This window comes from Tiliqua scincoides, chromosome 1, assembly GCF_035046505.1.
Source record: "Tiliqua scincoides isolate rTilSci1 chromosome 1, rTilSci1.hap2, whole genome shotgun sequence".
NCBI classification, from domain to species: Eukaryota; Metazoa; Chordata; class Lepidosauria; order Squamata; family Scincidae; genus Tiliqua; species Tiliqua scincoides.
Window position 1 is genome coordinate 77094032 of NC_089821.1, and position 60948 is coordinate 77154979.

The following is a 60948-nucleotide window of genomic DNA, read 5'->3' on the forward strand; positions in this document are numbered from 1 at the left end:
GCACTACTCTGAGCTATATTCCAGAGAAAATGTAGTCACCGAAGAAGCACTGAACAACATTGAGTGCCTGCCTGTGCTGGAAGAGCTTGACAGTGAACCAACCCTAGAAGAACTTCACGTGGCCCTGGACTCCCTTGCCTTTGGCAAGGCACCTGGAAAAGACAGCATCCCTGCTGAAGTCCTAAAATGCTGCAAAGAGATCATCGTCACTGAGCTGCATGAAATCCTCTGTCTCTGCTGGAGAGAAGGTGGAGTACCTCAAGACATGAGGGATGCAAACATCATCACGCTGTACAAGAACAAAGGTGACAGGGGTGACTGCAACAACTACCGCGGCATCTCTCTCCTTAGCGTTGTAGGAAAGCTGTTTGCCCGAGTTGTACTAAAGAGGCTCCAGGTACTTGCAGAGAGCGTCTATCCAGAATCGCAGTGTGGATTCCGAGCCAACAGGTCCACCACTGATATGGTATTCTCCCTTAGACAACTGCAGGAGAAATGCAGGGAACAACGACAGCCACTCTTTATAGCCTTCATAGATCTCACAAAGGCTTTCGACCTGGTCAGCAGAGACGGCCTCTTCAAGATTCTCCCCAAGATTCATATACTACAGTATATATATTATGGAGGGGGAGATTCTTGGGGCATGATACAATTCACCATGGATATGGAGCCCATGTGTAAGGGATCCTAACAGGGTTCCAAAGAGCTATGTTCTCCCTTCCCCTTTCCTTGTCATTATCTTGTATTCATAGGATAATAAAAGGAAGATGCAGGGCCAGAACCAGGTTCCCATGGGCTCAAAGACAACACCCTGTCGTGGGCCATCAGTGCCTGCTCTGAGTTTAGACTCAATTGTGAGTGCTGAACATTTGCTTCCATGTCAATCAAACGACACAGTAGAATTTATTGACCCCTTTGTACCATCATGCAGGTTTTAAAGGCGGTTTCCAGGCAGGGAGCATAAAGCAGGAAATGGCTTGCCAAGACCCGCCCACAGATGCATCTTCTCAGGTCCTTTACCCTGGAAGGGAAGTGCATGTTCCTTTTTCTCCACTTGCCTACACATAACCAATGGGCATTTTCAGCCTCTGGATCTTACATGCTCTCTTCTTGTCATAACTGGTGAGTAGCAGAATGATGGGGAGAGGGTGGGGAAGCTGATCAGTGAATTCTCTTCTGTGATTTTATGCCTCACTCAGGCACATACAATCTGGCAGAGCTTAATAATGGCCTTGCTCCAGTTACAGAGAAGCTATCAAGAAGCTTTTTCTCTAAAAGATACATTCAAGTCGTTGAGGTCTCTTGCATCCCACGTCTTCAGTCATCCATAGCAACCAGTGAGAGAGTTATATTTGCTAAGGCCCAAACCAGGAACCATAGTAATAAGCAGACCTATCCTCAGCTGGCCTGCACAATGAGGCGCCACTGATGCTTGCAGCCTCTGCTGCATCCCACGAGTTGGCTTGGGACAAGGCTGGCTCAGTAAATGCATTTTTTACTTATGTCCTTCCCTGCTCTCTGATCCCCAATGTGCCTATTCAGATCTACACCAGCGACTTGACTAGCCCAAATCTGTTAGGTCCAAGGAAGCATGTCGGTCCCAGGACAGGGCTCTGGATCTTGTGGATGCTGCTGCCAAGATCTGCCCTGACCCACCTTCAGCTCTTCCCAATCTCCACCCCAATCCATTCCCTCTCCACCCTCCCTCCTGCCACCTTACATGCTTCATCAGACAGTCTGCTGCCCACTGCTATCAGTGCAGGGCTTACCAGCTTTTGCACCATCAATGGAAAGCTGTTTGCCATCACAATGGCTCGAGTGATGGCAGCCCATGTGTTACAATGGCAGATTGCAAGAGAAGGCCTCCTGAACTGCCCCCCACCATAGGATGCAGTAGTTGCCATTTTGGCACCACTGCATCCATGGGCGTGGGGGGGGGGGGAATGGAAAGGATTGAGTTGTTAGTTGGTTATGTGCATATTCAATTTCATGGTATGTTCTATGTGATGGGGGGAGACATGAGCTCAAGACCCAACCAGGCCCTCCCACCACAGCTTGTACATTTTTGCATACTAGGGTTGTGTCTGAAGTGAACCAGCTCTCAGTCTTCCATTAAAGCTGTTTGTTTTAAGAACAAATGGATGACACATGCATTGAGACTGTTTTCACAATATAAATAATTGTGCTATTATACCAGAAGTAGAAATGTTGCAGTTGCTGATTCTATCACCAGTTTCAACAGATTTGTCTTTGATCGCTGATACAAGAAGAAACTGTTTCAGGACAAGCAGCCTACTTCATAACTTAAACAAAATGAACCTTGTTTCTACAGAAGTTCACATTCTGGGCTCCCACTGTTTAGCAGCAGGACTTCTGTTATCAGTCTGTCTGCCTCTCAGACATATTTATACTCTGCTTTTCCAAAAAGAAAACTTAAAGAGGATTACATTTCTTCAAAATGTATCCATATAGCACAAGCAAAATTACCACCATGAAAATGGTTAAAAGCGTTCAAAAGCACATTTCTAATTCACACAGATGTGTCAGGCAGCAATAAAATGTTGGCTAATTAAAAATGAAAGCCCTCCTAAGTGTCTTATCCATAAGTTTCCTCCCAAAATTACTGTTCTATTATGGTTTCAACCTTTCTTGTGCATCCTAGAAAAGAACCTCATTCTTTGTTCATGCATAGAAGTGTTAACTTTTATATTGTTCATTCCTCACCATAGTTAAAAGAAAACACAGTTAGAGTGAAGATTTTTGCATAGTAATAACATAGTTACTGAAACCCAGTTCAGATACAAGAAGATGTATCAGAACATCTTCTCCTGTGGAAAATATGGTAATCATCTCCCTTTTTGCCCCATGGGGTTCACTGAACACAGCACAAGCAAACTGCCTGGAAATTTCATCAGTGGGCTACATTAGGCATTATCTCTTCTGTTCTCTCTGGTTCATTAATTCCCACATCTCCTTTGTGTTGCTACCCACATCATAAGCGAATACGACTCCCCCAGCACCTCATGGCACATGCCAATCTAACAGGCTTTCAGAGCTTAATGGCACAAAAACTTCTGCAAATCAAATGTATTATTGCTATTAAGAACCCCTTGGGAATGTCTCATGTGTTCTTTGTTTCCTTAGCCCACTGCATATTTGGCTGGCAAGACACTGAAATTCCATTTCAGCTGGAATCAGAACTCATTCGCACATTCATGGCCGACACTATTCCCTTCTCATGCAAGAGACCTACTATTGTGTCTGTGCAGGCTAGAATCTCCTGTTCATCGAATGTCCAAAAGGTGCCTTGGAGCGGAGAAGTTGTTACATATAAAATCTGTGAGTGGGCTACAGCCCCTGTACTTTTGTGCTTTTGTTTCCAGCCCCTTTTTGTTTCCAGCCCCTGTGCTTTTGTTTCAGGCAGAAAAACAAAGCCACTGGTTGGAAAATTAATGCCTTCTAACATGGCACAGCTGAAAATAGGGATGTTTCATGGATTGGGGCAGTCCCATTCTCACACCAAGAATCCCTGGTGGCTCCCCATGCTCTGGTCTCCATTAATGTCATGTGCTTCTCCCTGTGCTCTGACAAATTAATGCCATTATTCTTGATCCCATTATGATCAGTGAATTATATTTCTCCTTTGTGCCAAACTCTCCTCCATGAGGCATATATGCAATTGCATTTCACGCCACTAGATGTCCTCTTCTTCCAGCTGGCTTTCACAACCCTTGATGGCAGAAACAATGGAAGTTTTTATATTTACCCAGTAATTTTTTTTCAGAACCAGGCTTCATATTTCCTATTTCACATCTTCTTATACTATAGGCAAAAAGGACACACACCACATCTGGTTTTAGCAACACATCTACATTTACCACACCAGCAAAAAGCGCTACCAGAGTTGCTATTTTTTTCAGGGAATATATACAGAAGCTTATTTCTAAAAATATATGTGCAATCCCCTTTTATACACGTACCTCATTTGTGTCTGGAAGCACAATTCATAAAACCAGTGTGGTGTAGTTGTCAGAACAGGGCTGAGGAAACTAGAGTTCAAATCCCCATTCAGCTGCAGGGCTCTCTGGACAACATTAGGTCAAGCACCATCTTTCATTCTAACCTATCTGACAGAGTTGTTGTGAAGATAAAATGGGAGGAGGAGATCCAGGGAAGGACAGGCCATAAATGTAATATAGTATTTTTATACAATAATACCCCCTAATAATACCCCTCAACCTCGAGGCAAAATCTGGAGCCGGAGTCCCTGAGGCAGTTCATGGCTGAACACAGTCACGTTCTGGCAACTCCTGCGATGCCGCTGGAACCAACCGTATTGGCCTCTGCCTTTCCATTGGACCATTTCAGTGATGTGGGGAGGGGGGATTTGCTGCATGGGTAACAGTCTATCCTCCATTTCTACTCTACCCAGGCTTTGCGCACTGGAGAGGACACTCTGTTCCAGAACTACCATTCAGAGCGCGATACCATAGTCTTCCATGACTGAAGGATGCCAACTTATTATAATACCCCCTATTACAATTTTCCCTATTATACTTCTTCATTGTAGCACTCTTTGCCCTGAGTGTAATTTTTACAGTTAAAAAAAGGAAAAAGATTAAATCCATATAACCACTCAAACCACACTGCTATGGCAGTGGTAGTCAGTACACAGCAGGCTCCAACCTGATGCACAGGTGAGTACAGGACTGACAATACATCCATATTACAACCAGTGGCATAGCTAGAGGTGGTGGAAAAAGTACTGAGTTTTGCAGGTGCCTGAATGCGCTATGCCAGCAGCCTCTCCCACTCCCCTTTGAAGCCGTTCTGGGCAGTGGGAGCAAAACAGAGGCAGAATTGTCTGTGCCACCCAAAATAGGAACAGTTGGCAGATAAGTTTCAATATTAGGTACAAATTCAGGGGAAACATGCAGTGAGAAAACACAACTAGTTACCTATAAAATCGGTTAAAGTTGGAGTGAATCCTGAAGGAGACAAAATACAAATCAACCTCTGAACATATTTTACTATGTAATCTTTTGCATGTTTACTTGGAAATGTCCCATTAACTTAAGTGCAGAATACACCCCAGCAGTGGCGTAGCTGAAGGAAGGGCTGGGGGGGAATCACCCTGGGCCCAAGGAGGGTCATGTAAGGGGGTACAAGGAAGGGCACCCAAGATGGTGGCAGATTGGGAAGAAGCAGCACAGCCTTCCCAAAACAATTGGCTGGGGGAGACAATTAGCGGCAGACTGAGCCCCCAGCCCCACAGTTGATTGCTTTGTGCAGACTGTGAGAAGTTCCAATTAGCATGAAGAAGCCCCTCCAGGAGATTAAAAAACCCCACCACACCCAAGGTCTCCTCCTGCTTTGGTGGCTTTTCTCACTAAACATAGTGCTTCTCTTCATTCCTGAAGAGGAGTGAAACAGTTGCTGCCCTAGCTGTGCCAAGTGCCTCATGGCACCACCACTGCTGTGGCCTTTTCTGTTTCAGCAGCTAGATTGCAAACCATGCCACCACCATCACCATCACCTTCTCTGTTTCAGGGGGTTTGCAATCTTGCAGGAACAGTGCTGCAGGGAGATCGAAAAGCCCTGCTGCACCCACCATCTCCTCCTGCTTCAGCAGGGCTGCTTCCATTCTCCAGAAGAAGCAAAGTAACCACTGCCCATGCTTGTGCTGAGTTCCTCTGCCCCTGCCATCATTGTCACCTTCTCTGATTCAGCAGCGAGGTCACAAACTGCGCCACCATCATAGCAGTTGCCTTCTCTTCTGTGATAACCTGGAAGAGATGCCACAATGTCACACAATGTTGTGATGTCTGCACACTTGCTGGGTGACACCACAAGTGTGGAAGAACAGATAAGTAAGCTGCTGCTCCCCAGGAAGTTTGCATTGGAGCACAGTCAGCCTATGAGACCCAATTTATGAATTATCATTGCATTTATGCACTATCATTATCATAACCACCCCAAAACCACTTTAGCATCAGTAACCTCAATGACAGTGCTACTCTAATGTGGAAAGTAAGCACATATGACAAACATTCAACACCAGTAGTTTCCAAACTGTGGGTCGGGACCCAATTTTTGGTGGATCTGGAGCAGAGTCTCCAATGAAAACATGGGTGATGGAAAGATCAGACAACTAATTGCCTCAGGGTGCATTCCTAAACAACTTTCCAGCACTGAGGTAAGGGCAATGCAGCTTCGAGGTAAGTGAACAAAGATTCCCTTACCTTGAGGAGGCCTCCGTGACTGCCACCCACCTGCAGGACACAGCACACACCCCATTGGCACAGTTGTGTCAGTGCTAGAAAGTTGGTTAGGATTTGGGCCTCAAGCCCTCAGGCTATTCAAAAATCAGATAGATTAACAGACAGCTCCTGCAGTTTGCAAGTCTGTGTAAATATATAGAGATAAGTGTTTGAGTATCAATTTCTTCTTATTACTTGTAAATAAAGAAAATAGTTTTTTTAAAAAGAAAATATTATTTCTTTCTAGATTTCTCTTAAGTCTCGTAAACCTAGGTGGGTCCCGATAGAGTGTCATTTTAAAAAGTGCTAAAGGTTTGGGAACCACTGTCCTATAAAGAAGGAACTTCCATTTGTGGCTGATGGAGTAGGTAGGAAGACAATGCTATTCCTTGCCTAAGGTGATTTACTTAGGGCACAATCCAAACCCACGCTGGAGCAGACAAGCCAGGAGGCTTGCGCTGCATTCAAAGCGGGTTTGCAGTGAGCAGCGGCTCAGCCACGGGCAAGGGGGAGCTCTTCCCCTTATCCGTGGGTAAGGGCTGTGCGCCCCTATGGGTCTCTTCGGACCTGCGCCACCTCCGGAGTCCGTCAGGTCCCAGCCCCACCCCCAGCTCCCCGCGCGCGCCCCTGGGTCTGCCATCCCCCGCCCTCCCCCGCCCAGTAATGCCCCCTCCCGCCCCCTCCCCACACACCCCATGCCTACCTTTGCCGCTTGAATGCTTGGACGCAGCTCCCGCTCATGGAGGCGCAAACATGCTTTACGGCACATTTGCGACCGTCCAGAGCCACCTATGCCGGCATAACTGCCGGTTAGGATTGCGCCCTGAGATAGTGACTAGTGGCAGAGGCAACTTTTGAACCAGACGCCTCCTAGTTTGTAGGCATTACACTACACTTGCTCACCTCAGTGCGTAGTTGTGGGTGAAGTGGGAATTCTAAACAGAATCATGAATCTAGAATTGGGGATGACCTGGATTGAATTATCTACATATTTATTTTTATTAATTCTTTAAAGTTTTTTGGACGAATGCTTTTTATGGCTGCTGTTTGGCTTGGTATATAGAGTTATTTTAAATATATTTCAATGTACTGTACTATATACTGGGTGCCCTTCAGGGAGAAAGGTGGAATATAAATGGAGTAAATAAATAAACAAATATCACAGCATACAAAGGAGTTGGATTTTGTGGATGTGGTGTTGCAGGGTGCATGCCATTCTTTGGCACCACAAAATATTCTTGCTAAGCTGCTGCAAATGTAAATGCAGAAAATGTCTTTAGATTCATTTTGTCCTGGCTGGTAAGGATTAACAGCAGACGTCCTTCCCCCCTCCCAGGGTGACCGGATGTCATACCTGCAGAAGAGCAGCAGGAACTCCAAAATGTAGGACATCCAAGAAAAATATAGGATGTGACAAAATAAAAGCTAGACACTTGTATATTGATTTCATGTGGACAGTTTAAACACTATATTACTATTATTAAATTTAACACTGTATTGCATATAATTGATTACAAGAAGTCTATGTGCTTCCTGCTCACAGGGAGAAGGAGGACCCTGAAATTCTTTTCCAGGGAAAGAGGACATGTCCTGGAAAAAGAGGACGCCTAGTCACCCTGCCCCCTCCCCACTCTTTTGACAATCGCCTTGAACAGCCCACGTGTGAACAGCCTGGAGTCCAGAAACAAACAAGGGTTTGGAAACGCCTTAAGGTCCCGCCACCAGATGTTCCCTTGGCAGGCCCACCTTAAGCGCCCATTCATTGGGTTGAAAACTTTCGCGGGACCAGACCATTTCCCTGAAAGAGGTTGAGCCGCTGTGGTCGATCCCGAGCAGAAAGACCATCTGCGGGCTGCTGGAGACTCCGGGCGGGGAAGCGTTTCATGCGCCACGCGATGCGCAGACCCAGCTAGCGACGAGTCGCTTTCTTTCGGCACGAACGCGCCCAGCACGGCCCGCCAGCTGCCAGGCGCTCCCCCGATCTGGGTCGATTCTATTCTTAGAAGCCACGATCGCGATACAGAAAGGAGGGCTGGAGTGGCTGCGAGCCTGCGGAGAGGGTGTTGCAGCTTTAAGAGGGCAGGGCTTGCTGGTTGGATGTGGGGGGTGTCAATGACCATCTTTTCTCTCCCTGCTTCTCCAAAGGGATGGATGTCTTTTGAGAGAAAGAAGCGCCCACTGGAGCCAGGCTGGGGCTGTCCTGGTTTTGGGGGTGAGTGATTTGGATGCTGCAAGGTGCTGTGTTTGAATCCTGCCCTGACTTTCCTTCTCCGGGCTTGTGGTTGCTCAGCAGTGCTGCCCCTGCCACTGGCAGATCGGCCCTTTTAAGCAATCCATTTGCATTGCTTCCCGCTAGTCCGGCCAGAGACCAGTCCCCGGAAAGAGTTGGAGAGGGGCTGAAGCGTGCCCTTGGAGAACTTTGCCCCTGCCGGTCACTAGCCTCCAGGCGCTGGGTTCGGTTCTCTTCTTGAAACTGAGGCTGCAAGCCTATCCGCACTTTCCTGAGAGTAAGCAAGCCCCATACACTACAGTGGAATTTACTTCTGAGTAGACAAGCATAGGCTTGGACTCTAAGCAGCTGGCCAGATGGATGCTCCACGTTGTTGGAACATCAAGGAAGGAGCAATTTTTCTTAAGGGTTCAGCGTGTAAGTGAAAGAAGGGAGATCGTGGCTCCCAAGACAACTTTTCCAGTAGTGTGGAACCTCATTGAGTGTTGCTCAGTAGCCCGATCCGCTCTCTGTCTACTCGGAAGTAAATCCCATGGGGTGGCTCGCTCTCTCAGAGAAGCGCACCAGATCAGAGCCTTAAGATGCAGTCTGATACACACTTCCCTGGAGGTGAATCCTTTGTACTCAACGGGGCTTACTTCTGAGTAGACATACACAGGACTGCAGTCAGTTGCCTGTTGGGACACTGCGTGTAGCTGACCTTTTATGCTTGCTCTGCTGCCAGAAGTTGTCTTGCAGATTCCTTGCAAAAAATAGTGTATGTTGTGTGTCGCCCCCCCCCCCAAATCTTACACATCACTCTCTTCTGAAAGGATCAGTGTGGGAAGATGTACCTCTGATTTAAGCTGTTGCACAGAAAGATGGCGTAATTGGACCCGTTTTATGGTCAAAAGGCAAAATAAATACATAGTTAAAAATGAGACTTTTGTATGAATAGTAATAATTAAAGAGTCTGATAATTTTTTTTTTTACTCTCTTGGTATACAGCTAGCATGTAGCACTGTGTGTGCTTTCTCTGAAAATTAGGTATATAAGCAGTTATGAGAAAATCTGTGAAGCAAGGCTGAGTCAGTAACAAGTAGTTGAGCTGGTAAGAATATGTGACTTCATGTTCCAAGACATCCTTCTCATGATCCATGAGATTGATCTAAACTATTTCTGTGACAATCGTGGAGTTAAATGCTAGTACTATGGCATTTACAACTAGCCAATATTGCTATTCAATTGGGATTATTGGAAATGACAACAAAGTAGATTATACCACAATTGCCCCATTTCTTGTATGAGTTTTCTGAAGCCACTGTTCGGAGACAGGATATTGAGCTAGACTGTGATGTGAAGACAACATAGACTTTTGTGTCTTGTTGAAAAGACTAACAGATACAGTGTAGTGTACATTTTGTGGGCTCTATGCCACAATAAATGTTGTTCTGCAAGGTGCGAAGTGAGTCTATGTTTACTGCAATAGGCAGAAACTGCTGTCCTTCTGAAGGTATCTAACATGAAATGAAATGGTCTTGCAATGAGCTGTCTGTTCAAAATGTTGCGTGAGAGTGGGCTCCTTGGCGCACAGTCATATGATTGCTTTGCTACCCTGCCAATTTGCAACAATTGGATCTGCTTTACACATGTTGGCATTTCTGCACAAATATAACTTGCGTGTACAAAAAGGGTGAACACATGGTTTCTCTGTGCTTTTTGAGAGAACTTTTGTCTGTAGTGTCCAAGACTGAGCTTCCAATTGGGACTTCCCCAGTTTGAATTTTGCCTCTGCTATGCGCTTGGTGGCCTTAGGCAAGGCATTCCCCCACAGTCTCAACTGAAAGCCCCAATTAGTAGCTAATAACACAGCACTTACTCATCTTACAAGGTTGTTGTAAGAACAACCTCCTGATAATACAGTGCATGTGAAGTTCTTTGTGCACTCAGAAGCCCATACAGTTGCCAAGTAGTATTGTACACTTCCTTAAGCGTAGTCTACATGCTTTTTCCTGCATGGAAATATTATCATGATGACCACAGGTCTTCATCCACTTTGGGAGTGCACTAAATTGTGGGTTGAACTGAACAAGATGAGCATGTGGTGAAGAAATCCTGTGATTCCTTTACCACGTGTTGAGATTATGCACTGATTCACACCAGTGACATTCTCAGCAGGTCAATCACAAAGCAAATAGAATTACAGAATCAAAGAGTTGGAGGGACCTAATAGGTCATCTAGTCCAACCCCCTGCCTTTAGTAGGAAATCCTCTGAGAGCATCTGCAAAAGGTGCTTATTGAGCCTCTGCTTGAAGCTGTCCAATGAGAGAGAGAGTCCACCACCTCCCTTAGCAATCCTACTGCAGAACCACCCTTACAGTCAGGAATTTTTTTTCCTGATATCCAATCAGAATCTCTTCCCCTGCAGTTTGTTCCCCATTTGTTCTAGTTCTACTTTCAGAGGCAGTTGAGAACAAATTTGTCCCTTCTTCCGTATGTCAGCCCTTCAGGTATTTGAAGAGAGCTATTCTATTACCTCTCAGTCTTCTCTTCTCCAGGCTGAATATGCCAAGTTCCCTCAGCCTTTCCTCCTAGGGCTTGTTGTCAAGCCCTCTGATCATCTGAATCCGCTCCAATTTGGCTGCATTTTTCTTAATGTGAGGTACCCAGAATTGAGCACAGTACTCCAGGTGAGGTCTAATGCAGACTAATGCAGTTTAAAATTGCATTCACCTTCTTTGCAGCAGCATCACACTACAGACTCATGTTCATCTTGTGATCCACTGCAACTCCAAGATCTCTCTCAGATGTTGTGCTGCCAAGCCACCGAGACCCTTTCATACGATACTGAAAACTTTCATGCCTCTCACACCGTTTGTGCACATGTTAATGTCCTTGATTGTGCATAGTAGAATGTGGAAGAGAAATCTAATGTCCTGAGCAGGATTCTAGGCTTGTTCTCCTGTGGCTGTGGGGTGTGTCTGTGATTAAAAGACCAGGGAAGGAATGGGTGGGAGCAGCAACTGGTCCAACTTGCCTCAAAGGGTTGTTGTGGGGATGAAAAAAGAGTTATTTGGAGGAAAGGTAAGATATAAGTAAAATAATCCTCAGGCCTGTTCTGTAACTTTAAATCCATTGCCTACATAAAGCTATTTTCCTGTCCTAAAGTCTAAGCTTTTTCCCAAGAGCAAATGCTTTATTGACTGATATTTCCCTCATTGAAATTGATGTTGCCTAGCCTGAAATCATCAACTGAGCAACCCTATCTCTTCTGCAGGATGTTAGTAAGGTAAGTTAGTGCCTTGTGCTAACTAAGCACAAGTTAGTGCTAACTAAGTAAGTTAGCCTTTGTATTGCAAAGTCATCTAGTGTCCCATTACAATACTGGAATAGACAACTGGAATAAGAATAATGGGGTTTTAGTTGTCCCTCCTGTGCTTTGAATGCCTGCTGTGTGCTGAAAATTTGGTACAATCCACTGCACACCTATAGCACAGTCTTGTACGTTTATTCAGAAGCAAATTCCAAGAAGGTTGTTCTTTGGTAAGTGTGCATGAACTGTAACGGCACTGGATTGTGACCAGTAACTAATTTATTCTAGTTTGGCCCAAATTCCTCTGCCCTAGAGCAGTTTGCCCTCACAGGCTTATACAGAGGTGAGGCTGCCCCCAGAGGCACAGTGGGTTGACTAGCCTGCTTCAGCAACAATTGAAAGTTTAGGTAGAGAGCTCCCCCTCCAAATAATGAGGTAAAAGTGATTGTGGGTGCAAGAGTCCCTTGTTACAAGTCAAGTACAATGGGCAGTAAATCATCCTAGGCAAAGTAAGTCTTTGTATCATGAGGGTTCATACTACTATAATGCCATGGCATCTGCTTATGAAAGGAGGCATTGTAATGGCAATCAGCAGCAAGGGCTGTTAAGTGAAGAGAGTACTGAAATGGGTGCAGGTTCTATTCAGTCACAAAACTCTTTGGTGACCTTGATCCAGTTCCTGTCTATTGGACTAACCCAGTGGTTTTCAAACTCTCTGGGAGAGTTTGAGAGCCAGTAAGTCTTTGCAGGGGCGAGGAGAGGGGGCAGCGGGGACAGGGGGAAGGCAGTGGCATGATCCCCAGGATCTAAAGCGCGATCCCCGCTAAAGTGGAAGTGGAGCGCGATTGCTCCGCATCCACTTTTCCTGCTGTGCGGAGCCCTGCCAGAAGTCGCGCCGGGCTCCCTGCACCCCGGGGAGGCTGCAGGAGGCTTGGGTAAGTGCACCCAAGTCCCTGCAGCCTCCTGAGCGGCACTATCCTGGGGATCACGCCGCTGCCTTCCCCCCCACCTCTAGGCTGCCCCCGCCCCTTAAGGGGGCAGAGACCAGGGCCCTCAGGCTGGGGTATCGTGATGCCCCAGTTTGAGTAGCACTGGACTAACCTAACTCCCAGGGCATCAAAGATAAAATAGGGTTGCAGCCTGCACCCGGGGCTCTCTGAAAGATGCATCTAAAACAAAGGCCATCCCCATTCTTTAAGATCTTCTGTTCAAATTATAACAGAGGCAGGGTCTTTTGAGCAACAGTGGTGTTTCATATACCTTCCCTAGAGAAGCCCATGACTAGGCCATCTTCTCGCTTAGCTTGAGATAGGTTATTAAAATTTCTTTCTCCTTCCTATGCACTTTAATGCCTTAAGAGGAAAGTTCAGGTGTCCATTTTGTTTTTGGTGTTTGAGTTGGTTTGGTTGGCTTCTAGTCTAGTCTTCTTGTCTCATCTATTTGACTGTCATCAAGTTGCTATGGGTATATTGAAACACAACACATAAATGTTTCCATTCAGTAACATTATGGTTCATAATTTGGACATTCCACTCAGCTGGCTTGATGGATATTTTTTTTATCAGCACAAATGTCTTACCTGCCTTCACCTTACTTGGTTAAAGGGTCTTCATTAAACAGCCTCTGTCAGCATCAAAAATCTGTTCTGTCTCCTAGAAATCTTTGCACAAAACCACATGCAAGGTCCTGATCCTGAAACTGGGTCTTCCCTGAGTGAAATCTAAAGGCATTTTAATGGATGCAAGATCCACATGTGTAAAACTGGGATCAGGGTTTGCTGTAGTTAAGAGCAGGGATAGGAAAACCCAGCGTGGCTTGAGTCAAGTTGCCGAGTCATCTCCCTCCATGACTCAACTCAAAAAAGTGTCATAACGGGGGCACTTTCTGAGTCTCCCTTTAGTGACTTGAGTTGAGATGCCCCCCCTTTTAAAAGCCACCCTTTAAAAAGTGGAAAAAAACAGGGCTGCGGCTGGGGTGTGTGTGTGTGTGTGTGTGTGTGTGTGTGTGTTGGAGCTCTGTTTGAATGCTCCCCTGATGTCCCTGCCCATCTATAAAGAGGGAAGGAGGGATGAGAGGGACGGCAAGAGTGCAGGGATGGAAGTGGCAAAAGGGAGGAGAAGGGTCACGAGCAACAGCTGGTAGGCTTACCAGGATCCAATCCTTGGCAGCCCTACTCAGAAGTAGTCCCATTTGTGCCAGTTAGTCAATGAGGGTTGCCCCTCCCCTGCTTCTCCTCCTGCCCTCCCTCAGCCAATGGAAATCCGTTCCTTTCTTCCTATCAGAGATGGGTAAAGAGAGCCCAGTTCCACCTCCCCCGCTCCAGCTCACATTAACCCTTTCATGCCTCCTGGCTGGAACTCCTTGCTGCTCGCCCTGTGGGAATGCTTGCCCCACAAGGTTTTAGACGCAGCAAAAACAGTAAGCAAGAAACAGAAACCCCCAGAAACAGGCAGACTCAAGTCAGAATGCATGGGGATGCGTCCCGAGTCCAGGAGGCACTGACTCAAGTCTTTTTCAGAGTCTTCCAAGCATGCGACTCAGAAGTCGCTGAGTTAGCAAAAATAACACATTTTTGTGACTCGAGTCTGAGTCACCTGACTCGAGTTCCCAACACTGGTTAAGAGATATGAGCAAGGAAAAAAAATTAAACCATTGCGGCTTCATTTGTTTATTGGGACCAAGGCCAGTGTTGGATAACTTGCAAATAAGCCCAGTTGATTGTAGAGGTGTTTGTACTGAGTAAATGTTCCAAATAGATATCAAAATGGGTTAAGTTGTGTCTTGCCAAATTGCACGTTCTGCTCGGAGCTAATGAGTGACCTTTTTGTCACAAGCAGGGTGTAGTAGGTATTGATGCACACACAAAAAGGCTTCAACTTCTGTAAAGAGGGGTCCTGTACACCAGCCCTAAATTATAGGAGTAAACCAAAATGACTTCCAATGCACTACTGTACTTGGAAGTATTTTATTGTCATAAGGGTATTAGAAACTGTCTTATCCCAAGTTTTGTATTGGTCCCCAACCTCTTTACTGCCTACTTGAATTGACAGCAACTCCTCAAAACCTTGTGCATTGGTTTCTCTCCCAGTTTGTCTGCCTGAGATTCTTTGTTCTGAAACCAGCAATTTAATTGAAGACTTTCTACATGTAACACATATACTTCTCCTGGCCCCTATCCTAACATTGAAATTCAGGCCCTGTTCTAACATTATCTCTCCAAGGAGAAATACCCATAGCAGGACACAAGTGATATGTGGTATAATTCAAAGGCCATGTCTGTTTTGCTGGCACTGGCCATACATAGGAGATGAGACTGCAATCCTTCTGACCCCATTGAACACAGTGAGACTTGCTTCCAAATAAACATGCACAGGATTGCTCTGTAGATCTGCCTCTTCCTTTTCATGGATTTTTCTTCCACGCATGTATCTACTAAGGAGGAACATCACAACAGAATCAGGCCCCCAAATGCCCTGGCTAAGGAGTAGTCTGCCCCTTGATTTTTTATTAAAATCTTGCTAATGAGTGGAGGCCTATAAAATACCAGAAGCGGTGGACTTCCTGAATACTAAATTCACTTGATTTTACTCAGTTGTCTTGCTTCTACCTTTTTGACTCTGTGTGTGAGTGAGAGAAAGAGAGAGAGATAAAGCACACAAGGCTGTTAAGTACCAGTATTAAAAAATGAGGATTAAGTTTAATCCGTTGATCGATGTTGGTGGAACTGCATCATTGTGGATATAATAGAGAAGAATGAAAGGAAATTCATTTCTTCATATTCAAGGTTTCACATTTCCCTAACTAGTCTTCCCATTACTTATACTAGAACAGCAGATTCCCAATACAGACTATGGAAAGAAGATGGGAGTAGCATTTTATCAGACTTGCAAATCAGTCCTATGTATGTTTGTATGAAAGTCAGTCCCACTGATTTCAACAAGAACCGAAAGTTTGTGCAAGATTGCAGCAGTTAATAAGGAAGAGTCTGTTAATCCGAAGGCAACAGCAGTGATGTCCTGTAGCCTCTTTCCCAGCTTCTCTGGGTAAAAGATGTAGCCAGTGAGTTAAACTGATGCTAATGAATTGGATCCTTCAAATCCCCAGACACAGGGTACAAAGAAAACCACAACCTTTTATGAACATTACACATCCCTTGTATTCTATCACTGTACTCCTAAATTCATGAAATGAATTCAAATGCTATTGATTTCAGTGGGTCCTTCTTCCACAAATGTTTGAGAGTCGTAGAGAAACAACAAGGGTGAGATCTTGTCTTTCTTAACATAGGTTCCAGAATGGCTTTGACCCCTATTGACCCCACCCCCAATGACACTATTTCAGGAAGGATGTAGAAACCGATTTCTGTTTACTTGTGGGTTGACTTTACTTGCTCAAGATTTCACAGAGGAAATGAATGTTGCATTTTTCCTTTCTTTAAAAAAAATTTTTTTTTTAACAGGGTGGAACTTCACAACAGGGAAAAGGGGTGTGTGAACCACTGACCCACAGTCTGTTTAGTTACACAGAAAATGATTTCCGTCTTATCAGTTAACATTTGTTAACAGTGATGGGGTGGAGTTGCCAAAGAGGCACAAGAGAGACATTTAAAAATCAGACCTGATGGATTCCGCCTGTCCAAGCAGCTGGATGCCTGCCCCACCATACGCGGGCTTGTGCTCCTAATTGGCAGCAGAGAACATCATGATGTAAGCAGAGAACTTGGAGATGATGAATCACTGTCATAACTGGCATTGTGCCCTAAGGCTCCCTAGCAAAAGACACAGCACCAGGAACAAGATATAACGGAGCAAGAATGGCTTGCATGCTCATGTCAACCTTCCCAGTATTATGCAAGGTCTAAGGTAGCGTTCTTGAGGGAGGGCAAGGGTTAAACCCAGAGAGAGATGGAAGTGAGGGGTTAAAGCTTTCTCTTTACTTTCTTTAGGACATACCTCTTTTCTTCTGTTTTTAAAGGAACTGGAAAAATATCCAGCTTGCTGGCCTTTTTGGCTGTCTTTTCCATCCTCCAGTTTCCAAGAGCTTCACAAAAGCTGTGTGTTTTGATATTCAGACTGAATGTCTAAATTGTATTCCAAGCTTAAATGATTAAAAGCAGTTAGTGAAACTGCTTGCAGCCCAATCCAGTGCATTTTTAACTCCCAAGTACGTTCCACTGCAATCAGGACGGCCTACTCCCACGTAAGTACCGTATACCTAGAATTACAGACCTAATTCAGTATACAAGGCTTTCTTCATGTAGTAGTACCACAGTGGCACAGAGCAGCTTTTACCAAAGGCTGCTTTCCATGCTGCTGTGGAGGCCTGGAGTTGTATGGGTAGGGCCAGGATTTCTGGCTTCCAAATGTGACCCTGCATCACTGATGGGCACCATAAAGAATTGGTGCCCTCAGTAGGGTGTATGAAGGGCAGTAAGAAGCTGTTTAGAGGCATGATATACCTGTGGCTCATGTTGCTCATTACTCAGACTACAGTCAGCGCATATCTTACATGTGACTGACTTGCACAAATTGAAATATATATGCTCACCCCCAGGATGAAAGATGCATTGATTCACACACAACAATTTTCATTGGGGGATAAACCATGTACGATAATAGGGAAGATAAAAGAAAAGATTAACATGCTCTGAATGAAAACAGCATTCTGAACAGTCCAACAACTAGCAAGATCAGTGGGCTTGGAGAAGAGGCGTTGATGTCTTCTGTAAAATGGTTTGCCCACCCAGAGGAGCCAGTGGTTATGGAGGGCAATGTAAGTTCCTGACCTGAGTGGGGGTGGGAGATTCTAAGTTGGGGCTGGAAGAAGAAAGGACAAATTCCAGGTTAGATGCAAGCTTGGGTTGGAGTTGGTTTTCACTGCAGCCTAAAGCAGTGGCTATAGCAGCAATTTTCAGCTTTTTTCATCTCACAGCACACTGGCAAGGTGCTAGAATGGTCCATTTTTGGACAATTAATAAGGTACGCTGCACTGCTGGTGCAGGACTAACATCCACTAATGGCCCTACTAATAAATGACTCTCCCCAAACTCCTGCAAATGCAGACCATTTGCAGCACACCAATGTGCTATGACACACTGGTTGAAAATTGCTGGGCTATAGGAAGGATTGAGCCTCTCAAAAAGTAATAAAACATTTCACTCACTCACATTGGACAAGTGAGTCTCTCCCACTGTATGATTATTCTTGATATCCCGAGTAATCAAAAGGGGAGTGGATCCCAGTACTTTGAGTAACTGCAGTGCTGCTGAAGGGGCCCCAGGGTCCATCTTCAAGGTTGTGCCTTAACTAGCGAAAAATAGATCTACAGGCTCCACACTCAGTGCATGGAGGGGAAAAGAAGCACCTTGCCAGTTTGCTGCCTGTGAGATAAAAAGGTAAAAAGGAAAAGGGGGCCAAAGGTCAAGGTTACGAATTTGTATCTGTGGAGACAGGTTTGTAGTTGGGATGCTGGTGCTGTGAGCAGTGAGGCTAGGGGTGTAAAATCACAGGGACAAATGTGGAAAAGCACAAGCAAGGAGACAAGGGGAGCAATGTAGGCAGAGAAACTAGCAGTGGGTTGGCTCAAGGATGGCTCAAAGTGGTGGAGTAGGGGACAGAGAGAAAGCAGGGAGACACCGAAGAATGAGACAAGAGCAGAGAAGTAAATTACCTGTCCCAGTTGCCCGGTGACATGGAGAATGGGTGGCAAGCACATGACATGCCTGCCATGCTGCTATGCCAACACGTAGCCCAGCTGATTGTCAGCTGAGAACAATTTGGGGTCTTTGGCCATAGAATACCATGGGTTCTTATATGGGATTAGCTCATCCCAGATAAACATATTATTCCTATATGGCTCTCTGATGAGAGAATTCCTTGTTCTTGGGAGGGGCTGAACAGTTTAATTTCCTTTATGCCTGATCATAGAGGGATTAAGTGAACACCTTTCTGATTGCCTATGGAGCCCAAAACTTAATTGCTATAGGTCTCCAATTGAACTGGCAATGGAATTGGTGAGAAAGAGTCAGAAGCTAAAGGCACTTCCTCTTGTGGCCTAATTAGCTGTATGTGCCCCTTGGGCAGGTTGCTGTATGACTGTGCCACTGTCTTGCAAACTCCAGTAGGATGGCAAGGCAAGGTGCATTCGCTGTGGAATTCTCCAATAGCTGTGGGGAGAGGGAAAGTTTGAATCCTAGGAAAGTTTGCCATTTACAAGATCCTTTTGGGACTGATGTTCTCTTTTCATCAACCCTGGTCGATGGAGACGTGAGTTTTAGCACACTGCTTTCCCCATGTTGTACTCCTGAGCTTGTCTTGCAAGAGTGGATGCAGATTACATTATTTTGTTTGAAGTTTATCTCAGTGATAAACTCTTTGAGTTCAGTTTCAGTACCTTTATTGGCATACAGTTAAAAGAACATTAAACACTTTCATACAGCTAATAAAAAAAAATAATGTTTGCTTATAACATAACACACCAACTTGCAATTAACTCCCGAAATTCAGAGACTTCAAAGAAATGGGGGCACGCTTCAGATTAGACGCCACAATTTGCGAAATAAATGTGGCTATCTGGGAAATGGTGTTAGGGTCAGTGGAAGCTAATAAGGCTTGCAATATAGCAGAATCCTCCAAGAAAAAATTGAGATAGGGTTGGAGAGCTGGACATTTCCTCCTGGCCTCATAATGAAGCGGACAATGGAAAAGAAGATGGACTAAAGTTTCTACAGCACGCTGAGAACATGGACAAATTCTCTCATGTGGAGGAGTACCATTGAATCTGCCCCAAAGGACAGAACTCTTTGAGTTTATCTCCCTGGATTCAGCTCAGCTCATGGCTGGTTTACAAGAGCATTCTGAATCTATTGAGACAAATGTACACTCTGCTCCCCCCCCCCCAAAAAAAACAATTAAATATGCTTTTAGAAGTTATAATAATAATAATGATAAAATAATAAAACTTTATTTATATCCCGCCCTTCTCCCTAAAGGGACCCAGGGCGGCTATTTGAATTTAATTGTTCATGGGTAGAAAACTAAAAATTCAGGATGAAAATTTAAAGTATGTCTGTACAGATCCAATGTGGTAGAAGAAAGGGTCATAACATAGACAGTTTAACTGGGAAAAGTGCAACGGGACAATCTGATGCCAACATCAGTCCTGATGAAGTTCGGAGCCCTCACCCCCTCTGCACTGCAAATAACACTGGTCAGTTGTATTATCTGATGCACAAATGACTTGCAGTGCAGATTGTAAAGGGTGGTTGCACATCAGTACAAATCAGAAGTGCAACCAATTTTTTTTTAATGATTTCTGAATTTCAGTAAGGAGCTTTCCATACCCTTACAGGGGAAGAGATGCAGCCATGCAAGGGGCAGAAGGAGTCTGGTACCCTTTCACTGGGGAGATCATAGGAATACTACCAAGCTAAAGCAGAAATTTGGATTCTTGGCTCTCCCTAGGTCTGAGCATGGCGACATGCTCAACTTAACACACCATTGGCATCAGTCACGACACTTGTACAAACAACTGTACATGGTTTGTACAGCCTTTAAGTGCTTTTTGTGGCTGATGTTCTTCTAAATTACCTTAAGTGTCAGCTTCCTCACTGCTGTTGTAGCACACAATGCTATTATATAAAATCTGTATTGGTGTGAAGGCACTCCCAGTTACATGATGATGAAACCGTGACACAATCTGGTACAAACTGAAAGAGCAGTTAAATGTTGGGAATTCATTGCATTTGCACTTCACTTTGAAGATTTTTTTGAGCTCTGGAAATAATAAGGGAGAAAGTGTTTTCACAGGCTCCCCTGCAAGCGAGTGTGTGTAGAGAAAATCTGATAAGGAATTCATTTGCAAGGCTGAAAAAAAAAATTATGTGCAGACCTGAAAAGGAGAAAGCATATGAAAGGTTAAAGAAACATCCCTAAAATGTGTTACTTTCCAGATCACAGAGTCTGGACTAGACTCTAAGTTGCTGAGATGGTAACAGACATGAAGGTTTGAGTTCCAATTTAAAACAGAACTGGCAAGAAAGAAAAGCAGGACAGAGAGGAGACATTTGGGCTGGGGTGATGCTCCTCTTTTGCTGCAGTTTCAACTTGCTGAGCAAATTGGCAGGGAGGGTTAAGGGCTTCCCTCCTGCAGCTCTTCTGTTGCAAATGGTCATCTCCTGTGGGTGCATTGCAAGGAAGATGCAACTAATGTTGTGTGCAGTTAGTTTGTGGGGGGTGGAATCCTAGTTGTACTCTGACTCTAAGAAAAAACAGAATGACGCAGTTCTTCCACTGAGTTAGGTGCAAGGTACAAGAGATTATATCCTGTGAACATGGGCAACCCCTTCCCTCAGATGAACCCGCTCTGCAATTAAGCCCTGAATTCCCTTAGATGCAAGGGGAGAGGCCAGATGTACAGACCCCTGTATACCAGTGGTTCTCACACATTTAAGCACCAGGACCCACTTTTTAGAATGAGAATCTGTCAGGTCCACCAGAAGTGATGTCATGACTGGAAGTGACATCATCAGGCAAGAAAATTTTTAACTATCTTAGGCTGCAACCCTACCCACACTTCCCCAGGAGTAAGTTCCATTTACTATCATTGTTAAAAGAATATACATAGCTTGTTAAAAGTACAGGTCTATAACATTTTCCCAAATGCAGTCACATACCGTGGTGGCAGCAAGTCTAATATATTAAAAATAAAATATTGAAATGAATGGGGACTCACCTAAAGTTGGCTTGTGGCCCACAGTTTGAGAAACACTGCTGTATACTATCTTTGAGCTCACATATCTCTTACCAGGCAGGGGCCAGTCAGACAATTAAAGGCAGCTCAAGGCACACAAGTCAAAGCTTTCAGCCTGAGGAAGAAAGACAAATGAAAAGTAGCACCAGCTTTATAGTCTGACTCTAATGCGCTTTTTCGAGGGGGAAAAAACACCCTCAGGAGGTGGCAAAGAAGGCTTCATGCGCCTTATTCTTACTTAGAAGGTTTATATTTTCTAACAGTTTTAACGAATGCTAGTCATATTATGGATAGTGTATTCTTTCTAACTTTTCTGTGTGTTGATGTTGACTGGAATGTAGCATGCGACAGAATACCAATATCTATGCTTCTGATCATGCATTAATATGTATGCTAACATGTGTTGTATAGAAGCTGGTTTATAATACAGCACTTCTAAAGGCCACATGTGCATTGTAAAGTGTTCAACCTGAAATACCCAGGGCATGTCTGCACTACAGATTTTGCCTGGTTTGGTAGTTATTTCTGCTCTGCAAGGAACCCTAAGAGTGGTTGGTTGGTTTGGGGTTTTTTGGATGGGGAGGGTGGCTATGGCTTAAGAGAGTATTTTCACGGCTTGCTGAATAGGCCTTGGGTCAGTTTATTTCTTACAGAATGGACCACATATGAGCAACTTGGATGAATTAAGATATAAACTACAACCCCCAGGATCTTTGGGGGGGAAGCTGCAACAGTTAAAGTGGTATAAAATGGATATACTGTACAATTTTATTATAGATGTGCCCTTATTGTTATGAAGAGAATGGGGAGGGATATATAGGAACAACTCTTCAGGCTGATCTGTGGTGGGGATTTCAACCATGTTGGTGCTCCTGAAATAGTGAAAAAGCCTCATTTCAGATGTTATCTGTTGTTGTTCACTTTTTGCAACAACTCCCCCCATCCAAGGGAGGTAGTTTGCCTATGTTTGCCCTGAGAGTTCAGCTGCTGCTGTTGCTGCTAAAGTATTTGACTTCTGACCTCTCCTTAAAGAGAATGTGAACCTTGCTTTTGCGCCAGGTTTCTGTGTCTGGAACCCTGAGAAGTCTGCTTAGAATTCTTTCCTAATAGTTGAGGTGTAATTCAATACAACATTGTAATACAGTTTTTCATCGAACTGTGGCAGCGAGGGGGTTGGGCTCGCTGTAAATTCTGCACAGATGGCATCATGTGGGAGTATATGCATTTCCAAATATGTTCATGTTCCAGGCTGTTAAAAAGAGGCAGAGAAGATAGAAAATCTGGGGGTGTTTTATTCCCTCCTCAGAAAATAGTTACTTGGTTAGTTACAAAAGCTGTTTATTCTCTCCCCAGTTAACCATGATGTGTACACCCTTTTTGTAATAGTTGTACATAATATACATTATATCAGAGAACTCTTAGAATGGGTATAATATACAGCAGTGTTTCTCAAACTGTGGTTCAGGACCTACTAGGTGGGTTCTGAGCCAATTTCAGGTGGGTCCCCATTCATTTCAATATTTTATTTTTAATATATTAGACTTGATGCTACCATGATATGTGACTGCATTTGGGGAAACGTTACAGACCTGTACTTTTAACAAGCTGCTATGGGTATTCTTTTAACAATGATAGTAAATGGAACTTACTCCTGTGTAAGTATGGGTAGGATTGCAGCCTAGGATTGTTAAAAATTTTCTTGCCTGATGATGTCACTTCCAGTCCTGGCATCACTTCTGATGGGTCCTGACAGATTCTCATTCTAAAAAATGGGTACTGGTGCTAAATGTGTGAGAACCAATGCTATACAATATAATTGCAAGACTGACTTGAAACACGACCTGGGTGAAGTTCACATATTGTGCAGCCTCGGGCCTCTGCAGCCCCGCACCCGGGGCAAAGGTCCGCAACGGCGCCCCCCCACAGGCTGTTGCCGCCCCCTCAGGCAGAAATTCGCTCCCCTACTTACCAGAGGCTCATGGAGCCTTGCACGACCTCCTCCCACACCAGGGAAAGCTCTGTGAGGTTTCCCAGCGCTCAGAGAGGCTTCCGCGGGGCCCTACAGGATGTCGCTCAGAGCATTTGCCCCAGGTCAGCCTATGGCAGGTAGCTGATATTGTGTACCCTTTCAGAGGTTCAAGTGGGCCCATGGAGATCACACTGTGCAGGAATGAACTTTGTCCCAGCATGTCCATGAATCCAGGAACTGTTTTCAGCCAGGAATTTTCATAACCTCAATGCCACATTTTTCTAGCTCCTGCTTCTGGGTGATTTGCTGCTTGAAAGCAGCACCCAAAAAAATGGATGTGTTGGATCAAGTTTCATGTCCCCAGAGCAACTAAGGGCCCAATACTATCCAACTTCCCAGTGCTGGTGCTGCTGTGCCAGTGGGGTATGCACTGCTTCCTGTGAAGGGGAGGCAGTCACGGAGGGCTCCTCAAGGTATTGTTCCCTTATGTTGGGGCTGCACTGAGGCTGCACTGGTGCTAGGAAGTTCGATAGGATTGGGCCCAAAGGGCGCAATCCTAACTTACACTGGAACAGGCAAGCCAGGAAGCTTGTGCTGTATCCAGCGCAGGATTGTGGCCAGAAGCGGCTTAGCCAGAGGCAAGGGGAAACTTTTCCCCTTACTCCTGGGTAAGGGCTGCTGGCGCCTATGGGTCTCCTTGAACTTGCGCCACCTCTTGAGGTGGCACAAGTCCAAGGAGAGCGGAGCTTGAAGCTGCTCCGTTCTCCCCGGGGACAGGGGTTGGGATCTGGCATGACTGCCAGATCCCAGCCCCATCTCCCATTCCCCACCTACCCGCCCCTGGGGCCGTCCATCACCCTCCCTCCTCCCACCCAGGAACGCCTCCCTCCCTCCCCCACACCTACCTGTCACCCTTGTGTCAGCTCATCCAAGGAAGCCAGCGCTGAGGCCTCCGTCGGCCTCCGCAGGCCAGAGCTTCTGGGAACACCGGCCTGGCTTCCTCCCATGGAGGAGCAAAAGTGCTTTACATCAGGTTAGGATTGCACCCAAAGTCTCTTGTATGAGTAAAGGAGGTTTTTCGATTGGGATTGGTGACAGTTCTTGAAATCAAACATTCTGGTACTTGGCTTATAGCCTCTGAGAACAGGTCAGGACCCAGACCAGATCTGTCAGGTAGAGCCAAATTGGATACCTTCAGTTTTAGTTGATCTGTGAGCAGAGTCTAGCATGAAATCTCTGTTTACTTAAATGCACACACTTGAGGTGTATGGTGAGGGGGAAGATCTTATCCTTCTTTTTTTTTGGCCAGAAACAAACCCAACCAAGTAAAGGGTGCAAACTTGTAATCTTGGTATTCTGACTGGAGAGAATGAAGAGACGAGATGGATCCTTCTGATATATTAAGCAGGGCACATTAAACTTTCTATATAGTAGTTGGGGATTAGTGTTGTCTGGCCAGAATCTGTCTAGAACAGGGGTACGCACACTTTTTTGGCTCGAGAGCTACTTTGAAACCCAGCAAGGCCCGGAGATCTACCAGGGGGGAAGGAAGCATCTGACAGACACCCCCTTTAATGTATGGAGCCCCTGCTGGAGTCTAGTCAGTTTCGTCAGTTTTGTTGCTGCATGCCTGAAGAGCAGCTAAAGGGTCAGTTTCAGTGTCAGTTTAGCTAAATATGTCAGTTTTGTCTAGTCACTAGACGAAACTGACATATTAACAGTTTGGAGAGACAGGGCTCCGCGATCTACTCATTTTGCCTCGCGATCTACCGGTAGATCGCGATCCACCTATTGAGCACCCCTGGTCTAGAACTTCCTTCCGAGATCAGATGCATTCAAAGTTGCTGTAATTGCTTTGTGGCTAAAGGGTTGTCTCACTGCCCTAATGCTTGCTGGTTTATGTCCCGTAAGGTAATATTTAGAGACTGATCACCATTCATGCTGCTGGTAGAAGGCAACATGGTGAACCTCTGCTAATCGCCTTCAAGCTACCTAAAACAGTATCGCATATGAGCAACAAAACAGCAGTACTCCTGTTCAGGCTTACATTGACCACAAGATAAAATATGATGATTGAGTGGGAATGAGGGAGAAATAATTATATCCACAATCACCCTAGAATTTGACCTCTGCTGAAGAGTCTGAGCAATCTGAGCTGCTTGGCCTCAAAATATCTCAGCATCATGATCTCAAAGGATAAATGAATGTTGCGGAAAGGTGCTGCAAGAATATTGGGTTATAGCTAAGCAGTGAGCAGAAAATATTTGGTTACACTCAATAACCCAGAGAGCCTTTTGTTCTCCAAATCATGTGTACACTGTGCTGAAAAAAGGAGGCAAATCTTTGATGTCAATCAGCAAAGCAAGATATAGTTTCTTCACTCTTATTCCATCTAGTAAAACTGTTTTTAATTAAGCATTTGGGATCTGAATTATTAAATAATGGAGTAGTTTGTTTGCTCAGGGTCTGGCAGACACGTTAGCTAGGGAGCATTAGTGACCTATCTTTGAGAATGGATAACAAAATGGACATGTATATTACACATATGTGGCAGAGAATTTTAGACTGTATCTTGTTCCAGATCTCAAAATAGTTTGTGTTGCCTAGTTAGGGTCAGACCTTGGTAATCCATCTCACTGCGAACAAGAACGCGACAGCAGGCCTTACTAACAGAGACTACTCTGGTTGCCAGAAACTTTTGTCCTGGCTGTCAACAAGATGAACATGTTCACAAGATGAATGTGAGTCAGCAGTGTGATATGGCTGCAAAGAAGGCAAATGCAATTTTAGCCTGCAGTAGTAGAACTGTAGCTTCCAAGTTGCAAGATGTCATTGTTCCGCTTTACTCTCCATTGGTTAGACCTCACCTGGAGTACTGTGTCCAATTCTGGGCGCCTCACTTTAAAAGGGCTCCACAGGTCAGGAAAAGTGAAAGCGGAGCGATCGCACCCCGCTCCGCAAAACCGGAAGCGGAGCACGACCGCTCTGCTTTCCCTTCTGACGGGGGCTGCAGGGACTGGGGTGCACCCTCCAGTCCCCACAGCAGCCGTCCCTGCGTGTGGGGAGCCATGCGCAAGCACCTGCAGGGCTCCCAGGTCAGGGAGAGGGAGAGTGGGGCGATCGTCACTCTCCCTTTCCCTCACCTGGGGCGCCCTGCAGGCACTCGTGCTGGGCTCGCTGCACACAGGGACAGCTACTGCAGGGACTGGTGAGTGCATCCCAGTCCCTGCAGCCCCCTGAGTGACACGATCCTGGGGATCACGTTGCTGCCTTCCCCCTGCCCCTGCTGTCTTCCCCCCCCCCCCCGCAAAGACTTACTGCAGGTTTCAAACTCCTGGAGAGTTTGAAAACTGCAGGCTTAGACCCTTAGGCTGCAATCCTATACACCTTTACCTGCGAATAAGACCCACTGAACTCAGTGGAACTTACTTTTGAATAGAACAGGATTGTGGTACTGCATTTATGCTCTCCGGGGTCAAAGATCCTTCTACAAATATAAATATGTATTTTATCACTCCTCTGTGATGAGGATATGGTGGCATCAAAATAAAATGAGAATGCATGTGTAGAGACAGTGTGCATTGAATCTAAATGGTGAATACTTGCAAGGACATCTTTTAAAAATGCTAAATAGTATATGAACAGTGGCTAATTGGAAACATGGGGAAGGCCAAGAGCCATTCCTCCCCTAACCACCCCCTGAGGAGGTTCTGTATTTGTTCTAATGGCTCTTGAGTTAAAAGCAGAGGCACCCATCTCTGTTTCCATTGTGCTTTTCAACAGAGAAAATTGTCTATCCAGGAATTTGTCAAGAAAATGTCAGAGCAAGCCTTCTTGGGCTGGTGGTCAAGGTGAAGTAGATTATACTGTCTACATCCATTAGGGTCTGAAAGAAACCAATCTCTAGAGGCAGACCTCAGCTGTGGTGCTGCTGTTCAGAAGCAGGTCAAAGCAGAAAAAAAAGGAATGTATGTGGTTGTGGGGTGGGAGGAAAATGGGATTGCTTGCATGCATATATAATGTGCATGTGCCATTATAAAAATCCACATACTAGCCAAAGGGGAAGGATTTTGGTATGAGCAATAATTTAGGAGCTGCATGACATATCTGTCTGCCTCAGTAAGATGTACTTACTACTTTTGTCCTAGAAGCCACAATGCACTGACACTGTTTATTCTCATCGCATTCATTTAGTGGGGCCAGCTGGATGTTTGACAACTCCTCTGTCAGAAAGGCCCAGACAGGCAGCAAAGCTAGGAGGGTTATAGTTCTCCTGTGGGTCACAAATGGTACATGATGAGTGCCTTCTGTACAGCATTTGTGTCCCTTGCTTTCTTTAAAATATAGTTTTAAAAAAACTTAATGTGATTTTATTACTGCATGTCAATGGACTGACTCTAGAGTGCTTGCTGTTTGTCATCTGAAACTCGGTTCCACATTTCTCTGCTGTCAAAAGTGCATTTGGGGGTAATGTGAGACAGTCTTTTAAATGTGGCCTGCAGACTGTGGAACTCCCTGCCTCTGGAGATTAATTTATCCCCTCACTGTTGCCATTTCAGTGTCTGGTCCAGGCTTTTCTTTCTCACCAGGTGTTTTTGTATCAAATATTGTATCACTTTCTCTGCTGTCAAAAGTGCATTTGGAGGTAATGTGAGCCAGTCTTTTTAAATGTGGCCTGCAGACTGTGGAACTCGTTACCTCTGGAGATTAATTTATCCCCTCGCTGTTGCCATTTCAGTGTCCGGTCCAGGCTTTTCTTTCTTACTAGGTGTTTTTGTATCAAATATTGCCCCTTTCTGCTAATTTAAGGTATTGGTTATAGTTTACTCCCTTAGCTTGTTGCTTTTTGTTGGTTTTATAATATAGATGATGTAAAATGTTTCTATTGTGTGAGCCACCTGGGGATGGTGAGATATAAATAAAAGGATGCACTCATATGAATGTCGTGGGCCACCTCCAGTGTCATTCCGCAGGTGAACACTACATTTCTCTGGTACAAAAATATACCTGCTTATCCACTATTTGGGGCACAGCTAGGCGTAATGAGATGCTCTGTGATTCTTTTTACAAATTGTTTTTGTGACAAAATATAGCACCTTGACTTACAATTTGGAAGGGGGAAGATGGGCTTCTTAATGTCTTCCCTTTGAGACATTTCTCATTGAAAAATCACCCCTCCTGCCAGAACCTCCTGAGGCCGCCTGCCAAATACTGCCACCCGTTACCAGAAGAATTGCCAGCCTCTGCTCCTCCCAAACTCCAGTGTTTTAACTCAATATCCCCTTCCACATTTCGTATTCCTCTCTGTCCCCCTTCTTCCTCTTCAGTCCAAGACATAGAAAGAGAAGTGGTAGAGGCAAGTAAGCAGAGATGGGCTCCCCTCCTACCCCCCCACCCCACCCCCGACCAAACTACTGCCCAAGACAACCACTTCAGTTGGCCTCATGGAGTGGCCAGCCCTGCCTCTAGCTACTTTTACTCTTGCCAGAGAAAAGAAATGGGTATCCTTTTTCAGCCTGCATTTGGAGTATGAGGGCATCTTTTCCTTCCACCCATCTTGCTACAAGATCCATCCATGGAGCTGCAGACAGAATTGTTAATTGGCATGGAAGTTCTGAGCTGACCTCTTAAAATAAATCCAAAATCTTTAATTACATAAATAAGTCCAAATAGGCCATCAGAAGAATGGGGGGGGGGAATTTAACTTATTTAAGGGTTTTTTTTGGGGGGGGAGGTTGCATTTTATGTAATTTTGAAGATTGAAATGTCCTCTGTACCATGAGGGGTGTCTACAGGTCTGAGAACAGGTGGAAGCCAGAGGCTGAATTTCAATAAGGACTGTTGTTCTGAAAACTGAAGGCGACTTTCTCTGCTGCAGTTTATGTAAGCCAGAAAAACTTGGGCTGTTGCTAGGCTCTGAAACCTTCTGAGCAAAGTGCTGAATTTCAGGGCTAGACATGTGCACGCACAACAAGCTTTTTTTCCATTAGAAATTATACCTCCCAAAGCAGTGTTCATACTTTGCTCGCCCACTTTGTGAAAAGCCGTAGCACAACTGCAGCCCCTGCCAAATCGCAAAGGACAAATGAAAGTGTTAATATATGTGCACTTGAGCGCCAGAGTTCCTTAACGAACCCACCCGTGAAATCCCTGGGTGGCTATGGGTCTATCTTGGAGATGTTCCACACACTGTTGAGAATGAGAAGGTAGGCTGAGATGGGCTGTACCACCAACTGCATTTGGGATGTTGCATGTATATATATTGTATATATTGTATATATGTTGCATGTATAGATATTGTATATATATATATATATAGTATATATTCCTCTCATATAATAAGGATACTTGCATGTAGTGAACTAGCACATTCAAGAGAAAACCATTTTTAAACTTTCTCTCAGGTGTGCTAGTTTTCTACATGCAAGATTATGTTTTTGAGATGGAAGAATATTCCAAAATGCATTCCCCTCCCCCTAAACACACAGCAGTCAGCATTATGCTACCTTGGTCTAATACCTCATTCTACATAATGTAAAGTAAAAGATCCCAGTCTGTCACAGCTTCCTCTTTTGGGGTGGCAGATGAGCGGCAGTAAGTCTGCTCCATGGGGATATTGTAATGATATGTCAGCTAAAAAAGGGTTTTTAATGTGTGCGTATTTTTTTAGAGGGCCGTCTGAACAGGGTTGCCTTATCGGATTCCTGTCTCTTGCATGAATACGCTTCTGTACATGTACACATGACTCCCAGATCACTTCTTGTCTCCAAGACTTCTGCTGCTCTTATTCCCCAGAGCAGCCTCTGCTGCTTATAGATCAAAAATGTTTCAATATCCTGTTTTAACCCTGTTTACAGAACCCAGGTCTTTATAGCAAGAATGCTCCCAAACTGCACTGGCATCAATGTCATGTGCAAGTTGTGAGTGGAGGAGCATAATTCTTGAGTGTCATAGCACATTGCATCTCCTTTGTGTGAGTGCGTGTGTGTTTAATTTTGTATACCTTCCAAAATAAATGATAAAGTGTAAAAACGATCAAAAGCAATTAAGAAATGTCCGCTGGATTTCCTGTGCTTTGAGGAAGTTTGATGTGGAGCAGCTAAGGGTGGTGGACTAAGAAAGAGATTATTAATTAGTATACTAGAGTTATGATTTCTAAGAGGGAAAATGCCCATTTCCAGGGATTGTGCTGAAAGGAAGGGTAGTTTTTGGAATTCCAAGCCATTTCCTCCTTGTTTGAATTAGTTTTCTTTTGATTATATCTACATAGGCAGACATACTGTATGAATATCTGATTTTTTTTCCTGCAATCTAGTTCGTTCAGATTCATTGTTTCCATGATAACATGAGGCAAGTATTTTTCGCTTTAGTGGTAAAGAATTGTCAAGAGCAACAGAGGAGGACTTAAAAAAAAATTTCTAAAAGCAAAATAACAAGGAATAACATTATTTTAAAATGGGACATGATCCAGACAAAATGGGCCCAAATCCTAACCCACTTTCCAGCACTGGCATAGCGGTGCCAATGGGACGTGTGCTGCATCCTGCAGTTGGGGGGCACTCACGGAGGCCTCCTCAAGATAAGGGAATGTTTGTTCCCTTTCCTTGGACCTTCATTGCCCTTATGTCGGTACTGGAAAGTGGGTTAGGATTGCACCCTTAAGCACCTTTAAGTACCACATATTTCAGTTGGAGCTATCTAAATATGTATATGCTTGCCTCTTCCATATGACCAGAAAAGCACTTAAAAAAAACTTGGCTAGAGAATGTGGCTGCAATCCTATACAAATTTACATGGGAGTCAGTCTCATTGGACTCAGTGGGGCTTACTTCCAAGTAGACATGCTTAGGCTTGGGGCCCAATCCTATCCAACTTTCCAGTGCTGATGCAGCCCTAAGGTAAGGGAACAAATATTCATTACCTTCAGGAGGGCTCCCTAACTGCTTCCCCACTGCAGGATGCAGCACACACCCTCTTGGCATAGCTGCTTCAGTGCTGGAAAGTTGGATAGGATTGGGCCCTCAGTGTGGTACGGCCACTAGAGGGTTGGGTTTGGAACATGGAGATTCGAGTTCAAATTCCTACTCAATCATGAACTTCACAGCATGCTCTATAGGCTCAAGCCTGTAGCGCTACAGAGTAGGCTACCGAAAGCCTTAATGCTGGATGAAACTAGCTCTAACACTGAACAGGAAGTGGATGTTAACTGAAGGGCTCACGGAGACTTCTATTTTTTTAATAGTGTCTTCAGTATCTGCGGTTTCTGTATCAGGGTGGGGGGTGTTTGTGGAACTAATTCCCGCAGGTATGGGGGCATGTCTGTATTTTGTTTGATGGTAGACAGCATCACAGAATTCTATGACTTCTAAGCTGAATTCAGACTTACTGCTAAACCACAATCTGTGGCAGTGGAGCATGCCTTTGGATGCTGCCTGCCGCCGCCTCTGCCACAGCATGCTGTAAGTAAAATAAAGCCCCTTACAGTCCTCGACATGCAGTTTTCTCAAAGGTAGAACTGCAGAACTTCTGCCCTTATTTAAAGGAACCAGGCACACAAAGGATCTCCTTCATTCACACAGTACCTGTAAATAAAACAGGAAGTCCTGTGTTTCCAGGTTTGAGGAGACCATGTGAGGAACACAGTAAGGAGGCAGGTGATCAGCTTGATAACTCAAGAAAGCAATAAACAGATCAATATGGCTTGTGTCCATGGTAGGCTAAAAGGAGGAGCCCCTAACTCGGGGTGAAGGGCAACCTGAATCTGCCATCCCCTCACTCCCCTTGCAATTTGCCACCAGTGCAAGCCACATCAGATCTCCTGATGGTTGGACCACCCTTGTATGACAGCCCTCTGGCTCTTGTGCACCACATTCCCCTTTCTTCCTTCTTCATGGACAAATAAGTTTGGCTTTTTTAGCCATAATTGGCAAACCAGGATCAGAAAGTGGCTTATTAATTAACTCTTGTTTCTTAGAAGTACTTCTTTCCCAAATTCAGATGAAATGGGCAACAGTGGCTTGGTTAGAAATGAGCAATGGGAGTTTCTAACTACGCATGGAGGAAGAAAACAGGGGATAAGGGAGCGCATACATTCAAAGTTTGTCATAACATATTCTTGTGATGGTAAACGCCTAGCATTGCATCTGAACTGGGTCTTAAATGGCTTTCATTGTTCCACTTTTACATCTGTACTTCTGGTTAATATGGTACCAATGGATAGAAGCTGTGCTTATTAGGATATTTACATAGGGGTTTTTTTTGTTTGTTTTTTCCAAAGTGAAGGGAATATCTTCTGTCTCCACACTGCATATCTCCTGGGAAATCTGCACAGTTTTTAAAATGTTACAATTAACCTATGAGGAGGATTGCGTGTTGGAGGGGGGGGGGGAGATTGTACTCTGCTCAACTTCTTGGCTGCCTTTTATTTTTGAAAGTGTGCAGCACGGTGACACTTGGGTCCTGCCTACCAAAGTAATTTAGTGATGTGAGTTTTATTCCCTGAGGCTATAATTTTAAGTTTCCTGAAATAACAGCTGATCATCAAAGAATAAATGTCTTGTTCTGCAGTTCTGAAGAGCCTTGTTGTGACACTCACTCGCTGAAACTGTTGCTTCTCTTTTAGTAAAGAGTTTTCTTAACATGAAGTAAGACTATCTGGACCAACTGTCACAGTCAGCAAGTGACTAAGAGGATAGTAATCATATGATTAGAGCCCAGTCCTATGATTGGGCAGTGCTAGTGTCTAAAGGGCCATAAAGCACTTTTCAGCACCCAGAGAGTAAGCTGTACCAGTGGGAAGGCCTCTGCCATCTTGCAGACACCACACCCTGCCCAACAGCCACCAGAGAAGATAAGTGTTGCACTAGGTGGCAGATGGGAGAGGACATTCTGGAGATAGAGAAGGAGTGTTTCGAAGTGGGGGGAAGGTGAGGATGTGGCAGTGTGGGCCTGGGGGGGGGGGGATGACAGAGCAAGCCTCTGCTGTGTCCTAACCCCCATCCTGCAGGCACAGATCCAAGTAGCTGGTGCAGAACCAAGTAGTCCCATTGATCATGCTGGAATGCTATGGGTAAGGGGACAAATGAGGAGACCTCCCAGCTGCTCAAATCCAATGCTGGATATACCACCAGCCTTGAACAGAGTTGGATAGGATTGGGCTGCCCATATAAGAACTGGTGGCACCATGTCATTACTTTAAGGAAGGGGGGGTTGTGCAGGAAGTGAGAACTATTAATAGAGAATAATGTTTACTTGTGGGATTTTTAACCATGATCTTATTGAAAAGACATATTGTTGCAAGAATAACAAAAATACTGTAATTCAACACAGTAGTAAAGATAAAGAGTCTGTATATCACTATGCAGTGTTGCTCTTGTCTAGGGTTTGGGTTTTTTTAATGGTTGTTGCAAGAGGCCCGAATCGGCCTTTTCAGCCACACTAGACGCTGTGCTAGAACCACCATTCAGAGTGCGATACCATAGTCTCTCAAGACTGAAGGTTGCCAACAAGCTGTTGCAAGAGAGGTCTTTCTAAAAAACAAATTAGTGGACTTGAAGTGCAATCCTAAGTAACTTTCCAGCACTGACATAGCTGTGCCAATATGGCATGCACTGCATCCTGCAGTGGGGGGACAGTCAAGGGGGCCTCCTCAAGATAAGGCCATGCTTGTTACCTTTGCTGGGGCTGCAATATGGCCAGGACAGTGCTGGAAAGTTGGTTAGAATTGCGCCCATAAATTGGTTAAAGCAATGTCGTTCCCCACCCGCCACAAACACACCCTTTCCACATAGACAAGGAACATCCAGTTTATCTGTCTTCTATGGAATTGCTATATATCTAAGCTAATTCTGGGGTGCATCCAGAGGATTCACTTGGTTCATGGGGGATCATTCTGGCTCACAGTCTACTCTCTAGAATGTGTTCAGCATTACCCTGTAATCACAGATTGAGAGGGATAGTTTATTGTTGCTTTGATTAAATCCCTTTAAACATCCCCGGGTTTATTTAATGAATTATTATTTAGTGCTTTTATGACTAATGATTTTTTATTGCTGCTGTTTGCCTCTGGTTGGTTTTAATACTGTATTTTATTTATCATTTTATCCTATGCTGCGAGCCATCTTGGCCACTCTTCATGGAGAAGGCAGAATAAAAATCAAATGAATAAATAAACTGTGGTTTACCTCACTTTCATGAGTCACCTGAATTGTTTGGCTAACCCTTTTGTTTTATGGGCAGGCAACCATTAGCATGGCCTGAGGTGTTCAGTCTTGTACCTTCTCTTTAAAACACTTGCAGAATACATAGCATTTTCAAAGAGTTCTATTTGATTTCATAGATGTTGATAGCCAGAAGCCACTTAGAGCCCAATCCTATGCATGTCTACTCAGAAGTAAGTCCCATTAGAATCAATGGGGCTTACTCTCAGGAAAGTGTGGATAGGATTGGGCTGTAAGCTTGCTATAACCAGGTCAAATTCTTTGTAAAACAGCAGGCTTGCAAAGAAATAAATCTAGGTAGCAAAGTACAAGTTAATTAATGAGCTCATTAAGAGCTGAGCTGCATTGCAGAGAAGTTTGCTCTGATGCAGGAACCTCAACTCTGCTTCTCTTTTTAATTTACAGGTGGTTTGTTTTGTTTTTGTTCAGTATTTTTAATCTAGTCAGTTCAAGGCAGCAAGAATAGAGATCAACCCTACAGTCATGTGTTTGAATAAACTTCCATAGATCTGGACCAGTGCAATTCAAATGGATATGTTCATGTAGTATCTGAAAAGATCCAAATGGAAAGGGTCTCTGGATGTTCATAAGATACTGAATTAGGTGAAAATTGGATAATGCATCCAAAATCTTGGCATTTCAAGGCTGCCATTACTGACATACTAAGCGGACCCACTGCCACAAATGAAGCTCTTTTTGTCCATAGTTGTAGCAACTGAATAGCACATGCAATTTGTTTGTTTCCATGTGTTCTGTGCTTCTGGCTTTAGAACCAAAACCTGATTTACAGCCATGGATAAATGGGTGAGGACCTGGAGTCCTGTGTCTGCTGCTTAATGTGTAAGTTCCAATTTTGTAGTAAGCTGGTGGGAGGAGGGGGTGCTACATAAACACCAAGGCAGACCCAGCTGCTGTGTCTTGCTCTTTTTTTTCCTGAGGGTTTCATAACAGGATTAAGCTATTTCAACGTCACACACGTTACCATGGATACTGTAAATCATTGTCATGCACGGTTTCTCCAAAGCTTTCTTATTTCCAGTCTACTTTGTATATAAAGACAGGATGTTCAAGTCTGAACTTCACAAAAGCCCCCAAATGGTGGATTTCTTGCTCGGAACTGATGGAGGAACAAAAGTTGTAAATTGGAGCTCATGCCAAACCTTCATATGTAAATTTTATCTAATTCAATTTCAGTAAGAAGAAAAAAATCCAGACCTACCCAAACCAGAAATGGACTTTAAGAGCTTGTCTCCACCCTTTGAAGTTATGCTTGCATAACCCAAACCCAGCCAACTTCTATAAATTGGGGCTGCTGTTAAGCATTCAGCATATAAAGTGTTTATAATTTGCAGTATGTGGTAGACTCTTTACCATGCTTTGCCCTTGCAACAAGCTGTGTGTGTACACATGGGTGCGATCCATTAACCTCATTTTACAGAGTGATGCTGAAGCCAAGAGTGATGTGTTTAAGGCCAAACAAAACAACCACAATAGACAAGGGACTAAATATCACACTGGACAAGGGACTCTCATCACACTGGATTACTGTGGCATTGTTCTGGATATAGAAGGCAAAAAGTACCAGCTCCAACAATACAGTACAGGTGGGTCCTCTTTATCCACGGATTCGGAACCCTTGGATTTGACCCACTGAGGGTTCCAAACCCATGGCTGGAAGACCCACTGATGACCTCCTGGTAAAGGCAGCCTAAAACAGTCTTTATTTTTTCGGATGTCAGATGTTTGTGCCTCCTCAGGAGGAAGCCCTGCCAGCTCACAGAGGTGCTCTGGAGCACAGAGGCTGCATCCAGCCTCCACAGCAGCTTCCCCCAGGTAAGTTGCATCACCTGCACTCAGCCAACACAGGGGTCTGGGGAGGGCATAGAGGAGGCGGGAGGGAGGTGTTCCAGGGCAGGGGGAGGGGGCGGCCCGGAGGCAGGTAGGGAGGAGGAAATTGGGATCCGGCTGTTATGCTGGATCCTGGTCCCCATGCCCGAGCAGCGCTGAGAAGCTTCAAGTCACTCTGCTTTCCTCGAACTTATGCCACATCAGGAGGTGGTGCAAGTTCAAGGAGACCCATTGGGGCTGCAGTGGCTTACCCAGGGATAAGGGGAAGAGTTTCCCCTTACCTCCAGCTGAGCCACTTTGATGCCCTATTGTGCGCTGGATACAGCGCAGGCCTCCTCGCCTGCCTGTTCCAGCGCAAGATAGGATTGTGCTGTTAGAGACCCACCATTGCATTTAGTATTGAGTACACCTGTTTTAAATACGATTTCTGTTGGGATTTTTAGATTTTGTGTGTCTAACAGTATTTTCACATGACAAGAAAAGGCCCTGATGTTCTCTGCGTGTGCTGTTCTGCAACCATCAATGAGACCAGCTTGGCCATTCGTGCCCTAGTTACATCCAAACTAGATAATTGCAACACACTTTCTGGAAGAGTTTTGTTATCTGAAAAGGATGAGTAAGCTTTTGTTTCAGAATGCAGGAACCAGATTATCTGGTACAAGGTTTTCTGACCATATGACCTCAGTGGTGATGCACCTTAAATGAGTTACCAATTTGCTTCTGGCCCAATTCAAAGTCTGGTCTTTACGTTTTTAAGGCCCTGAACAATGTGCAATCTTAGCACTTCGGAATGTGCACTTAGGATATGAATTGCTTCCCGTAAGATGGACATGTTTGTTTTTCAGTAAATGCTTCATATATGAGTCATGTTTAGAGAACAGGTGCCATGTGACAGAAATGAAAGGACATTTATCAGCAGTGTGCAACATAAGGTGTTTATTTTAAAAAAGTATATTCCACCTTTCTCCTAGTTAGGGCAATCAATGCAGCTTACAGAATTAGAACAACGATACAGAATGAAAACCATAATAAAGCAATAAACAAGACACACCCCAATGGGTCACATAAAACGGTTAAAATTGCAATGAATTAAAAATGCCAGCCCATCATGTCTGCTATCAAATGCCATCCTAAATAAAAAGGTCTTGAGGTCCCACCACAAGGTCTCCAAGGAGGAAGCCATTCTTACTTCCAAGGGGAGAAACACAAAAAAGGCAGATTTACCTCCAGTGTTTAATACCTGCTAGCTTTTAAATAAAACAATAATAGGTTTCAGGTTACACAGTTTCACTCACTACACTCTTGCGTATATGCACTCTCTCGCTCTCTCTCATTCATATGTAACATATAAATTTAAATAAATACAGACATGTTCCCGTATCTGTAGCAATTCTGTTCCTGAACCCTCCTCCCCGCAGTTATGTGAAACCATGGATACGGGTGAATGCCTCCCCCTCCAGGGCTTCCCTTATAATGCCTAAGAAGGCATTAAAAAAATCACTTCTGGTTTCATGGAGAAACCTGAAGTTATGGTTTTTTTTTTCATCTCTGGGACTCAGACTGAGCCTGGCAGGGGGCCTCACAGACCTTATCCATGGACAACTGAATGATACAGGATCCTCGGATGCATATATGTTCGAGCAGCGTGTCTTGAGTAACTGTTGTTTCTTGCTGATGTCAATTTTTGGAAGACATTTCCAGGTTTAATTTGCTGTGATGCTCTGTCCTTGCTGTATCAATGTGAAGATGATTCTGTTACTTAGTCCAAATATCTCCCGTTATGGAGATAATGGTTTTATATTTTACTACTTTATATTTTATAAAACTTGTAGACATTTGGTATAGTCAGGTCCATGTCTTTCAGAAGTTAGTTTGAAAGTAGTGACAGCCACTATATATTTCTCTGCACCCAGCTATTTTCTTTATTTCCTTCCTGGGTCCAGCATGTTGTTATAGACAGCCCTTTTTCACAAAAGACAACTTTGAATGCAACAGCTTGAACACTGCAAGATATTTATCGTTACTGAGAGTTATGCTGTAAGAACAAGACTTCAGAGGTGGATTCTTAAGCATAGGCATTTTTGCAGCACAGGTTGGCAATGGGGGAAAAGCAGTTCTGGTGTTCATTCTTTGATGTAAGGGCAGGATTGGAGGGCAGTGATCTCTGTATAACTTTTCAGCATCCTTAAGGTGGCAGAGATCACAAATAGATAGGGAAAACATAGATATCCCTATTTAATAAATTTGCCCTAAGGACACCTAAAACTGTTGCATCACATGGCAACAACCATGCAAAGGAAATTTCTTACTGCTTCTCTCTTGCCTACCTTTCTCTGTCTTGGGTGTGACTTAAAACATCAGTATATGCATTGTTATGGCCAATATATTATTTTAGAAGGATTCTCTTTCCTTTCCAGGTCTGACTTGTTGGCACCATGGCTACAAGTGCTGTCCCAAGTGAAAACCTTCCAACGTACAAGCTGGTAGTGGTCGGGGATGGAGGTGTGGGGAAGAGTGCCCTCACCATTCAGTTTTTCCAGAAGATCTTTGTGCCGGACTATGACCCAACCATTGAAGATTCCTATCTGAAGCACACTGAAATAGATGGGCAATGGGCTATTCTGGATGGTGAGTTACCTATTCTGGTTAAGGTTGGGCACTATCCAATTAATAAAACCAATCCAGTTTTATGTGTTTATCCTTTCCCTACACTTAGTGTCTGCAAACACAGTGTCTTAGTTCAAAGTATTCTATGAAATCAACTGGAGCCTTTGTCATTCATTGTACCCACAGAATACGGGTTTAAGCCACTGAAGACTCAGTGGGCTTAGTCAGTTTTAGGGATCACTGCCAGAATGTGACTTTTTGGCTACAATATATGTTTCACCCACATATACAAAAACTGCATATTTTGCTTGGGGTGAGTTACATAGAAAAAAGGCCAAACCATTGTGAAAGAAGCCAGCAGAGAACATGAAGATAAAACACTGGTGTGAAAGTAGATGCTGCAAGAAACATGCAGCCGTCATTGATAGCATGACACATCCCAGAGAGTGTGCAGTAAACAAAATTATACAGCTGCATCTTCTGTTCTTCTTTACTGGTTGCCACTTGAGGAAAATGTCACATTGCCTATTTTTGTTCTACTATGCATTATCAGAGAGCAGGGAGGAGGAGCGACAAGGCTGCTTAATACCTAGTTCTGCTTTTATGGTGCATTTAACGCCATTGGCATAAGTAAAACTTGCAGCTCACTCTGGCTGCATTAGGGTAAGTAGAATAGAGTAATATGCATTTAATAGTATTGGCTGACCAGAACCTTGACTTCATTGTGCTAGGATAGATAGAACGGATAGAACTTGGCAGGGTGAGCATTTTCAGGGTGCTGCCCTACTGGCACCAGACAATGAAGTAGGGAGATAAATTACAGCACTTTGCCGCATTGAATTTCTGGGGGGAAAACACTTGTTTGGCTCAGAGCAAATGTGGCAGAAGTTGATTTGGGATGGGATGCTAGGACACCAAAGGCAGGTGTATCCATAAATTGTGGATTATTATTCTTGTGACAGCCACTACAAATATCGATGAAAACTACAAATATCGATGACAGGTCGATGAAAGTGTCGACCCAATGTGCGGCGGCAGTGAAGAAGGCCAATTCTATGCTTGGGATCATTAGGAAGGGTATTGAGAACAAAACGGCTAGTATTATAATGCCGTTGTACAAATCGATGGTAAGGCCACACCTGGAGTATTGTGTCCAGTTCTGGTCGCCGCATCTCAAAAAAGACATAGTGGAAATGGAAAAGGTGCAAAAGAGAGCGACTAAGCTGATTACGGGGCTGGGGCACCTTCCTTATGAGGAAAGGCTACGGCGTTTGGGCCTCTTCAGCCTAGAAAAGAGACGCTTGAGGGGGGACATGATTGAGACATACAAAATTATGCAGGGGATGGACAGAGTGGATAGGGAGATGCTCTTTACACTCTCACATAATACCAGAACCAGGGGACATCCACTAAAATTGAGTGTTGGGCGGGTTAGGACAGACAAAAGAAAATATTTCTTTACTCAGCGCGTGGTCAGTCTGTGGAACTCCTTGCCACAGGATGTGGTGCTGGCGTCTAGCCTAGACACCTTTAAAAGGGGATTGGACGAGTTTCTGGAGGAAAAATCCATTATGGGGTACAAGCCATGATGTGTATGCGCAACCTCCTGATTTTAGGAATGGGTTAAGTCAAAATGCCAGATGTAGGGGAGAGCACCAGGACGAGGTCTCTTGTTATCTGGTGTGCTCCCTGGGGCATTTGGTGGGCCGCTGTGAGATACAGGAAGCTGGACTAGATGGGCCTATGGCCTGATCCAGTGGGGCTGTTCTTATGTTCTTATGTTCTTATCTCTGTGCCCAGTTATTTTCATTATTTTCCTCCTGGGGCCAGCATGTCCTATGGCTAATGTGCTAAATGCATTTGTACACATGCAGTGTGAATGCTCTCCAGCTAATTCACTGCCTTGCCTCCTGGTTCAAGCTGCCACTGCACCAGGGGTTAAATTATTTTCCATCTTGTGGGGAAAGAAAATAATTTTGGACTCTGAGGTTGACACTGTTGTTAGAATGGCTTTTACTAAAATATAAAATGCACACGTGTAAATCCTTTATTTTTTTCTTTTTTAAGATAAATGATTCAAGTGTGGTCTCTCTTTTTTTTTCCATGTTATAATGTCTTAAATCTTCTGGTGTATTAGTGTACCCTGTGGAATGCCAGCACGTGACCAGAGCAGGGTCAGAATGACAGATTGCAGATTAGGCCAAGGCAAATTGGCGATTCAGAATTGCATCAGTGTTGTGGTGTTGCAGAGGAAAGCTCTGTGTTCCGACTCTATGATCGTAAATTTTCTCCAAAATGCTAAAAGCAGATTGAGTGGTTGGGCTAGAATCGCCAAAATATAGTACAGAATCATTTCATTTACTGAAGCAAATCGTAGAGGAGGGCACCCAAAATATTCCAGTAATAAGAGGTTTGATAAATGGGTGTATAGTTAACAGGGACTATACACAAGAACCAGACTGTGGGCCTAATCCTATCCAACTTTCCAAAGCCAATGCAGCCCTGAGGTAAGGGACCAAATGTCCCGCTTACCTTAGGAAGGCCTCCATGACTACCCACCACCACCACCGGATGCAACACACATCCCATTGACACAATTTCATCATAGAAAGTTGGATAGGATTGGATCCTGTCCCCTATTCTTCTTCCTGCCCATGATTTGGAAGGTAAAGAAGGTAAATTGGTCAAATGTTGCAAGCTATGCACTCCTGTTGTTGTTGTGTGGTAGTGATATATTCCAGAGACATAGTATGTTGCAGCAAGAAGTCTTGCAACACCTTAAAGAAATATTTAAGATAATGTCTTAATGAGTGGAGGAACTTGCATAGTTTACAGGTGCGCTTGTTGTTGTTGCTGCATTTATTCTGATGATGATTTTATGGCTGAATCGCTGAGTCGATATGGCTATGTGGGATTTCCCAGTTTTGGCAGTATGCCAGTTATAGGCAGGATGACCAGACGTCCTCTTTTCCAGGACATGTCCTCTTTTTTATCCTTGTGTCCTGGAAAGGGAAAACTTAAATGTCCTTTTCCCTATGAGCAGGCCCCTGTAGGCAGTGTATAGCCTTCTTGGAATTAATAAATATGTAATAAACTGCAGGTAATATAGTTTTAAATTTAATAATAAGTAACATAGTGTTTAAATTAACCACATGACATCAATATATGAGTGTTTTAGCTTTTATTTTGTCATGTCCTACATTTTTCTTGGATTTTTCTACATTTTGGTGTGCCTTGTCCTCTTTTGCAGTTGTGATAGCTGGTCACTCTGATTACAGGCAGTGGCGTAGCTGGCGGGGGCAGTCCGCCCTGTGTACCACCCTTGGGTGGGTGACACCACAAATGCCCCAACATCGCTAACATCACGGAGGTTAGGAGTAACCCCATCATGCTATATACCGTTGGATGCGGAATTTCCAGCAAAATGCAAGGCAAAAACCGGATTGAAATATCTCCTTTCTATCAAAAGTTATGGCCAAAAAAACAGAAACAAAAAAAATGCATGGAACCCTATGAAAAATGAAACTGAGCCATATCGCGTGTTTACTGTGAGCAGGCAAATTTGCCATACTTCGTCAGGAAGGGCAGGCTGAGAGGAATTCAATGACACCAGAATGGTTCCTATCCAATGAAAGCAGCCCCCAAAAACACGTAAATAGGAAGTCCCTCCCTCCAAGCAGACAAATGCATTGAGCCCTATGGAAAGCGAAAGTAAGCCACATGGCCACGTTTACTCACGAGTAAGCAAATGTGCCTTTGCTCCTGGTCAAGTCAGGCAAAGCAGAATCCAAGGCTAGCTGCATGGTCCCCATCTGATGAAAGTGGAGCTCAACAAATGGTCCAGAAGGCAGACCCCCCCCCCAAAGAATAAACCAAAGGCTTGAGCTGGTAAGGTGGACACTGGGGAGGGCTGAAAATCTCACTGATTTATTTGGGGGGGGGTGTTATTGCAGGCAGCAACTCCCCACCCCCAAAAAGAATAAACCAGAAGCTTGAGCTGGTAAGGTGGACACTGGGGAGGGCTGAAAATCTCACTGATTTATTTGGGGGGGGGTGTTATTGCAGGCAGCAACTCCCCACCCCCAAAAGAATAAACCAGAGGCTTGAGCTGGTAAGGTGGACACTGGGGAGCGCTGAAAATCTCACTGATTTATTTGTGTGTGGGGGGGGGTGTTATTGCAGGAAGCAACCCCCCCCCCCCAAAATAAAACCGTGGCTTAGTAAGGTGGGCACTGGGGAGGGCTGAAAATCTCATTGATTTATTTGTGGGAGGGGTCTTATTGCAGGCAGGCTACAGAGAAAATTCACTTGGTAAAACAGGACTGGCTTCCCCTTATTTATCTGTTTTTCTTTAATTATTTATAATTATTTTATTTTGCTTGATGATGTCACTTCCAGCCATGTCATCACTTCCGGTGGGTCCTGGACAGACTGTCATTCTAAAAAGTGGGTCCCAGTGTTAAAAGTTTGAGAACCACTGCCTTAACTCAAAACAGGCCAATGAGACATCTGGGGTGGGGGGGGGACACCCTATTGACCAAAATTCTGGAAATCATGGCTTTTAGGAATAATACCATCATGTTATATACCATTTGATGCAGAATTTCATCCATTGCTTGTGAGGAAACATTCACTGCGTTTATTTTTCTGGCCATTTTTATTATTCATTCCATGTCATGACTTTTACTATCTCTGTCTCACCTACCTCACTGGGTTGTTGTGAGGAAAAAATAAGGGGAGGAACCACCCTGAACTGCTTAGAGGAAGGGTGGTATAAAAATGTGAATTAATTAATTGTCATATGGGATGACAAAAAATGTATGGGCCCCTGGTGTCAAATGACCTAGCTACGCCTCTGATTACAGGAGAAGGTTACTGCCTTCATGTCCTACTTGTGCTTCCTGCAGGCAACTGGTTGGCCCTTGTGAAAAGCAGAATACTGGACTAGATGAGATTTTTCTGATCCAGCAAGGCTGCTCTTATGTTTTTGTAAACAACAAAACAGGTTTTGTTTTGTAAACAGGTGTGTAATCGCTGCAAGTAGCAGTGTCACAGCCCAATCCTATTCACACTTTTCTGCGAGTAAGCCCCATTAACTCTAATGGGACTTACTTCTGAGTAGACAAGCATAGGATTGGGCTGTCAGTCAGCTGCCTGTATCTTTCCTCTGATTAAATTTCCATGAGAAATGGTGATCAAGGAAAAGTGCAATTGCTCTATCTTGGTGTCCTCACTAGTGTTTGTCATTCCAGACAACAGTTTTCAGTGGTATTGAGCTCAGGTACTTTATGTGGGCAGAATCCTATCTAAAGAGCAGAAATTTAACTTCCAAAGAGTAGACATGGCAAGAATTACTGGAAGCCATCGTCTCAAAGATGGAATCTCTACTCCTAAGGCCCATTTTGTGGAGGCTGACTGTGGCCACCTACTAGTACGAGGAAAGATATTCAGATGTGCTCAGAGGCATGTTTTCCTCATTTTCTGAAATGGAGTCCTAGCTTGAGCACAAGTTTTCAGATAAAGGATAAAGTTTCAAGATGAAGATGAAGTTATCCCTTGCTCAGATTAAAGTCATTTAAGTCATGTGATACCATCCTACTCACAACTGCCTATTGATGAGGAAGGTAATTCAAATTTTTTTAAATGTCTCTAACAAATACCAATGCATGTAGAAAATTTGCATGTGGGATAGAGCAAAACTAAGCCTCATGTCTCCCCTGTGCTTGTGAGCTTCCCCTGTCTGTGTGGATCTTGACATTGTGCATGCGTATTTCCCTATGCACCTGTGTTTGGAGTTGGCATTATCCCATGAGAAGCCCAAGTCACATGCCTTCCCTGAAATTTTTCATCTGCTCACAAGTTCTGTGAGCTTAACAAGATCATGATACAAGACTATAATTACAATATAGCTCCTTTTCTTCCTGAGCTTTTCTTTTCTCTTCTTAATGGCTTTAGGACAGTTACTTAGGAGTGGCCTTGATGTTGTGCATTCTCAATCTGGCAATGAAGAGCAATGGAAAATAGTGTCTTTATATGAAGGGAAGAGTATTCTCAATAAATCCCACAGTGTGCTTCTAAACTGGACCCACACAGCCTGCCATTGTATGGAGCAAGTATTTGCCTTCCTTCCCAGTCATTTCTCCAAGGGGAAAAGCAAGTGTCTCTGCGAGAGAAAGCAAAAGCATAAATATAAAACAATAATTGTCAGGCTAGTACACTGTGTTGCCAGAAGCATTCCACAGAAATAAATGGCACTGAACTGTGCTGTAAATGAACCTACGAACCGCCCAATTGGATCAGATCATCTCCTCTAGCATCCTTGTTTCCAACTGTGGTCACTCAACTGTTCCTTGGAAGCTTAGAAGCAGGGCATGAAAGCATCAGCTTTCCCTGTCTGAAATACCTGCTATTCGGAAGTATGTTGCTTCAGGATACTGTGATTCCTTATTTTAGCCATTATGGCTAAACCCCACTGATGGACAAATCATCTATGAATTTGTCCAATCCTTTTTGTATAAGAACATAAAGGTTCCAAGCTCTTTGCTGGCTCCTAGCTTGGAAGAAAGTGGAATTGGCTCCACCCCATGGTCTTCCAGCATATACGTTTTGCAAACTATATGATACCTTCACATATGTACTAATTTTTAATGCATCTCTACTAAAAATATACCACTCAAAACAATGCTATATGCCAGGGGTGCTCAAACTTTCAACTTTAGGGATGCTGGACCTTTAACAAGTGTATAGAAGAGAGAATTTCAGCAGGTGCAGCTTGTCATCTGTGGGACAACCTGCTGCAATTCTCTCTTCTATACACTTGTTAAAGGTCCAGCATCCCTAAAGTTGAAAGTTTGAGCACCCCTGCTATATGCAAATGCATGTTTGCCCACATTTCACAACTAAATTTTAATACCCACTAATGCTCTGGGAAGTACAAATTCTGGCAATAAAGCAATAGGAACAGAATCCCTTGACAAACCTTTGGAAATGAACATGAGTTCAGTTGGAAATCTGGTTGAATGTATGAACATAATATGTACCCACAGCCATGATATGTACACACACAGGAATGTGTAACAGCCTAGGTGTGGTTCAAACAATTATGGTCTTCTTCTCTCTGTAGAAATCTCACAATCTATGGATTATGGACCCAATCCTATCCAATTTTCCACTGCCAGTGTAACCATGCCAGTGAGGTGTGTGCTGCAGCCTCCAGTGCGGGGGGGGGGGGGGGAGAGAGCAGTCAAAGTGGCCTCCTCAAGGTAAGGGAAGGTTTGTTCCCTTACCTTAGGACTGCATTGTGGTTGCATTGGAGCTAGAAAGTAGGGTACTATTAGGCCCAAAGTTGGGTTGCCACCCTAAGCATCCTTTTTGGTGGTTGTACTGCTGTAGAACACCCTTTCCTGAGAGACTCGCACAGCTCCCACACATTCAGGTTTTAGGAAAAAACCGAAAATGATTTTATTTGGCAAGAGTTTCCTGACCCTGATTATAATGTTTTAATATTCGTTTTGTGTGTTCTCATTCATATTGTGAACTGTGTTGTCTTGGAAAGATGGTCTAAAAAGTTAAATAAATGCAGGTGATGTATTGGGCAGGATGATCAAGAATCTTTGTTTTCCTTTCACCTTGCCATAATTAGTCCTGGACACTGCTGGCCAGGAAGAATTCAGTGCAATGAGGGAGCAATACATGAGGACAGGAGACGGATTCCTTATCGTCTATTCAGTCACAGATAAAGCCAGCTTTGAGCATGTGGACAGATTCCACCAACTCATCTTGCGAGTCAAAGACCGGTAGGTGCCTCCGAAGGGAAAGTGTTTTCAACTCCAAACAAATTCTGTACTGAGAGTTCCCTTGTATGGGTCCTAGAGAAAGAATGAGGTAATTGATTTAATGTCTTAATTTTCAGCAGGGTTGAATTTTTTTAGTAACAATTTTTCTCACTTGATTTACATTTTAAATCACAAGTCACCAAAACCTCAATTTGGGTGATCTTCTGAGGATACTTAAAGGATAGCATAGTGTTAATTGTGATGTATTCTATAATGTAATGTACAAAGGCCACTATAGAAGGAAGCATTAGGACTAAAATTAGTATTGCAACTAACAAAATAGTTGCAGTATTAATCAAATTGTTGCTGATGCTCTTTTTGTCTGCTCGCTCTTTTTAAGATGCTTTTAATTGTGATGGTCTTGATTTGTTTTAATTTGTGTTTTTAATTGTGATTTTATGTTTTCTAGAACATATTTCTAGATATGTTGTAAGCCGCCTTGGGTCCCTTCAGGCAGAATGGTGGGACAGAAACACAGCAAAATAAATTGAATGAATGAATTTAAAAAATAAGAAAAAGATAATGTACTGATGCTCTCTTATTTGCCTTATCTTCCAGAGAATCCTTTCCAATGATTTTGGTGGCTAACAAAGTTGATCTAATGCATTTGCGAAAAATCACCCGGGAGCAGGGAAAGGAAATGGCAGCAAAGCACAACGTATGTCCTTCAATTCTGCCCCAAGCTATTTTGCTCTTATAGCAGTGATTTTCAACCTTTTTTTGTCTCGCAGCACACTGACAAGGTATTGAAATTGTCAAGACACACCATCAGTTTTTTGACAATGGAAAAGGCACACCATGCTGCTGATGGGAGGCTCACATCCCCCAATGGCCCTAGTAATAAATGACTCTCCCCCAAACTCCCACGGCACATCGGCAGACCATTTGCGGCACACCAGTGTCAATGGGCAATTTTCACAGTGGAGAGAGGTGAAAAGCTGCGTGTCCCGAAGATCTTTCCTGGGACTGGTGCTTTTCAGATTGTTCATGAATGACCTGGAGACAGGGTTAAATGGCAAGGTGGCCAAGTTTGCGGATGACACTAAACTTTTCTGAGCGGTGAAGAGCTGAAAGATCTCTCCAAAAAGAGAGAATGGGCAGCAAAGTAGCAGATGCATTGCAACATAAATGTATAGAAATGCATATTGGGAGAAAAAAACCAAAACTTAATATACAGCTTAATGTGTTCTGAGTTGTCTGTGACAGATCAGGAGAGAGATCTTGGGGGGGGGGGTGTTGGGGAAAGCTCGATGAAAGTGTCAATGCAATGTGCAGTGAAGAAGGCTAATGCTGTGCTTGGGATCATTAGAAAAGGTATTGAGAAAGAAAAGGCCAATAATGTAATGACAAGTACAAACTGATAGTAAGGTCACACCTGGAGAATTGTGTGTGGTTCTGGCTGCCACATTTCAAAAAGGATATAGTGGAAATGAAAAAGGTGCAGAAGAGAGCAACCAAAATGATTACTGGGCTGGGGGCACCTTCCTTATGAGGAAAGGCTACAGCATTTGGGGCTCTCCAGACTAGAAAAAAGGTGCCTGAGAGGGGACATGATTGAAATGTACAAAATTTTGCAGGGGTTGTATAGAATTGATAGAGGGATGTTCTTTTTCCCTCTCACACAATACCAGAACCAGGGGATATCCAGTAAAAGTTGGGAGAGTTAGAACAGACAGAAGAAAATATTTATTTACCCAGTGTGTAATTAGCCTGTAGAACTCTTTGCCACAGGATGTAGTGATGGCCTAGATGCCTTTAAAAGGGGATTGGACAAATTTCTGGAGAAAACGTCCATCACAGGTTACAGGCCATGATAGGTATGTGCAACCTCGTGGTTTTAGAAGTAGGCTCCCTCAAAATGCAAGGGAATGGCACCAGGATGGAGGTATCTTTTGGTCTTGTGTGCTCCCTGAGACATTTGGTGGGCCACTGTGAGATACATGAAGCTGGACTAAATGGGCCTTTGGCCTGATCCAGTGGAACTGTTCTTATGATTTAACAGCCATCCCTTCTTACAAGGCAATCCTGGAAACTGTAACTCTGGGAAAAGAGAGACTTGGGGTCTCCAGCACTGCTCTCCCCAAACTATAATTCCCAAGATGTTTGGGGGAAGCCATGCCTTATGTAAAATTAACGTAAGGCTAATGTGCAATTATCAAGAATACATCTGTCAAGCCATCGTCTGCCATGTAAGTGTACAACAACAAGAAGAAAGTTCTGAATATATTACCAATACTCCTTATCAAATATTGGTGTAACTCTCCCTTAACAGCAGACTTGTTTCTCTGGTTTGAAATTATCAAAGGCTTGCTAAGGGATTAGCAGACTATTTCCATTCTTTGTGTGATGGCATCCTTATTGTGCATGCCAATATTTCCATTCTCTTTAATGCTCTCATATTTTTCCTGTACTTATATATTTTACTGGGCTTTTGTTTTTCAGATTCCATATATAGAAACTAGTGCCAAGGACCCTCCACTGAATGTTGATAAAGCCTTCCATGACCTTGTTAGAGTAATCAGGTGAGCCATCATGCTCTTGAATCAGCCCAAGATCAGGTTGATGGTCACTCTGAGGTTCCTCTTTCCCCCCAATGTTGCCCTAGAATGCATTGCAACCAGGAAGAGAATGCATTGCAATGCAATGTGGGTCAGCATTGTGGATAAGGAGGAGCCTCAGAGTGACCAGAAAGTGGCTGCATCCCTGAAAGTACAGCAGTTTCACTGTGCTAAGGTAAACAGAGCTGTTTTTAATGTTCCCCTCCATGTTCCCTACCTTTTAAAAGATATCTGTGGTATTTATGGGAGGGGGGGTCTGGAATGCAATCCCCACAGACACTGGGGCACGTCTGTACTTTTTCTAGCATTGGGCTTTGTTTTGAGCCTTGGACATCATTTGGTGAGTTAAGGCTAGTGCATCTTGAGATTGCGTAAAGTCATTCCCATGTACAGCTATCTCATTCCCACGTACTCATTCCCATGCACAGCTATCCACTGTGGCACTTTTGCCACTAAACCCTTGGATGAGGCACATTAGGTGCACTGGGCACCACCGCCCATCACTGGGCACCACCACCCTTGCTTCATCTCCAGCCAGACTGAGAGTGCGCTTTGGAATACATCTATGTGGCTGCAAACTGCAAAGGAAAATGGGTAGGGATGGGCAAGATGATTTTCCAGGGAAGCTGTCAGGGCAGCAGGGGAGGATAGCCCTTGCTTTCCCGATAGCAGAGTGGCATATGAGCATAGGGAGACAGCACAAGAAGCAGGCGATCCCAAACAGAGCCAAAGAAGCAGACACAGGCTTGTTTGTTCCAGAAGCATGTATTGGTAAAGGAGCAGGCAGAAGAGTAGTCAGTCACACGGTCCAGAAGTCAGGGATACAGAGAGGCAAAGTCATGATTAAGAGTCCAAGTCACAGAACAAACCAGCAGCACGACACACAGAAACTCCACCACAGCAACCCACACCTGGAGTCTGCTCTTGCCCCCATATATACCGGGGCCAGCCAATCAGAGTAGGGTGACCTCATAGTCACAAGACAGTCTTGTGACCCTTTCTGATTGGCTGTCCAGTGGTGCATTGCACCATTCCTTCATAGCCTATGTGACTCTGCACACTTCTCCCCAGGTCACATGGCTCCCACCTAATGCAGGTGCAGTTAATTGCTGATTACACACATATACAGTGCAGCTGTTCCTTTAATTACATTTCACACCGGGCCTGGACATCAAGGCCCCTCCTGCCACATCCTGGCTTACAATAATTCAGGTCCTGGGATGCCAAAGGCCTGACAGAAGCGTATTACCCTTGACTGATGAACTTCCCAAGTTTCTCTAGAACAGTGTTATTCAACCTTGGGCTCGCTGAGCCTCAGTTGTGGATTCGTGGCAATGTATGGCAATTAAGAAGGTTGAAGACCACTGGACTAGAGACCACCAGGTAAAGGGGGAGGTATCTGGTGTACCACTTCAAATACCAGGAGATTTGTGTCCCAATCCTGCTAAGATTCTTAGTAATTACGCTAAAATAGCTTTCACTGGTGCCACACTTCATGGTAATGTTTTCTGCTCTCTCTAATAAGAATATTGGTTACAGTGAACAATGCTGGAACAATGCCAGTCTTGTACTGTATTCATTGGGGCGTGACATGAAAAAGGTTGAAGACCATTGCTCTAGAACATGGTTTAAAACTAATTTCTGAAATGATAGGTGCAGTCTGCCAATTCAACTTGGAAGCTCTGCTTCCCAACCCAAGAGGTGAAAACTAGCTGTGGGTGCTTTGTCAGGGAAGGCGAAAGAGGAGACTTGACCGTGGGAAACTGACTGGGTGGTACAGTGGCTTGAAAATGCCCTATGGAAGAGATTTTCCACCATTGTACATGTTCTCTCCCCTCTCCAGGCACTCCTACATACGTTAAATCATTGCATCCCATAACATTACCCTTATTCTTCCAAATGCTGTGGAGGGGACATGTTATCTCAAGGAACAGCATCATCCAGTTTGGCTTTGCAGGAGGAAAAGTCTGAAAGCCAGACTTAACCTGCCTTCTTTTACCAGCTGTCCAGGTCAATTTTGACTTGCTTAGAAGGGTCACTTGCTCCCCCCCCCCCCGACATTACTCTTATTTGCATGGCTGTGTCTGGTTTTGCTTTCTTGGCAGAAGTCTAGAGGCACTGCAGGTCTTTCTCCATTTGAAAGTTGTGTTGTGCTTTTTTCCAGCCTACCAAGCAGAGAAAGCTAGACAAATCCTTGTAGTGAAGTGGAGTGGATGAAGCATGAATCTGCCCCCTGTGCATTCAGACTTTGCAGCAGGCTGTCTGTTGCGGGAGGTTTGGGGGTGGAGTGTAGGAGTCTCCAGCAGAGCAAAATCAAACGGCAGCACAACAGAAACTCGAGGCTGATGTCCAAGGCAAACTCTCAGAAGGCAAAGAGGCACTTGACACGAGAGTTAGGTTCCATCACCAAGATATATTATATACAAGGATATTTACAGCAACACTGGTCAATCATACAGCAACACACATTACGGCATCCTGATTCCTATTCCCTAACACTCACCACCCTACACGCTCACCCCCTCACTCACCTAGGAGTGTTTGTCTGCGGCCTTGGTATATGCACAAGGCACACCCATAATCAGCTGCACAGAGTCAGCAATCAGGAACAGCTGCTCCCTGTTACTTGTTACAAACTGACTGTTCACCACAGCGTTTGTTACATTCCCTCCTGTGCACAGGACCTGAGTGATTTCCCAGGTTCAGACCTCAACACTGTCTTTGCTGGATTGCTAGACATCCACAAGCTGAATAACTCAGCTTGGATGATGTGGTTGTGCCCACTTTAGCTTCCTTGTCCCTTAAAAGTTTTGATGCATGAGTGATTGTATTTCATTGGGCCCCCAGCAGAGCAAATTCAGTGTCAAATGCGGGATAATTTCTCCCCTTGTTTGCCATCATAGTATCTTTGATCAGATGTGGAGGAGAAGCACTTGTAGTTTGAACAAGCCTTCTGCCCAGTGCAGGTTTGACCAGCGTGATTGAAGCAAATGCTGCTTTAGAGCCCAATCCTGTGGTCCGCGCCGCGCCTCCACGGCACAGACCACAGTCGCAAACATACCGTAAGGCACGTTTGTGGGGCTTACCGCTGAGCTCCCGCCAGAGCTGGCTCAACTTCGGCCGGCACTGAGCCAGCGCACGGCAGGCACCCACGTTCCGCGGCTCAGCTTTCTCTGTGACTACCAGGCTGCGGAACAGGAGATGGGGGCGTGGTCGGGGGCATGGGGGAGGCATTCTGGGAAGGGGGAGGCATGGTTGAGGGTGTGGGGGGCGTTCCCAGGGGTGGGGGGAGGCGGGTCCGCAGAGTTCCACAGGATCCAGGGTGCTCAGGCAGGGCTGCTCGCCCTACACAAGCGCCTTCACTTTAGCAGCGACCAAACAGTCACCGCTAAAGTGAGTAGTCCCTTTGCGGGACTGCTTCCCTTACTTGGGGGAAGGAGATGAATGTCCCTGTCTCCCAAGGAGCCTCCCGCGGTAGCACGGCAGGCTCTGGATCCAGCGGGACCCCTTTCTGGAGCTGCCGGGCGGAGCTTTGTGGAGCTGCCAATCCTATCCACACTTTCCTGGGAGTAAGCCCCATTGACTCGGATGGAACTTACTTCTGAGTAGACATGCATAGGATTGGGTTGTCAATCTTCCCATGGGAAAATGCCCCTGTTGTGTTGCATCAGCAGCAGAGCTCCTGTGACTGTGGCCGGTCGGATCCACAGGATCAGAATGTTGATTACTTAGCTGCATTCCACATTGGGGAAAAATTGCCATTAAGATGTTTCTATGGCTCTCATTGTATCTCATGAAAAATTCTGCAGATCAATGGGATTTTCCGGGGGAAGATACAGCACTTGTGTAATTAAGATGTTGTGCGTTATCCCCAAAGACAGGTGGTTGATTTATCCATTTGGTCAAAGAAGATATGCTGCTGACCACATATCTTTTGATGCCTTGGAGTGCATGTAGCAGAATTCACAGGACGCTGAAAAGGACAATGAAAGCTAACAAAAGAAATCTAATACATCTCTGAATTTTAAACCTTAATTTCTGTAGTTGAAATAAAAGTATGATACAATTCTGACACTCGGATGTCAGAGGGAAAAACTGATCCCTTCAAAAGGCTTTTGATCTGGTGTAATCACTTTTCTGATTTGCTTACTTCCTGTCTTCCAAAAGAATGTTTTCCCTGCTGTGATCTGTATTTAATATTCTGTACTGGGTTCTATTTTGCGACTGTTAGCTGTCTTGGGTATCTTGGAGATAAGGTATAAAACTGTTGTGGTAATATTTTAGTGTTTACTCAGATATAAGCCCCACTAAATTGAGGCCAGTTAACTCAGGAGCTATTGCTAAGAGTAATGTGCTTAGGACTGCAGACCCAGACAAATGACCCAACTGTAATTAGGGCCTTATGCTTCCAGAACAAGCATTCTGGCAGGGTAAGTCCCCTTACAGCTGTCACAGAATACAGCACACCATTCTGCACAGCCTGGCCTTCGCCACAAACAGCTAGTGGCCAGGTCCACATACCAGTGGGCTGTACAAGTTCTTCAGCACCAGTAAGTTAGCAGAGGAGGTGGGGGAAGGGACGTGGGGGGTGGGCTGAACAAGGCAGAGAGTGGGAGGGATTGGGGTGCAACAGCAGCAGGAACAAGGCCTAGAAAGGGGTAGTATTGGCAGCAGCACTGCTACCAATATCCTATCCCGTTCCTCAGGCAGGTCTGAGTAGACCTATTCAGGCAGTGAGGGCTTACCTCCAGAAAAGGAAACAAATGTTGGTGTTGCTGCATCATGTAGAACTGGGCTGTAACGGAGACAGTTTTAACTAAGATTTCTTAATCCATGTGCACTTTATTCAGGGAACTGGAATGTGAAAGTTTTTATTCAATTTTTTGGTCCTGTATTGGTGCTTTTGAAATTTGGGACTCAGGATAAAGTAACAGGATATAAGAGCAGAAGGGGGCACTATTCTCAGTGGCCTTATCAAGAAACCCATATTCCCAAGAGTCAGAAAAGAAAGAGGAATCTTGACCACCCCAGGGAAGAAGGCAGGGTGGCAACATACTGGCTATGTATTAGTGCACGCTTTCACTAGTCTCTTTGAAGCGTATGTATTGCCAGTAAGCAATACATATAGCAATTAGGGGATGAAAATGTAAACCCGTGCTCCTCCCCCTCTCTTTCCCTGATTATCCCTGAAGCTGGCAATCTCTTTTAACTGCATATCGCAAGCAATTTTCTGGTGAGGTTACGGCTAGCAAAGGTCACACAGCATCTTTCGGAAAGGGCCATGTTTAAAGAGCAATGTCCCTTTAAATGCAGTCTTCTGCACCGTGGTGGTGGATGACCTGACCCCCCCCCTGCTGTGACCCATCCTTTTCTATCTTCCATGCAGCATCTGCTAGGAGGAGTAACTATCCCCCTAACTAACCATCCATCCCAAATGAATTTCTATGCATTGTCGTTCTGCATGTCTTTCGCTGCAGCTCCTTCGCTGTAGACATCTGACACAAGCGACTTTGGATTTTGTATATTAACTTTTTTTTTAAATTCTACACTGATCTTTCATCCTCATTGCTTAACAGTTGTGTTCTCAAGGAAGCCTTGCTAGGCTAGAGGTAATGGATGTCTGCCTGCACCCATTTCAGAAATAAGGCATCACAGTTTGCAGCATGCAAACTTTTTAGTCATTCAAAACCTCTGGCTTTTTTAACTAGTAAAGAAGGATTTAGCAGGTGGGAAAGAGATAATGAAAGGCTGATTAAATGCTGTTTCTCCGGTCTGACACCTAAACTACGTGAAACTCTTCCATGCAGAAGCTGTAGCCATACCACAGTGCCATTTTGTTTAGCCTTTTCAACAGACTTCTATACAGCATAATTCCTATGTCCCTCCTAGACAGAACATTGGCACCTTTTCCATTTCCTGTATTTGCTGACTAGGGCCAAGTCTCTCTCAGGGGAAATGGCACAGGGCCCAGGTTGAGCAGCAAAGGCTGAGGTAATGTCAGGATCCATGGCAAGTGCATGATTTGAATAAGTAAGGTCCTCAGAATCTCCTATTCAAGAAACCTGGGAATCAGGCTGGAAGAAAAGCCCTGCCTGAGGTCTGGGAGAGCTGCAGTCTGTCCAGTTGGGTTAGAATCACCAGGTTGAATCACTAGGATGTTAAGTACATAAGAAGGGAACTTGGCTTATGTTTAGCGTTCTCACCTGCCAACATTTTCGTATTCAGAGTCTGGAGAGAGAGAATAACGTTTTTAAGAGTGCTAGGAAAATTGAAAGCCTAATGACTGCTTTTGGGGGAGGGAAATGGGCTGCTTCTGAAGTGGGTGAGGAGAACTGGTGAACAGACTGCTAATCTTTCCACAGCCACCAGCTTGCTGCATTAGCTCCTGCTCTCCCACACACTTGTCCCCTGGAAGGTACCAAAAACTTATCACTGAAACAGCCAGCCTTCTTCCCTAGAGCTGGGACTTATGCATTTTATGTTCCTCAACAGGCAACAAGTCCCAGAGAAAAGCCAGAAAAAGAAGAAGACCAAGTGGCGTGGTGACAGATCAACTAGTTCCCACAAACTGCAGTGCGTGATTTTGTGACTGTCTCTTCCATGTCTTCTGTTTTTTCCGTTCTGACTTGAACCTAACTTGAACTAAACTAAACAAGAACAGCCCTTGGAACATGGTTACCACCTAACTGCAATGTAACATTTGAAGAACAGTCATTCTCACAGCTCTACAGGGAGGAGAACCTTGGGCGTTGTTGAAGGTTGGCCAAAGTGGCTGCTTGGCCAAGTGGTGCAGAGATGGTTTGTAAAGGCACTTCAAAAAGAAGGGGGACAAATGGGTCCCGTAGTTGTATGTACATTGACCATTGCAGCAATCTTGAATGCCAAAAAAAAAGCTCTGGCTTTACTGGCAAACATTTCTAGGCATAGCCCGTTTCTAAAGATTTATGAATGACTCCATTTTGTAAAAGTGTGCGTCAGGGTGTGTGTGTGTGAGGGTCAGCATTTTTCTTGCTCTGCAAGCATACAGCAGATTTATTTTCTCTTGCACTGAACACTCCCAAACATACAGAGCAATGCCAAGCTGCAACTTCATAGGAAAGTGCATAGATTTGAAAGGAGAAAATGAATTCCAGCTGCTCTGGGGACTCCAGACATTGTGTCAGAGGCTGGCCAGCAGCCAGCTCTTGGTCTGTAAACGCCAGCACAGAGGGTGAAGGACTGGGGTTGGTTAGTTTGTTGTCATTGTCCTTGTTGTTAATCCCTGTGAGGGGGTTGTATTTGGGGGGTGCAAGTCAAGGCTGCTGGGGATGGGGGAATGTTGGGAGAGAGGCAGCCATTTTGCTAATCCTAAAAGTATTTAAATTAAAAGTAATTTACAGATGTAAGAGTGGTGTAATTTTTTTTTAAAAAAAAAGGAAATGTGGATAGATTTTTACAAATGTAAATTGAACACATTGGATGCTCAGCTCTGAATATTTGGGTCAAATGTGAGTTGTACTGATTCAGTTTGGAGTTCTCGATTACTCTGCTTTCCTTTCACTTCTAAGCCAAAAAGCTTTGCATTTTTGGAATTGCTTAAAGCAATTTCAGCATTTGCCTCCAATAATACATTCCTAAGTTCAGGAGGGCTTGTCTCAGCTCTCTTAAAATCAGTTCTTGTATTACATCTGATTTTTGGAAACCCATCCATGAAGAAATTGCCGTATTAAAGTATTCACACATCACGCACATTTTTGTGTTAACTCATATCGTGCCACTGCATGCAATTTTAAAATCACATTCAGTTTTCCCTGTAATAGTTTTCTTTAATAATGTTTTCATACTAGATTTTCCCATAATGCACTGTAAATCAGTAACGATCCTAGAGAGTTCAGACAGCAACTGCCAGGAGATGATGGCAAACAGAAAACCTTCTTACCATTCATTTTGACTGGTTGGGGCAAAACTGGAGTTAGATATGATCTTATGGCTTATTGAGCCTTGAGGATTCTTGCATTTTGCTGCACTGTGCAATATGCTGACAGATCTCATGAGCTGCTGGTGCCATACCCATTCCACACTCTTGCTGACAGATGCCACTAGTGCAAGTCCCAGAAGCCATATGTGGGTGACAGTAGCTTACTGAACCTCTGCTGTTGCCAGTGAGTTGGTATGGAGGCAGGTTGGGGTGGGGATTGGGCCAGAAGCAGGAGGTGGTGGATCTCAGCAGCATTGGCACACACCAAATGCTATCCCCTTTCCTGGCCCAGACCTGTTCCCAGAGGCTACCCCAACTTACACCTGCCAAAGAGCTGGTACAGGTCTGAGGAGACCCATTGGTGACAGAGAGGTAAGTAAAAAAAGTTCTTTACTTACCTCTCACAGGCTGCCTGGTTTCTGACTGGCCCAGAGCATGCAGCACACACTGCATTGGTGTCACTGCATGCTCTGAGTCGGTCTTGGATAGAACTGGGTCATAAGGAGAACTAATTATGTCAAAGTTTGAGAAGTCCTTAAATGCAAACAAAAAAGGAACTGAGAGGGACCCAAGCTACACAGTCTGTGCATATTCTGGTCTCTGGGCAGGAGGTCTGGTCTAGAGGGTAGAGCCTCCATTAGCCCGAAGATAACATCAGAAGGTCGCCAGTTCGAGGACACTGGCAGCTCCCTGAACGGCTGAGAATGGCATGACCTTGAAGCAGCTGACAAGCCGAGCTGAGTGATTCCACCTGCTCTTGGTGTGAGCAAGAAGCGTCCTGGCTGCCCTCCATGTGAGAGACGGAGCTGCTTGTCAGATCCATTCTGAAATGTTGTTGATTCTTGAAAGAGAGAACCTCCATGATTGTAAAAATCCCTTTGAGGGATTTAGAAACACCTGCCTATGTAAATCGCCTTGAATAAAGTCAGAGGAGTAATCCAATGACCAGAAAGGCGCTATAAAAATACCTAGCTGTTGTTGTTGTTGTTCACTTGGAAATAAGTTCCATGGTTTTCAGTGTGGCTTACTCCCAAGTATGTTTGTTTTGGATTGCCACAAGAGTGTTTTTACAAAGAAAGACCTTTGCCATCCCATTTAGAATGGCTTATTTTATGCATGGTGATGTGAGACTCGCCACATGATGGCAGCCATCCTCATGGCAAACAGCTCTATGCATTGCAGTAGGTGCAGCTGGAGGAAACTTATAGGATAGCTGTGTTTGACACCCTCCCTGGAATATGTATTCTGGCACTCATTAAACACATTGAGGACGCAATCCTAACCCCTTATGCCAGTGCTTTCCAGCACTGACATAAGCACTTTCCAGCACTGACATAAGGGCAATGTAGCTCTGAGGTAAGGGAACAAACATTCCCTTACTTTGAGGAGGCCTCTGTGAGTGACACCCAACTGCAGGATGCAGCACATGTTCCATTGGCGCCGCTATGTCAGTGCTGGAAAGCACTGACATAAGGAGTTAGGATTGTGCCCTATGTTGAATGGGACTTCCTCCCAAGTAAGTATGGCTTTCTGCCTCTGTCTCTGTTGGGGAAAGTAGGGTCAGGGAGATTCTGTGCCTTTTCAGAAGAAATATGTTTAGAAGAGAACTGAGCATAGGAACACTTTCACTTTGATGTGCTAGGACCTGCTATGTTAACAACTACGAGATAGACACTACTCTCCATGTTGCATTGTAGTTCTATATTTGTGTGCCTAAACACACTGTCGAAATCATTTTCAATGGTAGCTATCTCCATGTGCCAAGCTGTTAGTGGCTACTCATGTGAATTTTGGTCACACGACTGAAAATTTATCTGGACCCACTCCCAAATGGTTTCTAGTGATTTGATGAAAATCCCCAAATCCAAGCAGTGAGCGTTGCATACGTAAACCGCTTTGCAAGTAGAAATGGCAGCCATGAGAAGCAATTCAAAGCAGTTTCCGTCTGACAGCTGTCCTCGTGTGCATCTGCATTGAGACTAGATAGACCCCTGGGAAGTAGGGCCTCTTCAATGCACATCAGAGAGGGATGTTTACACATTTTGGGTCTGTTTCTCTTCCTAGCCAAGTGACAACAACTACTCGTTCAGACAAAAGAGTAATTAATATGCAGCAGCTGTCTTGAAACAGTCTCTCTAGCCTTTAGTTGGCAATTAGGGCAAGAAATTCTATGGCAGAATGAGGGTATCTGGTGTGTTCTTTGCATTTCAATAGCATGGGTGTCCTTTCTGCTCTCACCAGCCCCCCCCCCCCAATGCCTTTGGTATGGGAACCAGCCCAAAAATCAAGGCACACGCTTGTGGTGCAGCAGACTCTTTTCTGTATGCTTTAGAATGAAAGCTGACTTTTGCAAACAAACAAAAAGTTGAAGGAGGCAGAGCAATAAAAAAGGCAGGAAATACAAAATGAGGGCTGATGCACCAGACCCAGCTCACACCATTGTGGAAAGGGAACAAAACACAATGGTGTGAATTGGCCACTCAACAGGATCCTCCTTTTCCTTCTGAACTTCCTGCCTTTGGCCACTCGGATTCTATAACCTAGCTGGAGTTAAATTCCCACCATTGGGTTCCTGCCTACTCACCCATTAAAGCTCATTCAATAATGCTGCCCATTAGGCGAGTGGTTTTGTGCACTTCGGGGCTGAGGCTAGAGAAGGGTGCATTCACAACAGCATTTCTCTTGGAAAAAAGGGTGATGGTTTGCAGCACACCACACTGCTTAGTAGTAAAGTGTCCCATTGTCACTGAATTGTGGAATAAATCAGAATTGGGGAGGGGGTCTAGTTTCAACAGGTTCACTTTCGATCAGCCTCCAGAGAATGGGCTCTGGAGGCCCATACTATGCATGACAGTAAGATTAATTCATGCTGCTCAGTCACATCTCCCATCTCCATGTTAACATACTACATGATGTCATTGCATCAGTGTTTTCCCAGTCTGCTTTATTGGTTGTCCTTTGCAGAGTTTGGAGAAATGCTAGTGGTTTCTTTTTCTTCACTTGTGCATTGCAGGGCAGAGATGGCTATAGGCTCGCAGCACCTATGCACTTTCCCATGTTTATGTCCATAGTTGAGGCAGGTGTTTGGTCTCAAGTGGATCAGGACTGGACTTCTGAACACTGAGTGCCTCCACGGTGCATTCAGAGAAGCTGAGCATCCAGGAAACTGTCGGCGCTTAACTGGAAAAAAAAAAATTATTTCAGTTGCATAGCATTTGAGAATACCTATGCTTCAATATGTTTCAAGACCGGACTTAGAGGCAGAGTTTTGAGTATTCCTCAACCATCATTCAGATCTAACAGCATGATCCAGTTATTTGCAGCATGAAAATATATTGCTGCACGCATGTCCACTTCTGCAATATTATATGGGCCTTTGGGAGGGATAAGAACCACAAAAGCGTGTTGTCTATGTATATATC

General features: G+C 44.4%; 1 protein-coding gene across 1 annotated transcript; it reads left to right on the forward strand.

Moving 5' to 3' along the window:
• The first annotated feature begins 8404 nt into the window (after positions 1-8404).
• Positions 8405-56840, forward strand: MRAS (muscle RAS oncogene homolog). The gene is made up of 6 exons (XM_066632261.1): positions 8405-8472; positions 38987-39197; positions 46819-46972; positions 47570-47669; positions 49454-49533; positions 56062-56840. Exons 2-6 carry the CDS (start codon positions 39005-39007, stop codon positions 56156-56158), a joined length of 624 nt encoding a protein of 207 aa, XP_066488358.1. The 5' UTR covers positions 8405-8472; positions 38987-39004; the 3' UTR covers positions 56159-56840.
• The last annotated feature ends 4108 nt before the right edge of the window (positions 56841-60948 follow it).

Bases quoted from the DNA above. Each gene is read 5' to 3' on its own strand.
- MRAS (XM_066632261.1), top strand. From the start codon at position 39,005: ATGGCTACAAGTGCTGTCCCAAGTGAAAACCTTCCAACGTACAAGCTG. The intron at 39,198-46,818 runs GTGAGTTACCTA...TGCCATAATTAG, and splicing joins GCAATGGGCTATTCTGGATG to TCCTGGACACTGCTGGCCAG. The intron at 49,534-56,061 runs GTGAGCCATCAT...GTTCCTCAACAG, and splicing joins GACCTTGTTAGAGTAATCAG to GCAACAAGTCCCAGAGAAAA.